Source organism: Sminthopsis crassicaudata, chromosome 6 (genome assembly GCF_048593235.1).
Source record: "Sminthopsis crassicaudata isolate SCR6 chromosome 6, ASM4859323v1, whole genome shotgun sequence".
NCBI lineage: Eukaryota > Metazoa > Chordata > Mammalia > Dasyuromorphia > Dasyuridae > Sminthopsis > Sminthopsis crassicaudata.
The window spans coordinates 239,326,288-239,398,376 of record NC_133622.1 but is presented as its reverse complement, the minus strand read 5'-3'; the positions used below and the strand labels follow the sequence as shown (position 1 = coordinate 239,398,376).

Here is a 72,089-nt window from a genome sequence, read left to right as displayed (position 1 = left end):
CTGCCCCGCAAGCAAAATATAAAGAATGAAAAAACTAGAATAGAATGTAAAACATAAAAATAACAAGATTTACAAAAGAAACCAAGAAGGCAAAATATAAGAATAATTAGGCCAGCTGAAAGCTGTGAAAAAAAAATTACTGATACAATAATGGAAGAAATAATCCCCAAGGAAACTGTCCAGGTGTTATAGAACATGAGGGGGAAATTAAAAAACAAAACAAAACAAAACAAAACAAAACAAAACAAAACAACAACAACCACAATGATAATCTCAAAGTCATCTTTTCAGGAAAATAAATGGGAAGATTATTGTCAAGATTTAAAATGCCCACATCAAGAGAAAGTTTTTTCAAAAAACAAACAAAAATTCAAATATGATGAAGACACAATTAGAATTGTACAGGATTTATCAGCAGCCACAAAAAGAAACTGCACCCCTGAAATAATATATACTGGCAATGAAAAAAACTAGGACTGTGTCCAAAAATGTCATATCAATGATTTAAAAAAGGACATTCAATAAAGTAGTAGACTTTCAGGATTTTGTTTCAATTAAAACTGAACTTAATAAAAAATTAACATAAGATCTAATATCAAAGATTAATTTCAAGGATCTCAACATAATCAAATCATTTTTGTGTCGTGTATGGAAATAGATACCATATTTTTAAGATTGACATGAGAAATTATGTTATACAAATGAAGTGCAGAGGAAGAACCAATACAGAGGTATTAGAGTCACGAGGCCTCATATTTCTTTTTTTTTTTTTTAATTTTTTATTATATATATATTTTTTATAATATTATCCCTTGTATTCATTTTTCCAAATTACCCCCCCCCTCTATTCCCTCCCCCCGATGACAGGCAATCCCATACATTTTACATGTGTTACAATATAGTCTAGGTACAATACATGTGTGTGAATATCATTTTCTTGTTGCACAATAAACATTAGATTCCGAAGATACATGCAACCTGGGCAGACAGATATCAGTGCTAACAATTTACATTCACCTCCCAGTGTTTCCTCTCTGGGCGCAGCTACCTCTGTCCATCATTGATCAACTGGAAGTGAGTTGGATCTTCTTTATGTTGAAGATTTCCACTTTCATCAGAATACATCCCCACACAGTATTGTTGTTGAAGTGTACAGTGATCCTCTGGTTCTGCTCATTTCACTCAACATCAGTTGATTTAAGTCTCTCCATGAGGCCTCATATTTCTGAAAACCTTAGATTGGGGAATTAGGTTAAATAGGGAACACCATATATATGTGTATACACATACTATATACCATGATGGGTACAGCACCCTTCAAAATCTGTAAAGCAATAAGGGGAAGAGGGAATACTATAAATGGACAAGGGATAAAGAGGGAGGAGAAGGGAGGAAAGAAGACAAGAAAGGGGACCATGGATGGGGGAAGGTTAAGGAGCAGAATTAAAGAAGAGTTAGCAGGGATAGGAAACACAAACACTATAACAAGGATCAGGAGTAGAATTTATTTAAAAGCTACATTATATGTCAGCCATACTGATATTATTTTATATGTATTTTTAATTATGAGTAAATATGTGTATGTATGTGTCTGAGTATATCTAAGTATGTATACATGCAGCTCTCTATGTGTGTATATATATATATATATATATATATATGCATAAGTGTGTGGATCTATTTGTGTGTTGAGCTATATAAATATATCAGTGCTTAACTGTAGACTGCTGGGGATAGGGTAGGGGATGAAAGGGGAAGAAAAAAAGTAAAAAAAAAAATGTACACAACAGAGGAAAAAATAAACCTTGTTTGCTGAAAGTCAAATTAATTGTAATTGGCCCCATTTTAAAGAGGAGCAAATTCTAGATCACTGATTTTAATTTGCTCTGTCACAGAGTAAATAAGAATAGAAAGAATTAGAACTGAGACTTTATGAACATAAGTCTGACATTGATTTCTTTTTCTTATTCTTTGAGACATAAAATTCAAGGACCATAACAAAAAGTACCTCACTATGTGATTTCACATGAAAAATCACAGTGGTTAATAGGCTAAAAGAGTCCATTAATATTGATATCATTTTTAATCTCCTCTCCCTCTCCCCAGTTTGGAACCTATCACTTTCCTGAGGGTATCTTTTACATCCTTGTTCCTCAAACTGTAGATGAGAGGGTTTAACATTGGTATCACCACAGTATAAAATACAGTAGCAACTTTGTCTGAATCTGAAATATTTCCAGTTCCTGGTCTGCAATAAATGAAAAGGATTGTGCCATGGAAAACCACAATGGCAGTGAGGTGGGAGGCACAGGTGGAGAAGGCTTTGCGCCGACCCTCAGAAGAGCGGATTCTCAGAATGGTGATGAGGATAAATATGTAAGATATAAGGATGATAATGATGGTGCTTATCTCATTGAAATTGGCCACTATGAAAAGCAGCAGTTCATTGATGGAGACATCAGAGTAAGACAGAGACAGAAGTGGAGGGAGATCACAGAAAAAGTGATTAATGATGTTGGATCTATAAGAAGATATCTTAAGGGCTAAACATATGTGAATCAGAGAGCTAACTGTACCACAGATATATGAGCCACACACCAACTGGATGGAAAGCTTCTGGGACATAGCAATCATGTACAACAGTGGATTACAAATGGCTACAAAGCGATCATAGGCCATCACTGCCAGCAATATGACTTCAGTGACCACACATGTGCAGAACAAATAGAACTGTACAATGCAACCTAGGAAAGAGATGACCTGATCTTCTGTTAATATATTCACCAACCTTTTGGGCACAATGACTATGGAATAGCAGAGGTCAATGAAGGACATGTGACTGAGGAAAAAGTACATAGGAGTATGAAGGCGGGGGCTGATCTTGATCAGGATAATCATTCCAAGATTCCCTAAAACGGTGATGAGAAAAATCACTAGAAATATCAGGAAGAGGAAAATATGGAGTTCTGGATGATCTGAAAATCCTATGAGCGTAAATTCAATAAATTCAGTGCAATTTTTCTCCTCTTCCATTATTTCATTCTGTTCAAGATTGAATAAAGATGAAAAAAGTCTTCTTTCACATGGTTCAAGCATAATTATTAACTGTATCCTAGAAAAACATTAGAACAAGGTTACAGGAGACATTATATGGCTATATATATATATATATATATATATATATATATGTATATATATATATATATATATATATATATACACACATATATATATACATATATACATATACACATATATATATACACATATATATATATTATCTTTTTGCCTATACATTAAATATAATCAAATTTATATACATTATGCAGAGATATTATTCAGATCAAACAGAACTCATGAAAATGGATATGTACAGTTCAATATATCATATAGATAAAGACATCAAGAAGAGAAGCAACATAGTGAACATGCATACTTCCTAAATTCATACACTTCAGTATACATTGGTCCAAGCTAGGATCATACATAAAACCTAGCTTATATAGTTTGTGACAACCATTCCCTCAAAACAAAGCAAGAAATGTCTCTGTCTCTGTCTGTGTGTCTGCCTTTGTCTTTCTCTTTTCATTCCTCTCTTCTCTTCCTGTCTCTCTTTCTCTACTTCTCTCTCTTTTTCTCTGTGTATATATGAATATATGTATGGATATACATATATTTGCATAGAAATCTCTCATAAGTAAATTAAATGGTATGTTTTTTTTTTTTCCCCTAGATAAGGCGAGTTGTGTTCAACACATCTTACCTTGTTAGAAAAAGCAAAAACAAAACAAAACAAACAAACAAAAACAAAAAAACAAACAAAAAACCACCTCATACCAATTAACTTACTCATGAGAGATTCCTCATAAATTCAATAAAGTTAAACATGAATGCTTCAATTTTTAAAGAAATTCCCATATCCTTGGAATAAATCTGAGATATAACAGATGGAAATTTGTTTAGTCTGGCATTTACAGTGAGTTCTTTTGTTCAGTAAAAATAATGATGGCAAGCTTCGATGTTGCTTCTCTCCTTCATTCTATATATAAATCCCAGGCTAATACATTTGCATATGTGGATATGTGCACATTTATATTTATGTATATGTCTATATTACTATATATATGCATATTATATATATATATATATAAATGAATAAAATCACTTTTTTTTTTAAACTTACATACACCAACTTGAGATGCTACAGAAAAGAACCCAAAATTGGGAATTGTAGGAGCATAGTTGTAAAAACTCCTTAGAATCCAACTAGTCTAATTCTTCAGGGAAGATATAGGTTCTAATCTTAGCTCCAGAATTTCTCATCAAATGGATGACATGCAAACCCTTTAAGAGATCAGAACCCTGGGTACAACTTGTACCAAAAAGGAGATATTAAAGCTTATCATATCTTATTTCATAGCTTTATTTTGATATTCTATGATAAGAAATAAGTTCTTTAATCTTTCAAGCTTTATAATTATGGGTGGTTATCATTTAGCTCCAATAGACATAAAGAATAATCAGCATGTGCTAGTGATACTTGAAAAGTGGAAAGAATCACTAATACTATAAAAATGAGTTTTCCCTATTCTGGTATATAAATACCATCTGAAAGCAAAACAAGAAAAAGAGGGAGAGATCAAACTATGTGTCCTTATTTCTCTGATTCAAAGAGTATCAGATTGCTATATTTAGAATCAAAAGTGAATTAAGAAGTTAATTTTCCAATTTCTTCATTTTGTACTTGAAGCAAATTTTTCAGTTCATACAAGTAGTCAGTAGCAATACTAGAAAAGTTACCTATTTATATTATCAAAAAAATTCATTTCAATGTGTTAAACTGTAGGCAAGAAAGTAATTTTTCTATTGATTTCTGAAGGACAATTCTTGAGATATTTTCAAAGCAAAAGCTAACAAAAAATGCCATTACTGAAAGGATGAGCAGAAGGAGAGAAAGAGTATGTCATTCTGTCCAAACAAAATTTGAACCTTGCTATACACACACACACAAAAAAAAACCTGATATGAATATTTGGACACACCATGCAGATTTGCACAGGAATGAACTTATTTAGAAAATTTTCAATTGTCAATGGGGCTTTTCTCTGTGAGTCTGTTAAGTTAGATTTCTTGAGTATTGCCCCTAATTATATCTTCTTCCCTTAAGACAGAGAAAAAGAGAGGTTATGAGATACTATGTATGAAGTAATTGGTAAAGTTTGAAGCATTATGTACATATGAATTCTTAATAGTATTTTATATTTTTATTAATAACATTATTACATAATATCTATTTCCCATCCATTATAGTATGAAATAAACTTTCACAGATACATTTTCTGCCAAAAGATGGGGGAGAAGGAAATCTCAACAAGCAAAACTCTAGAAAAAGAGCTTAGTTAAAACATTCTTCCTGCAATGAAATTTTAAGTTATATTCAATAAAAAAGTCACATGCACTCCATTTTTACCTATCAAAACATGCTGAAGCTGCACAAAGATTTTGAAAGGGAAAAAGAGATGGCTCATTCTCTCAATCAGAAAACCTGTCCATATGTTGAATGCAAAGGTTTTTATAATTCATTTTCCCCTTAGGAACTCAGTCCCCTAAGTATGTTCCTGAAATTATGGTTCTCTGTTTATCCATATTATTTTACTATGGGGAAAATGAGACAGAGAGAATTAATCAGTTTGTCAAAATCACTTTAGTATTATTATAAATACATCATAACTAAGGTACTAATTATAAAAGAATAATCATTTTTTGTAGTAGAAATTCTTTGGTTCCTAATAGCCATATGACAGACTGAATGCAGATTACAGGAATATTAACAATTCCTCTTTTCTGTAACTGAGATTTACTCCAATTTTTTTTTTAGGCCTCAATCATTTTCAATATATGGCATAGTGTGAAACCTGGGAGTTTTCTAACCACTAGAAAGTTATATTTTTTAAAAAATTATGTCATCACACTTTAAATTTTTATTGGATAATGTCTGATGGACTATCTGACTCATCCTCTCAGTGTATTCTTTTATACTTTATATTATTCCTTTCTCCTATTTGCCTCTCTGCCTTTCTGTCTCTGTTTTTCTTTGTCTCTTTTTCCTTCTCTCTCTATGTCTTTCTTTCCCTCCCTCTCTGTGTTTGTCTATCTCTCTATGCCCCTTCCCCCCTCTCTCTCTGTTGGTCTGTCTGACTCTTAATTTTGTTCTCTCCTCCAACTTCTAGACCTTAACTTTGAAATTTAATTTTCATATATTTTTATTACTTGCTTTCATTTTACCTTTTAGGTCAAATCAATTTTTAACTTTGACAATATTTTACACATATAAAACAATTAATATTCACCAATCTGATTCACCCACTGAGTGTTGCCTTCTATATGCTATTCATTCAACCTGTCAATATAAAACACAAACCAATTGCCTTTAAAAACAGAAAATAGATGTTCAGATGTATTCTGAACAGAGTAGAGTGTAAAGAATTAATCACACCATTATTCTTGGAAAATATATTTTCACCCTTGATATAGGTCAAATTCTCATTGCCTTTTTTTGTTTGTTCACACTTATTGAATTTTCAGTTTAATGATTTTTAAATCTTTTTCAAACATTTAGTTTTAATTTGATTTTGTCTTTTAAACAAGAAGTCAATGCTGCAATTTATAATTGGCTATATATTTATTATGCTTAAAGTGTTTTATCACAATGTCATAATTTCCTAGTCTATCTTATACTTTTTAGATTCTGACTGTTATGTGCTATGTCAATCACTCTTCCTTCTTTTGTATCATCTTAAAATTTGACATTTCACCTCTGACATTAAATCTTGTTGATAAAATGTGAATTTGCAATTGGTTAGAAAAACTCTCTCTCGGGCAGTCCAAAAGATATCTCCTGCTAAATTTATAATGCAGCAATTTGTAAGGGGCTGAAACTCTTCAGTCAATGAACCTAGGTGAGATAATCCAGAACTTGAGGCTAATTACTGATTGGACAATACTCTGTAAGAATATGCTTGGAAAATGGCCCTTCCCACTATCCTGTGCTGGCCCAATCATTTGGCGTATATAGAGAATTGTGGGAGGGACTAGGAGATTCAGGCAGACTAGCCAGGGTCACTTCTGTGAGAGAGAGGAGGCAGTGAGGTAACAGAGATCCTACACTAAAGACTTAGAATAAAGACTTTCCTTTATCCTGACTCTAGCTGATTCTAAGGTATCCAGGGTGCTAATTTGGTCAACACAGCAATTAGTAAATTAATTGTCATTTCTTAAGTGTTTACTGTATGTCAGGCATAATACTAGATATTCTACATATAAAGTGATTTTTAAATGGTTTCTGTCTGAGGAGTAGCGACAGATACATTATAGAAGTGGAATTAGCCCTGCCTTGGCTCTCCTTCTTTGATCAACAAAGAATCATTTCTAATTAATCAATCTTAATAAGGTTCAATGGCTGGACTGAAAAAAAAGCTCATTGTTAATTTCATAAAATACAGTTCTGACTTTGTTAGTTTCTTCCCCAGTAAACATAATCTCTTCCAATTACCTTTAGAATACAATATAAAGTTATTTCACATTTAAAGTCCTTCATTATTTAGCCTAGTCATTTTTTCCACACTAACTACATAATTTCATCCAAGCATAAAATGATCTTACTCCTTACTTTTGATTCATAAAATCTGTAGTTCTCTTTGAGATCCTTCCATCCACAGCAAACTCTCTTGATCCTAAATTTTTATATCATACCTGTACGGTAATTTGGCACTAACTGTATTATTTTGTAAGTCTATGTAAAATGTTAAATTCAAAAAATAATAATAAGTTCTGCCTTGTTTTCCCAAAGATCGTAAAGGTCTAGAATACTCTCATATATCTTTTCCTGGTTTAAATTATGTCATAAATAAATTCATTAAAGTACTGTAAATGAAATTGGTCTTTTGTTTTTGTTTTTTGTTTGTTTGTTTTTTGCTGAGGCAATTGGAGTTAAGTGACTTGCCCAGGATCACACAGCTAGGAAATATTAAGTGTCTGAGACCAAATTTGAACTGGGGTCCTCCTGACTTTAGGGCTGGTGCTCTATCCACTGTGCAACCTAGCTGGCCCAGGAATTGGAATTGGTTGTTTTACAGATATAACTTTAGATTCAATGTTAAGACTTTTTATATCAACAAATATTTCCCTCAAATTCTGGATGAGTTTAATATAATCCATTGTTTTAGGTTAAAATAAATCCTTGAAATCCCTCTAAGAGGAGTAATATGGTCAGTTATTAAAAATTGATAACATTTCAGTGTTGGAATGTATTAGTATAACCTAAAAAAATAAACATGAAAAGAATGTATATTTCAATCTCTAACAACAGTGTATTTGAAAAAGAAAATGTGTTTGAGTAAATGGCCCAGCAAATTTTAGATAAACTCAAAATTCTTCCCATGGAACCATTTTTAATAAAGATTTATTTTCTACTTCTTCAAAGTAAAAATGATTAAAATAATGTTTGTTTAATATGTTACATAAAATATTTGAAAAAGTAGCATTGCAATTAAAGTGAAATTTAATCCCAGAATACTTTCACATGTTTACCATGATATTAAATAATTTGAAAAAAACCTTACATATGTCAGAGTGTACCCCTCTTTGCTATGTAAAAATATGATCTTTTGGGAGTCAGAAGATGTCTGCCATTGTTCTGAATATCCCCATGATTTTACTGAATCTTAATTACAAAATATTACAACTCTAATGTTAAAAAGCTATACATACCAACTAAAATTAATTATTAGGATGATAACATATTCAATATATACCTGGCTAAGATGGCATAAAATTGCATTCATTCACTTGAATTTTCAAATATAAATGATGAAATTAAAACACTTTTATACTATTAGCTGATTATATATATGCATATTTGCATTTAAGGTATGCAAAAAAAAAAACAAAAAAAAAAAAACAACCCTTCCTTTTCTCCCTTCCTCTCCTCTACCCTTCCTTTCCCCCGCCTCTTTATCATCATTTGAGCAATATATTACATTGATGGAGAGAGTGTGTGACTACAGTAACTTAGGATAACTTAGGTTTAAATCTTGCTTCTGACACATATTAACATTATAACTTTCAAACATCATTAAGCCTTTCATCATAACTGAGGAATTTTTTAAAAATATGAAGTGCTTCATTATATTTGTTCCTAGTGAGGAATTATCTACTCCCATGGAATTTCTGGTTTACTAAAAAAATAATCTATGTATGAATGTCTGTTAGTGAGGAATGAAATATTATATATATATATATATATATATATATATATATATATATATATATATATATATTTATGTATAGAGAAAGATTTACAACCATATCTGGTCTAAAGGAGATTATAAAAAGATAGACATAGAGTGTTACCACTATAAAACATAAAGGATTTAAAACAAATTAAATTATTGAAGTTGCAATGAAAATATAAAGTAACTAACCTATAGTTAATTGGTGGAACTTGAAAGTTAACAAAACAAACAAACAAACAAACAAAAAAAAAAACTTTAAATATATTTTCTTATTTGATTCTTCCAACAACCTTTGATACCTGATTTCCTCAATTTTATAAATGGGGAAACTAAGAATAAATGGGTTAATTACTTTTTCAGAGTCATACAACTAATAGAAGTCTGAAACAGATTTTTTTTTTCCTGATTAAAAGGCAGAGGAAAAAAGCCACCACTGAATTCACTGTGCTACACAGCTATCTTTATTTTAATATACAAAGTATTAGAGGTAATTTATACATATATATAGAAGAAATACCTTTTTTTTTCAAAAGACAAAAAACATGAAGAGTAAAAAAATAGCAAATCTATAGCACAAGAAACAAATAATAACCATTTGAAAGTTGTTTATAATATTATAATTTTTAATCTTAAAATTAAAATAACTGCTGCAATTGACTAGGCTTACAAAGATTCTAAAAGATAAGAGAGTGAATTGCTAAAAAATCTGAGAGCAAATGAAAAGCTGTTGGTTGATCTATGTCTTGAAATAGGTATTCTGTAAAATAATTTGAAATTATTCTAGAAAAAGAACTGACATTCATATTTTTAATAAGAAGATATTTTAAAGACATGATTGGTAACAAAAAAAGATCTACAAGAATAACAATATTCATGACAGTCACTTGTGAAAATGAAAAAAAAGACATCTAGGAATTAGAAGAATCCATTGATTTTTTTAATGATGGAAAAATATGTTTATAGGAAAATGATCGCATATTACTCTGCCTGAAGACATGACAGATTTGAAAATTTCATAGAAACCAATGGGGAAATGTTTGAACTGACAACAAATAAATAACATAGAGGCAAAATAATGCATTACAAGGTCAGAAATATAAAGAAATTTAAAGTAGAGAGGCAATTAAATTCTTACTAAAGTGAGTGGAAATTCGCCAAAGTTAAATAATAAACCTTTCTTTCTGTAAATAATAAATGATATGACTCTGTAGAAAATATTTCACCAAAATTATTTTTCTTTGTTTTTAGCTGATTTTTAGGGTATAATAATTTGGATACAAATTAAATGCCTATAATTTTTATAAAATGGAGTCAATTCCTCAGTATCAACAAGCAAAATAACTTAATATGGGATAATATTGTACATAAACACACACATACACACACGTGTGTATGTTTTAGAAATATCTCATGAATTGGCTTAGTAATGAGCAAATTGATTATGTATATCTATTGGGGAATTTAATGTCAGTTTTGTATATATTATGAGCTTATATAACAATATTTGAAATAAATATTTCAGTTTATTATTTTATATTGAGTGAAGAAATTTAACTTTAAAGGGCTAAATGCAAACAACATTTGCCATTAATAATTTATAAATATAGTTTGGAGATTTTGGCTGATGATGTATAGCAGATTTCTAAAAAGGAAAAGTTCCCAAGATAAAAATCCATGGTTGTTTGGAGAGCTAGATCACTCTTCATAATTGCAATGATGAGGACATTCCCAATCAGAAAATTTATGTAAGTAAATAAATTGCAAACAGAAATCCTTGGAATTGAGAAGTTGGGATCTGAGGTTGGGAAGACAGAAATCTGGCTGATTGGTTTTGCAGTCCAAGTCAGAGGGGAAAGTTGAAGTGAAGCTAGAGGCACTGTCCCCCACTTTACGATTAAAGGTGTTTACCCTAATACTTCTTATTAAAAATAAATAAATAAAATAACAGGAAAGAAGAAAGAATCCAGCCATAAAATTTTATCATAGGGAATAAGGAAGACAAGAATTTATCTTTAGAGAACAGTGAAGTAAAAATAAATAAATAAATATATAGATAGATAGATAAATAAATAAATAAGGAATGAATGAATGGATGAATAAATAAATAAATGATAAATTAATGAATGAATAAACAAATAAACAAATAAATAGGAAAGCCTCTTCTACTCCAAAGAGTAATGTTAAATAGCTGCCTCCACATAAAGAATTTATAGAACTCAAAGACTTTTAAAAAATCAAGTGAAAAAAACTAAAGAAAAATTAAAACTAAAATAAAATTAAAAACATCCAAGAAAAATTAGATTATGGGGGAAAATTAACCAATAGAAAAAGACTCTCAAAGAAGAGGGGAGAATTCTGGGAAGATGGCAAAGTAGGTTGGTAAATTTCAAGCTCACCTGAGTTTCCCAACATGTAGGACAAAGTTGTACCTCAGAGTGATCATCTTGAAAAATCAAGGCTACTTGGGGCAGAATTGGGTCCTTCCAGATACCAGAATATCTTAAGAAAAACCCTGGGATGGGGATTAACCTGTCTGAAGTACAAACACATCCATATAGCTCTATAGAAACACCAATTGGGGACTCCTTGGCTGAGCTGGGTGTGGCTAGAACTTTAGCAGAAAGCATTTCACCTCCCTAAATGTGGAGTTTGGATTTAACTACTGGAAGAGAAAGTGAACCTCACTTGATTGTGAACACGTGGCTCAGCTGTGCTGCTTAGATGCAGTCCTAGGTGAGAAAGAAGCAGCACCTGGGGAGTGAAGAGGTAGGAGTACAGGTATGCTGCTGGCTGTGGGTATTTGGAGAGGGGAGTGCTATTTGTGTGGGTTTTCTGGTCAGAGTGGAGAACTGAAGGAGAGCTTGAGGCAGCATTCCCCACCCCCCCCACAAAAAAAAGGTATTTATAGTAATATCACTTATTTAAAAATAATGAAAGAAGAAAGAATCGCACCATTGAAACATATTTTGGGAACAGGGAAAACTAGCGTTCATCTTCAGAGGAGGAAACTTTAGTAAAAAATAAAAAGCTTCTACCCCAAAGATTAATGTTTAAGAAGAAATGTGATTCTTTTTTTGGAAATTAGGGGATAAGGGGAAGCCATGAAGCTATAAGAAATCAAGATAGAATAAAACAAGATATAAAGAATTTCTAAAAAAAATAAATTAGAACAGAATGTGAAACATAAGGAAAAAATAATAAACAAATGGCACATTTGGGGAACAAAGTAAGGAGAGAAATCATTAGAATAATGGAGCTACCTGAAAGTTGTGACAAAAAAAAAATCTTGACACAATAATGCAAGCAATAATCCAAGAAAATTAACCTGGAGTGATAGAACACTGGAGGAAGATAGAAAAATAGAGATAGAATTAAAAAGAAAATGTCCACTGATCACCATCTCAAAGAGATCCTTTGTGGAAAAAATATAGGAAAATTATTGTCAAAATTTGAAATCCCCAGATTAAAAAGAAAATTTTGCAAGAAACAAACAAATGACAATTCATATGTGCTGGAGCTACACTTAGAAATGGACAGGATTTATCAGCCGGCACAATAAAAGAACACAGGTCCTGGAATCATATATTGGCAATTAAAAGATCAAGGTAGGTGGCTGGAAATATCATATCCAGGAAAATTAATCATAATATTGAAAAAAAAATGAACATTCGATGAATTTGCAGATTTTCAGTGTTTTTGACCAAACCTGAACTCAATAGAAAATTTAATATATAAGAGCCAAGAGAAGATTACTTTGAAGGAAACTATACACACACACACACACACACACACACACACACACACACATGCAGTTCTATGTATGTGTATACATAGATATATGTATATAAGTGTTGGTCTGTGGGTGATTGTTAATGTAGATGCATGTATATGAATGTGTGTGTGGTGGGGGAGTGGATGTATAAATATATATAGTGCTCAGCTGTAGCCCACTTGGGAGAAAGGGGATAAAGGGGAAAAAAGAAAAAAAAATTTAAAATGTTCAGCAGAGAATATTTATTGGCTGGAAGACAAACTAATCAATTAGCCCCAAAGATGAGGAATATTAGATCAGAGATGTTAAGTAACTTGCTCAAATACAGAGTAAATAAAAATTCAAAGAAGAATTAGAAATGAGATTTTATGAACATGAGTCTGAACTTTTATCAAACATTCCGCTTTGATTCCTTTTTCTTATTCTTTGAAACAAATATAATCCAAGGACTATACCAAAAAGTACCTCACTATGAGACTTCACATGGAAAAAGTTCAGTAGCTAATAGACTAAAAGAGCTCATCGATATTGATATAATTTCTCAATCCCTCTCCCTCTCCCCAATTTGGAACAGTGAAACACCATTTCAGAACCTATCACTTTCCTGAGGGCATCTTTTACATCTTTGTTTCTCAAACTGTAGATGAGAGGGTTTAACATTGGTATCACCACAGTATAAAATACAGTAGCAACTTTGTCTGAATCTGAAATATTTCCAGTTCCTGGTCTGCAATAAATGAAAAGGATTGTGCCATGGAAAACCACAATGGCAGTGAGGTGGGAGGCACAGGTGGAGAAGGCTTTGCGCCGACCCTCAGAAGAGCGGATTCTCAGAATGGTGATGAGGATAAATATGTAAGATATAAGAATGATAATGATGGTGCTGATCTCATTGAAACTGGCCACAATGAAAAGTAGCAGTTCATTGATGGAGACATCAGAGCAAGACAGAGACAGAAGTGGGGGGAGATCACAGAAAAAGTGATTAATGATGTTGGATCTATAAGAAGATATCTTAAGGACTAAACATGTGTGAATCAGAGAGCTAACTGTACCACAGATATATGAGCCACACACCAACTGGATGCAAAGCTTCTGGGACATAACAATCTTGTACAATAGTGGGTTACAAATGGCTACAAAGCGATCATAGGCCATCACTGCCAGCAATATGACTTCAGTGACCACACATGTGCAGAACAAATAGAACTGTACAATGCAACCTAGAAAAGAGATGATCTGATCTTCCATTAATATAATGACCAGCATTTTGGGTACAATGATGGTGGAATAGCAGAGATCAACAAAGGACATATGGCTGAGAAAAAAATACATAGGGGTATGAAGGCAGGGGCTGATCATTCCAAAATTCCCTGAAACAGTGGAAGAGGAAATCCTAAAAGCATAAATTCAGTAAATGTAGTACAATTTTTCTTCTCTCCCATTATTTCATTCTGTTCAAGGACGAATAAAGCACAAATGAAAAATCCTTCCTTCTTATGGTGTAAAATAAATTTTACCATATCCTAGAAAAACAATATTAGAATCAAAGTTAATACATATTTTATATATTACTATATACTATATATAGTATATATATATATGTATATATATATATACATATATATATATATACTATATATACATACTATACCTATACTGAGAGACATTATATGACTTCATGTATATTTATTATCTTGGTGTCAGTATTTTAAATATCGTAGGAATATCATCAAATTTATATATATATATATGTATATATATATACATAGATATATACATATATATGTATATATATCTATATATCTATGTATATATATATACATATACATATATATCTATGTATATATATACATATACATATATATATATATCTATGTATATATATACATATACATATATATGTGTGTATATATCTATGTATATATATATATATATATATATATATACATATATATATATATATATATATATATATATATATATATATATACATAGATATATATATATATATATATATATATATATATATATATATATATATAAATCAAGGAAACCCATCATTGCTAAATCCTATTAGTTTCTCTTGGGGGAGGGGGAAACTCAAAGTAATATTGCACACTGTGGAGAAATGTAATCAAAAAGTGTTTTTATTTCAAGGGGCTTGCATTCTAGTAGGGACTATGATATATCATAATGTTTCAGGCCCTTATCACCTTTTGCCTGATTTTATTAATAGGTTCCAGATTGGCTTCCCTGCTTGAAGTGTTTTCCATCCTTTATCTTGCTGCCATATTGAATTTTCTACAGTCTGGGTTTGATCATGTGTTTCTTTTGCTTAATAAATCCTGGTGACTCTCTATAACCTCACGGAGCAAATGTAAATTCCTCTCTTGGACATTTAAAGTTCTTTACAATGTGGTGCTGTCCTGCTTTTTCAGCATCTTACACATTAATCCCCTGAAGTTCAGGCAAACTAGCTTTTTTGCTCTTTCTAATGTACTGTCTATCCCATGTGTAGAATGTATTCTTTTTAAGAGTTCTTTAAAACAACTAAAGCCTCCATCTTCCACATAAGGACATTTCTGAACCCACTCTTTCCTCCCCACCACACCAGGTATGGTCTTCACAAATTTACTTTATATCTATTTTGTATATTACTACACATGGATTTGATGTCTCCTTTGATAGAATGTAAACTTCTTGATAATGGAAACTGTTACAATTCTACTTTTATACCTAAACAAGTACTTGACACATATTAGACATATACTAAATAGTTGCTGAGGGCAGCTGGTTGGTACAATGAATTAAGTTCCCTGTGTGGAGTCAGGAAAACTTCAATTGAAAACTCAGGAAGAGTTCAAATCCAGCCTCGGATACTGAGACCTATAATCATTTTGGAATAATGTAATCAAATTCCCACAGGAATGAACAGGTTAACTGTTGTGCCACAGTTCCCTTTTATTGTCCTGACTCAGTTTCCCTAAATTGTTCTGCCTCAGTTCCTAATTGTTCTGTTCAATCCTGCAACACCACCCCTCCCTCCTAATCATGATGATCCAGATAAGGAGAAAGACCTTCTATTTTAGACATCCCCATTCTGTAATCCCAATTTATCCGATGTCCCCCATGCCTCCCCTCCTCCTGTCAGAACAGGATTTATAGTCCCTATTCCCACTCTCAGTGCTCTGACTCTACCCCTGCCTCAGTCTACCCTTTTATCTGAGCCATATGTGTGTGTGTGTGTGTGTGTGTATATATATATATATATATATGTATATATATATATATATATATATATATATATATATGTCATTGAGAACTCACATTGTTTGCTAGATTCTTGGAGATGATATTCTCATTCAGCCCTGGAACCAAACCACGGACCTATTTGGTCCCAGTAAATCTTTCCCTCTCAAATAAAATATTTAAAACTCTCTAATCTCTATTTTGCCTCAGTTTCTCCAGCGTTATCTAATTTTGAATGCTGTATATAATATTTCAATTCTTACATATAAATAACAAAACATCTATCATGTGGCTGCCTGGAAAGGCTTACATGAACTGAAGCTAAGGGAAGTGAGCAAAATCAAGAGAACATTGTACACAGTTAGAATAAGATTATATGATAATCAACTGTGATGAACTTGGCTCTTTTCAACAATGAGGAGATTCAAAGCAATTCCAATAGACTTGTGGTGGAAAGTACCATCCATATCCAGAGAGAGAAAAAACTATGAAGACCAAATCAAAGCATAGTATTTTCACCTTTTTTGTTTGTTTGTTTGTTTGCTTGCTGGATCTGATTTTTTATCCCCAGCATGACAAATATGGAAATATGTTTTGTTGTGTTGGGAAGAGGAAAGAGGAGAGGAGGAGAAAATTTGGAACACAAGATTTTGCAGAGGTGAATATTGAAAATTATTCTTGCATGTATTTGGACAAATAAGATAATATTAAAAGGGAAAAATTACCATGTGGCTGCAAATTTGCTGCCAATCTTAGACCATTCCTTATTGATGTTGGATTCATACTTCTATCAGACTACTCATACATGATGACTCACAAACTTTGGACTGAGGTCTCAGCTTTGGTTGAGAGCATGGAGTCTTAAAAAAACACCCTGGGATGGGATGAGCCAGCAAACAAAATATTTAATTTCAAATTGTATACAATGTTTGGAGTATATATCAAATGAGTTTCCTGTTAGTAAAACATGTTTATATTTCAGGACATTATCTACAAAGAGATATTAATTTATATTAGATAACAGACCCAAGTAAAACTGACTTTTCTTTTGAATAACATAAGGTAATCCATAAGTTACTCCTCTAAGAAAACTGATTGCCCTCAAATTATTTTCTTCACTAGCAAACTGGAAAAGTTTCTGTTTTCAACTTAAACTAAGTAATTGATTTATACTTTGGTCTGATAACTTGATATTTTTGGAAATTTCAAGGACCATATTTTATATAGGAATACATGACGATGAATGGGGAATTTACAAATCTCAGTGTGAAAATGATTATAATCTCAGATTGAAAAGCATAAAATCTTCACTTTATCTTAAAGCAGTGTAGAAGTGACAAAATATAGCATTGATAAGATACAATGTTTCATATCGTATCAATAAGTTGCAATATGTAATATCATATCAACTTTACCTAAGTAAAGATATTTGTATGAATATAAAGAGCAGACATGATTATAACAGCATCTGTATTAGTCCACTGGTCCTAAGTCCAAGGACCCAAAATGATTTAGCATAAGGATAATTAGATAGAGCACCTCAGCTCCAAATGATTTCAAATAGGGTTAGAAAAATCAGCCAAGTATATGACAGGATACGTCATCCAGACTCAAATATAACCAGGTGAAAAAAAATTCTTGAGGGGAAAACTAAGTCAGGAGATATTAATTTGGCCTTCTCCAGTTCTCCCTTCTAATCTTTTTGATGTGGACAGAGATCCACGTGCCTCATTCCCATTAAGCTGGATATTTTTCTTGAACTCATGAAACATTATTAGTTCAAGGACACACACACACACACACACACACACACACACACACAAATCTGAAAAGAAAACTCAGACAACTTGATTATATTCCCCTGAGTTTATTTTGTCACAGAGCAAGTCTTACTCTTCATGGGTAGACTTGGATATAGTTATTATCAATTCTCTAGTATCACTGCAACAAATTAGCTAGCAAGTAAAAGTCATCAGACCTTCAAAAATTGTACAAAAGTCTTAACATACTTTTCTTCCTATTTTGCCATTTACACATTTCTGAAATCTCTTTGATTGCAATTAAAAGCAACATTGACAAAATGTGTGTGAGGTTGGCTTTTATGCTTCTTACCACTTGAACAGTTGAATCTATGTACTTTTCTCTACTTATGTTATATTCTGGTCCTTTAGCTCACACTCCCAAGAAATCCAGAAGAACTATAGCCTAGGTTGTATTAAGTTTGGAGTAAGCTAATCTTTGATTATGAGAAAAGAATACAAGGAAATCAAAACAAAACAAAATACTTTGTCTTCTTTTATTTATTGTTAGCTGATAATACCGCTTTTCTGCAGAGATTTGCAATAGAACATTTTGTGGAGAAAGAGAAAAGCATGCTGAAAAGTGTAAAAATAGTTGAAGAAGGACAATTGCATCTTTGGACTTGTATATTATTACTCATTGAGGTAGAGCTTCATCTCACTTCCTGAAAGTAAAAAGGGAAGCACTGAGAGATCAAAATTCTCTTTTTTGCTAGGCCAAGTCTCCTTTGCTGCATTATAGGCTAGTGCAGTGTCTCCAGATTTAATCTTTTTGATTTGCTATCCTTATAACCTTTGTATGCATTTTTGTCAGACATCTTCCAAATCCCAATCACCATTTTCAAAACTTTTTGTTTCATAAATTCATAGACCACAGGGTCAGGAGGGAATCTTTCTTGTATTCCATTTGTAATTCTTGTTGATTGATAGATAAAAGAGTTATGAGTCACCTGAGAAGTCCTCTAATTGAATCCTCAGAAGGAGGAAAGAAAAACAATACAGGTGGCCTTCATCACTTCAGCTAAATGAAATGTAAAATCCTTTCTACTTTGCAGTTCTTGCGTAGATAGCATCTGCAACAAGTATAAAACTTTCTAAATGTTAAATTTTCCTTTTCTTTCTTTAAACAAAGATTATTGTATTTCCTAGAGGTATTATTTTGCTTGCTGAACACCAAATGGCTGGCTAAAACCTTTCCCCTGCTTTGGTTTTCTGTACTTTGAAAGATATTAGTACCGGAATAGAATCTTTATATAATACTTCTCCTTGGCTATGTATCCTTCTCTGAAAGGGCTGATTATTGGGGCCCAATTTCTACTTAAAGAAAGACATATTCTTGGATTGGAAAGTTGTTAAGAGGCAGGTCAATTCTCCAAGAACCTCCACAGCTGTAGATCATAGCATCTGAGGGAGTTGCAGGGCAGCCTTTGCTGACACAGGTGTGGTCTGGGAATGAGATAAATTAGAGGCAGAGGGAAGAGGAGAGAGGTCAGACAATGCAATGGCCTCTCACTCTCCTTGTATCATCCTCTCACAAGAGGTGATCCATTCTGGGTTGGAATATTCTGGGATCTATCATATGGCATCTGAATGTGGGTTAAAAATTACAAGAAGTGCCAGATCTGTTCATGAGAAGAATCCTTCCAGAATTAAGGAAGAAGAGTTCCGGTAAGATTCTTTTATTTGGGATAATTAAATGGGCCCAAAACATCAAAGGGCCCATCCAGGAGATTGATGAGACACTTAAATGCTTGTTCTGACCATAGTCCTCTTCTCCATTTGAAAGTTTGCCTCCATGACATTTCACAAGATCAACATCTGCTACAACCATCCAGAAGTAATAGTGCCGCTTGTGTTCCTTAGTGTGTGGACCATGCTGGGGTGGGGGGTGGGGGAGGTGAGACAATACAAGGGCCTCACAGTCAGAGATGTCAGAGAACAGCAACTGTCTCAGTTCCTTGTTTCATCCCTTCACAGGAGGAGATCCATTCTGCAGGTCTGGGTTGGATCTCCAGCAGCCACTGTCAAGTGGCCCTTATATTCTAACAGCAAGTCACTTCTTAATGAGGGACACCCTAAGTAGTTTCAAATAAACATGTGGTTTTCTTTTCAGTTAATCTCTGAAACTATTCACTTCCAGTTAGGAGATTGAATTAATGGCTGAGATTCTAACTTGTTTCTCCTGGAACCATAATTAAAATTTCTCCAAAAATTTAGAAATAAGATGACTACAACTTTCCTGAGGTCACAGAGTGATGGAAAGGAAACCAGCACATTGGAATGGAATCACAAAGGTAAGGCTTTTATTACTATCAGACTTCCCTGCTTTCATTTGTGTGGAACAGAGACAAAAGGTGTGTGTTTAAGATTTGAGATGGAAATTGTTAAATTGTGCAATTATTGTTGTTATGGATGTATGGGAACTTTCTATGTGGGATGATTATTTGATGCTTTAGCTTTGAAATCCCTTATTCTGTTGGAATTGCTCTGGCAGATGGTTCTCTGCCTGTTTTTAGGAAATCTCCAAGATAAAGACACCTGCCTTTGGACTGGCAGTCTCCAGCCCTGTAAATCCAGTTTCTTAACTGGCATCTCAGCATTTTCAGAAGACACTGCCGTTTTGAGATCAAGCCTCTAAAGTTTGGGGTTTGCTTACCTCCATGGTCTAATTGCATATTCTGCTCAGGAATCCTTTCTGGATGCTGGAAGCAGTTCCTGCTCTATCAGAAGGGACAGCTGGAGCTATTCCAGGCCCTGTTCTTTCCCTCCTTTGGGATCCCTGACAGACTTGGGACGCCCCTCCTAGCACTGAGCTGTCTTGAGCACTACTACTCCCTATATAAGCAGAAACTCGGTTAAGTGCACAAATGACTGCAGAGCACTTAAGACTATGAACCATGCATCTCAAACTGGATTCTCAGGCCTTTGTACTGCTGATAACTCTGGGGTTATCGGGAAGAGATTTGCTCTTGCCTTTTCTAGTTGTATTTTTTATTTATTTGCTTCACATTGGGTTGGTCAAAATTATAGTGCTGAGACTTTCCAGGGGGTCGTAATTCAATAGTTCAAATAGTCAGAACGTTTTCTGTAAGAGCTCTAATTGTCCATCTTTCCCTGCAAAGAACATTTGGAATGCAGCATATAATTTTGAAGAATATATTAGTTAGTATATGAAGGCAGGCTTTGAAGTCTTTTTCATGTCTCAAATTCTTTAATGTTATATTTGTCTCAAATTTTGTATTTCAGTGTCCTTGGATATAACTGTATTTGTTTATCTTTAATATTTGTAGAATAAAATTAGCATTTCTAGAGCAAAGTATAATAAAGAAATGATTATCACACCAAAGAAAAAGAGAGAGAGAGAGAGAGAGAGAGAGAGAGGGGAATCCAGCCGCTGCCTCAGCAGCAGCCTCTGGGGCAAAGCTGGCGGCTTGTTCTGCTGCTGATCTTACTGGGAAAGGTTCCAGTTTATCCACTTTACATATGATGCTTACTGATGGTTTTAAATATATGATCCTGACTATTTTAAGGAAGTGTTTTTAGTAGGAATGGATGTTATATTTTATCAAATGCTCTTTCTACATCTATTGAGACAAAAATATAGTTCTTGTTAACTTGATTATTAATTATACTAATAGTTTTAGTAATATTAAACCAGCTCTGCATTCCTAGTATAAATCCTACTTGATCACAATGTATTATTCTGGGGATGATTTTCTGTAGTCTTTTTGCTAATATCTTGTTTAAGCTTTTAGCATCAATATTTATTAAGGAGATTGGTCTAAAGTTTTCTTTCTCAGTTTTCAACTACCTGGTTTAGGTATCAGTACCATTTCCGTGTCATAAAAAGACTTTGGTAGGGCTCCTTCATTTCCTATTTTTTCAAATAGTTTATATAACACTGGGGCTAGTTGTTCTTTAAATGTTTGGTAGAATTCACATGTAAATCCATCTTGTCCTGGGGATATTTTCTTAGGGAGTTGACTAGTAGCTTGTTCTATTTCTTTTTCTTAAATGGGACTATTTAAGCAATTTACTTCCTCCTCTGTTAATCTTGGGAATCCTATATTTTTGGAGGTAGGTTATCAAATTTATTGGCATAAAGTTGGGCAAATTAACACCTTATAATTGCTCTAATTTCCTCTTCATTTGGTGGAAAGTTCCCCCTTTTCATTTTTAAGACTAACAATTGAAGATGGCGGAGAAGAAACACACAACTCTGTGAACGTCCTTACTCCCTCACAACCAATTAGATAAATCAGGCTCAGAAATAGCGCTGGACTAATAGATACCACAAGGACTGGAAGCACGACTTACCAGCTGAAGAGAATCTGGAGTTTCAACAGAAAAGGTCAGTTCCCAGGGGAGGAAGAAGAGAGGCCAGCACAGATGGCTGGGTGCTAGCATACTGCACCGATTGCGCTGGGAAGGGCTCTGGGATCAGAGAAGCCACTGAGATAAAGGAATCTGGCACAGGCTGTTAGCTCTTCTCTGCTTATAATATAGCAGTTCAGAAGAGAAATCTAAACTACTTTTAAAAATTCAGATAGATTAGATTTTCCCAGATCCGGGGGGTGACTCAGCAGATCTAGGCACCAGGGGGTGTGGCCTCGGCTCTCACCTGAGACGACTTAAAGAGATTGACAAGTGGGCAGATACGGCCCAAGGCAACACACACTGCCTAGCTTAGCAGGAGGGTGTAGAACTCAGCTCCAGAAGTCCCAGAGAAGCTGAACCTTTGAACTAGGGACCACGGTTTCTGGCAGACACTTCCAGTTTGAGCACAGGGGCTTTTCACATCACCTGCTGCAGACATCCACGCCCTACTGGGAAGCATAGGCTGGGCTCTGTGCCTTCTTTACTGTTCAATCTCAAACCTCAGGGAAGCAGCTAGAACAGAACGCCCTCAAGGCACAGCAGTGCTAGTCACCTCTGAGGCACTTCCAGGGAGGGGGTGGGGTACGCTCTCCCAGAGCTCTATCTTAGCTCAGGCCCAAGAGCCGCTGCATCCATCCGGTCTGGGAGGAAGCTGGTAAAGAAGTAAATAAATATTTTCCTACCCCAGGGACAAACCCCAAAAGATTTTTTAAGTATGAACAAAAAAGCCAGAAAACCCATAGATTCGTTCTACACAGAGCGGGTATCCAACCCCGAGAAAGTTAACAGCAAAGAATCAGCAGATAACAACCTAAAGGGGAACGATTCCTGCCCCCCCATCACATAACTCTCTCCTAGAAGAGACTATTAAAAAGTTAAGAGACTTTGAAGAAAAATGGGGAAAGGAAAGGGAAGCTATGATAGAGAATAACAATGTCCTGAAATTGGAGTTGGAAAAAATAAAGAATTCACAGGAGATGCAGGGAAACAAAATTTGTGACTTAGAAAAGGTTAAAAAATCACAGGAAAGTAGGATTTCTAAATTGGAAAAGATAAAAAAGTCTCAAGAAAATAGTATTTCTGAATTGGAAAAAGAAAATAATTCTCAAAAAAAAATAGGGAAATGGAAAAAAATTCAATAGAGAAAAATAATTCATTTAAAAACGAAATTGGGCATTTACAAAAAGAACTAAAAACTGTGAAAGAAGAAAATAACTCCTTAAAAGTCAGGATGGAACAAATAGAAATGAATGATTCACAGAGAACTCAAGAATCAGTCAAAAAAAACAAAAAAAAAAAATGAGAAGCTGGAGAACAACGTCAAATACTGGGAAAATCTATAGACCTGGAAAATAGATCTAGGAGAGATAATCTGCGGATCATTGGGCTCCCAGAAAACTATGACCAAAAAAAGAGCCTAGATTCTATTTTACAGGAAATTATTAAAGAGAACTGTCCAGAGATAATAGAAACAGAAGGGAGAGTAGATGTGGAAAGAATTCATCGAACTCCTTCTGAAATGGACCCTAAAAAAAGAACACCACGGAATATTGTGGCTAAGCTGCAGAATTAACACACAAAGGAGAAAATCCTGCAAGCAGCTAGAAAAAAAAACAATTTAAATACCAAGTGCCACAATAAGGGTCACTCAAGATCTGGCTGCCTCCACATTAAAAGATAGAAGGGCCTGGAACCTGATATTCCGTAAGGCAAAAGATCAAGGACTGCAACCAAGAATGAACTACCCAGCTAAGTTTAGCATTTTTTTCCATGGAAGAAGATAGTCATTCAATGAAATAGAGGAATTCTATATGTTTCTAAGAAAAAAAAAAAAGACTTAAACAAAAAATTTGATCTACATCCACAAGACTGAAGAGAAACAGAAAAAGGTACACAGAACCCCTGAGAACTGTAACTCTGTTGTGGGTATATAAAAAGTACTCAAGGATAATTTGATTTTACTGATATAAAAGAAAAAAAGGGGGGTGTAGTAAAGGGAAGGAGGACGTTTCAGAAAAAGGGTAAGGAATGATAAAAAGAAGGGAAACTACATCCCAGGAAGAGGCATAGAAAATACACCATATCTGAGGGAATTTCGTGAGGGGGAGAATCATTGTGTGAATCTTACTCTCATCAGGAGAGGTTTAAAGAGTAAATAATTAACATATTTGTTTTCCAGAGAATTTTCTCTCGCGTCATTAAAAGGGGGGAGAGGAAAAGGGAAAAGGAAAAGGAGAATAAGGGAAGGGATGTGGAGTGAGGGGGGAGGGATACTAAAAAAAAAAAAAAAAAAGGGAGGGTTGTGCGTCACAAGGGGGGTCTGTAAATTAAATATCGGGGAGGGGAATCGGGGATCAAGGGAAAAAGCATAATCTGGGGATAATATGATGGCAGGAAAAACAGAATTAGTAATTTTAACTGTAAATGTGAATGGGATGAACGCTCCCGTCAAACGGAGACAGATAGCAGATTGAATCAAAAATCAGAACCCTACAATATGTTGTCTGCAGGAAACACACTTAAAGCAGGGAGATACATATAGAGTAAAGGTAAAAGGTTGGAGCAGAATCTATTATGCTTCATATAAAGCCAAAAAAGCAGGGGTAGCTATCCTTATCTCAGATCAAGCAAAAGCAGAAGTAGATCTAGTTAAAAAAGATAAGGAAGGAAATTATATCCTGCTGAAAGGTAGCATAAATAATGAAGCCATATCAATACTAAACATATATGCAACAAGTGGTATAGCATCTAACTTTCTAAAGGAAAAGTTAAGAGAATTGCAAGAAGAAATAGACAGTCAAACTATAATAGTGGGAGATCTCAACCTTGCACTCTCAGATTTAGACAAATCAAACCACAAAACAAATAAGAAAGAAATTAAAACAGTAAATAGAACATTAGAAAAACTAGGTATGATAGACCTTTGGAGAAAACTGAATGGCAATAGAAAGGAATATACTTTCTTCTCAGCAGTTCATGGATCCTATACAAAAATAGACCATATATTAGGACATAAAGATCTCAAAATTAAATGTAGGAAGGCAGAAATAATAAATGCCTTCTTCTCAGATCACAATGCAATAAAAGCTACATTAAGTAAAAAGTGAGGGGTAATTAGACCAAAAAGTAATTGGAAAATGAACAATCTCATCTTAAAGAATGACTGGGTGAAAGAGCAAATTATAGAAACAATTAATAATTTCACCCAAGATAATGACAATGATGAGACATCATACCAAAATCTGTGGGATGCAGCTAAAGCAGTAATAAGGGGAAATTTTATATCTTTAGAGGCTTATTTGAAGAAAATAGAGAAAGAGAACATTAACGAATTGGGCTTACAAATTACAAGGCTAGAAAAAGACCAAATTATAAAGCCCCAACCAAAAATTAAACTTGAAATACAAAAATTAAAAGGAGAAATCAATAATATTGAAAGTAAAAAAAACTATTGAATTAATAAATAAAACCAAGAGTTGGTTTTATGAAAAAGCCAATAAAATAGATAAACCTTTGGTAAATCTGATCAGAAAAAAGAAAGAGGAAAATCAAATTGTTAGTCTTACAAATGAAAAGGGGGATCTTTCCACCAATGAAGAGGAAATTAGAGAAATAATAAGGAGTTACTTTGCCCAACTTTATGCCAATAAATTTGATAACTTAAGTGAAATGGATGACTTCCTCCAAAAATATAGGCTCCCTAGATTAACAGAGGAGGAGATAAATTGCTTAAATAGTCCCATTTCAGAAAAAGAAATAGAACAAGCTATTAATCAACTCCCCAGGAAAAAATCCCCAGGGACAGATGGATTTACATGTGAATTCTACCAAACATTTAAAGAACAATTAGCCCCAATGTTATATAAATTATTTGAAAAAATAGGGGATGAAGGAGTCCTACCACACTCCTTTTATGACACAGACATGGTACTGATACCTAAACCAGGTAGATCGAAAACTGAGAAAGAAAATTATAGACCAATCTCCTTAATGAATATTGATGCTAAAATCTTAAATAAGATATTAGCAAAAAGACTCAGAAAATCATCTCCAAGATAATACACTATGATCAAGTAGGATTTATTCCAGGAATGCAGGGCTGGTTTAATATTAGGAAAACTATTAATATAATTGACCATATTAATAATCAAATTAATAAAAACCATATGATCATCTCAATAGATGCAGAAAAAGCATTTGACAAAATCCAACATCCATTCCTACTAAAAACGCTTGAGAGTATAGGAATAAATGGACTATTCCTTAAAATAAGGAGCATATATTTAAAACAGTCAGTAAACATCATATGTAATGGTGATAAACTAGAACCTTTCACTGTAAGATCAGGAGTGAAACAAGGTTGCCCACTATCACCATTACTATTCAATATAGTACTAGAAACGCTAGCCTTGGCAATAAGAGCCGAGAAAGAGATTCAAGGAATTAGAGTAGGAAATGAGGAAATCAAACTATCACTTTTTACAGATTACATGATGGTATACTTAGAGAACCCCAAAGACTCTGCTAAAAAGCTACTAGAAATAATTCAAAATTTCAGCAAAGTGGCAGGATACAAAATTAATCCACATAAATCCTCAGCATTTTTATATATCACTAACAAAATGCAACAGCAAGAGATACAAAGAGAAATTCCATTCCAAACAAATGTTGAGAGTATAAAGTATTTGGGAATCCATCTACCAAAGAAAGGTCAGGAATTATATGAAAAAAATTACAAAACACTTGCCACAAAAATAAAGTCAGATTTAAATAATTGGAAAGACATTCAGTGCTCTTGGATAGGCCGAGCGAATATAATAAAGATGACAATACTCCCCAAACTAATCTATTTATTTAGTGCTATACCAATCAGACTCCCAAGAAACTATTTCAATGACCTAGAAAAAATAACAAAATTTATATGGAAGAATATAAGGTCGAGAATTGCAAGGGAACTAATGAAAAAAAAAGTCAGAGGAAGGTGGTCTAAGTGTACCTGATCTAAAGCTATATTATATAGCAGCAGTCACCAAAACCATTTGGTACTGGCTAAGAAATAGAATGGTAGATCAGTGGAACAGATTAGATACAAAGGACAAAAAAGGGTACATCTATAGCAATCTAATCTTTGACAAACCCAAAGATATCAACATTAGGGATAAAACTTCTTTATTTGGAAAAAAACTGTTGGGAAACCTGGAAATTAATATGGCAGAAATTAGATATGGATCCACACTTAACACCATATACCAAGATAAGATCAAAATGGGTCCATGATTTAGGCATAAAGAATGAAATCATAAACAGATTAGAGGAACGGAGGATAGTCTACCTCTCAGAGCTGTGGAGGAGGAAGGAATTTATGACCAGAGGAGAACTAGAGATCATTATTGATCACAAAATAGAAGATTTTGATTACATCAAACTAAAAAGTTTCTGTACAAATAATACTAATGCAAACAAGATTAGAAGGAAAGTAACAAATTGGGAAAATATTTTTAAAGGCAAAGGTTCTGACAAAGGTCTCATTTCCCAAACATATAGAGAACTGACCCTAATTTATAAGAAACCGAACCATTCTCCAATTGATAAATGGTCAAAGGATATGAACAGACAATTCTCAGATGAAGAAATTGAAACTGTATCCACTCACATGAAAGAGTGTTCCAAATCACTACTGATCAGAGAAATGCAAATTAAGACCACTCTGAGATACCACTACACACCTGTCATTGGCTAAGATGACAGGAACAAATAATGATGAATGTTGGAGGGGATGTGGGAAAACTGGGACACTAATACATTGCTGTTGGAGTTGTGAAAGAATCCAGCCATTCTGGAGAGCAATCTGGAATTATGCCCAAAAAGTTATCAAACTGTGCATACCCTTTGACCCAGCAGCGCTACTACTGGGATTATATCCCAAAGAAATACTAAAGAGCAGAAAGAGACATACATGTGCCAAAATGTTTGTGGCAGCTCTTTTTGTTGTAGCTAGAAACTGCAAGATGAATGGATGTCCATCAGTTGGAGAATGGTTGGGTAAATTATGGTATATGAAGGTTATGGAATATTATTGCTCTGTAAGAAATGTCCAGCAGGAGGAATACAGAGAGGCTTGGAGAGACTTAAATCAACTGATGCTGAGTGAAATGAGCAGAACCAGAAGATCACTGTACACTTCAACAACAATACTGTTTGAGGATGTATTCTGATGGTAGTGGAAATGTTCAGCATAAAGAAGAGCCAACTCACTTCCAGATGATCCATGATGGACAGAGGTAGCTACACCCAGAGAAGAAACACTGGGAAGTGAATGTAAATTGTTAGCACTAATATCTGTCTGCCCAGGTTATATGTACCTTCGGAATCTAATGCTTATTGTGCAACAAGAAAATGGTACTTACACACATGTATTGTATCTAGGTTATATTGTAACACATGTAAAATGTATGGGATTGCCTATCATTGGGGGGGGAGTCGAGGGGGGGGATAATTTGGAAAAATGAATACAAGTGATATTATAAAAAATATATAATAAAAATTATTAAAAAAAAAAAGACTAACAATTTGATTTTCCTCTTCCCTTTTTCTGATCACATTTACCAAAACTTTATCTATTTTATTGTTTTTTTTTTTTTTCATAAAACCAACTCTTAGTTTTATTTATTAATTCAATAGTTTTTTTTTTTTTTTTTTTTTTTACTTTCAATATCATTAATTTCTCCTTTTAATTGTAGAATTTCAAGTTTAGTATTTGATTCAATTTTGGTTTTCAATTTAGTCTTTTTCTAGCTTTTTAAATTGTAAGCCCAATTCATATATCTTCTCTTTCTCTATTTCATTCAAGTAAACCTCTAAAGACATAAAATTACCCTTATTAACACTTTAGTTGCATCCCACAAATTTTGGTATAATGTTTTATCATTGTCATTATCTTGAGTGAAATTATTAATTGTATCTATAATTTTCTGTTTCACCCAATCATTCTTTAAGATGAGATTATTTAGTTTCCAATTATTTTTTTGGTCTATTTACCCCTAACTTTTTCTTGAATATAGTTTTTTGTTAGGATTACTAGGTGAGAACTCATGTTGTCTGGATAGTGACAAGGTGAGAATTCAGGTTGGACAATTACAAGGTGAGAACTCAGGTTGACTTGATAGAAGGAGCAAGCTCATTAGCTGAAGTGGTTCTTCCCAGAAGCCCTTGCATTATCCCACGCCCATTCTCTGGGAGGATAAAAGAGACAGCATTGGGCCCAGAGAGCAGATCGGCCTGGAGAAGGATAAGAGCTGGAGGAGATTCAGAGCCAGGATTCAAGAAGACGACTCTGCATTGCATCAGGCTTGATGGGGCTCTCTGCAGGAAGGGAAGTCACTTCTATGGACAAGAGTTAACAGCAACTGCCTGGAGACAACGGTTCGTTACAGGAAGAAGAATCTGTCGGAGAGATTTGAGTAGAAGACACAGCAGATCTCTTCCCAGAGAGTGATCCGGCAGCTTCTAGAGACGACAGCTCGCTACGGTTTTTTATTGCATCGTGATCTGAAAAGAAAACATTTATTATTTCTGCCTTCTTGCATTTAGTTTTGAGATCTGTATGTCTTCATATATGGTCAGTTTTTGTATAAGTTCCATGAACTGCTGAGAAGAAAGTATATTCCTTTTTATCACCATTCAGTTTTCTCCAAAGATCTATCATACCTTGTTTTTGTTTTTGTTTTTGTTTTTGAGGCTCAGGCTAAGTGACTTGCCCAGGGTCACACTAGGAAATGTTAAGTGTCTGAGGCCAGATTTGAATTCAGGTCCTCCTGAATTCAAGGCTGGTGCTCTATTCATTGCGTCACCTAGCTGCCCTCATACCTAATTTTTCTAATGTCCAATTTATCTCTTTAATTTCTTTCTTATTTTTTTTTTTTTTTTTTTTTTTTTTGTGGTTTGATTTATCTAATTCTGAGAGTGCAAGGTTGAGATCTCCTACTCTTATAGTTTTGCTGTCTATTTCTTCTTGCAACTCTCTTAACTTCTCCTTTAGGAAGTTAGATGTTATAACACTTGGTGCATATATGTTTAGTATTGATATTGCTTCATTGTCTATGCTACCCTTTAGAAGGATATAGTTTCCTTCCTTATCTCTTTTAATTAGATCCATTTTTGCTTTTGCTTGATCTGAGATAAGGATGGCTAACCCTGCTTTTTTGACTTCACCTGAAGCATAATAGATTCTGCTCCAGCCTTTTACCTTTCCTTTGTATGAATCACTCTGCTTTAATTGTGTTTCCTGTAAACAACATATTATAGGATTCTGATTTTTGATCCAGTCTGCTGTCCACCTCTGCTTAATGGGAGAGTTCATCCCATTCACATTTACAGTTGAAATGACTAATTCTGTATTTCCTGTCATCATATTATCCCCAGATTAGGTTTGTTTTTTTTTCCTTGCCCCCCCCCCAAACTTCTTCCCCAGTATTAGACTTATGGGCCCCACTTGCATCACTCAGCCCTCCCTGTTTAGTATCCCTCACACCTCCCTTTAAATCTCTTCCCCTTTCTTATACCCTTCCTTTCTTTACTCTTTTCCTTTTTCCTTTTCCTCTCCCGCTTTTTAATGAGATGAGAGAGAATTTTCTATAAAACAAATGTCAATTATTTTCTCTTTGAGCCAATTCTGATGAGAGTATGATTCACACAATGTTCCTCCCCCTCTCTAAATTCCCTCAGATATGATAAGTTTTCTTTGTCTCTTCCTGGGATGTAGTTTCCCTCTTTTTATCTCCCCTTTTCCCGTTTTCTGACATGATCTCCTTTCCATTTCCATTTCCCTTTTTTATGTTATATCGTAAAATCAAATTATAGATGTGTACTTTATGTACATCTACAACAGAAATACAGGTCCTTTTACCTTTTTCTGCTTCTCTTGAATCCTGTGATTGGAGATCAAATTTATTGTTTAGATTTTTTTTTTTTGTTTTTTTTTTTTTTCTTTTTCTTTTTTTTTTTTTCCTTAAAAAGAAATGGAATTCATCTGTTTCATTAAATGTCCATCTTCTTCCTTGGAAGAAAATGCTCATCGTAGCTGGATAGTTTATTCTTGGCTGCATTCCAAGTTCTTTTGCCTTTTGGAATATCAGAGTCCAGGCCCTTTGATCTTTTAATATGGAGGCAGCCAGAGTGACTTTTGTTGTGGTACCTCGTTATTTAATTTTTTTTCCCCTGGCTGCTTGTAATATTTTTTTTCCTTAGTCTGATAGTTCTGAAGTCTAGCCACAATATTCCATGGAGTTTTTTTTTTTTTTTTTTTTTTTTTTTTTTTTGTGGGGGGATCTTTTTCAGAAGGTGTTTGATGAATTCTTTCAATGCTTATTTTACCTTATTTTACCTTCTCGTTTTATTACCTCTGGGCAGTTCTCTTTGATGATTTCCTGTAAAATAGAATCTAGGCTCTTTTTTTCCATCATAATTTTCAAGAAGTCCAATAATCCTCAGATTATATCTCCTAGATCTTTTTTCCAAGTTTGTTGATTTTTCCAAGTAGATATTTGACATTTTTCTCTAGTTTTTCATTTTGGTTTTGCTTGACTGCTTTTTGATGTCTCAAATAAATCATTCATTTATATTTGTTCAGTTCTGATTTTTAATTAGCTATTTTCTTCATTTGCTTTTTTTTTTTTTTTTTTTTTTTTTTACTTCTTTTTGTATATGTCCAATTGAGTTTTTAAATGAGTTGTTTTGCTGCTCTTTGGAATTTTTTTTCCATTTCACTATTTTTTTTTTTCTTAGTGAGTTATTTTCTTTTACCAACTCACAAATCCTACTTTCTTGGGAATTCTTTATCTTTTCCAATTTAAAAATCCTACTTTCCAGAGATTTTTTTAACGTTTCCCAATTCACAAATTCTGTTTCCCTGCACTTCCTGGAAATTTTTTATCTTTTCCAATTCACCTTTCAGGATGTTGTGACTCTCTCGCATAGCTTCTCTTTCCTTTCCCCATTTTTCTTCTAACTCTCTTCTGGGGTTTTTAATAGTCTCTTTTAGGAGAGTGATGCGGGCCAGGTAACATTCCCCTTCAGGGTATTATCTGGAGACTGTTTACTATTAGTCTTCTCAGAGTTGCAAATCTGCTCTCTTTCTGTATAGAAGCTATTGATTGTTATTTTAATTTTTTTACTTTTTTTTTTTAATTTTTTTTTACTCATTTTAAAAAACCTATAGGGTCTGCCTTCAAGGCAAAGAGGTTACTAGCTTCCTCTGTAGAACAAGGAGGTATATGGACTGCATCTGTCTTGTGAATGGGCTGCAAAGGCAAGAGAGAGAGTTCCTCCCTCCCCCCACTGGAAGTGAGTCAGAGCTGTTTAGCATGGGTTGGGCTGCAGAAGTGCCCAGTGAAGAGCCCACGACATGTGGCCTAGCAACAGCCCTGAGGCTAGAGGCTGAACAGTGAAAGTTTCACAACCTCAGGCTAAAGCCCCCTTGGAGCTGTGGATATTAGAAGCTGACCAGCAAATAGCCCTGGTGCACAGACCAGGAAGCACAGTTGCTGCTGCAGAAGTTTTGCTGCTGTGGAAGTTCCACTGCCACAGGACAAGTCACCCAATGTGCAGATTAGAGGCTGCCCTGGGCTGTGTCCCCCTGCCTTGCAGGTTCTTAACTGTCCCAAGGGAAAGTCTCATACAGCAGAATGGAGCTGCACAGCTGTGCTGTAATCTGTGCTGAGTCACTTCTGGTTTTGGGTAACTATAGGCAGACTATACGTTCTGGTGTTTTTTAAAGTGGCTTTGATTTCTCTGCTCATCTGTTGTTTTGCAAGCAGAGTAGAGCAATCACCCTATGTCAGAGTCATCTGTCTCTGTAGCTTTTCTAACCCTAGAGGCCTCCCCAGCCTGATCTGCACAATATGCTAGCCTAGTTCTATAGCTGTCTGTGCTGGTCTTTTCCCACCCCTCAGGACAGACCTTTTCAGATAAATTCCAGATTATCTTCAGCTGTGAAGTTGTTGTACTTCTAATCTTCATGGGTTTTACCAGTCAAGCACTATTTTTGAGGCTGAATTAAATAATTGGTAATGAGGGTAAGAGAGAGCTTAGAATGTTGTGTGTGGCTTCTCCGCCATATTGGCTCCGCCCTCCTCCTAAATTTTCATTATTGATGTTTTCTAATTTTGAGAAATAGGATTTTGAATAAAAGACCATTTTTTAAGAAATTGGTTAACCTAGATTTCACTAACTCTGGAAAATCTCCAATTCTGTGACTATTTCTTTGTGAGGAGGAGAAAAGTGATGGTGGGGTGATATAGAACTGCAGTTTTATAAAACTTCTACTATATAAACTCCTTCCACTGAAACAAACAGGCAACAACTCATCTATTTGTACTTTATAGTCTTGGAAAATTATGTGGAAAGTTGTCATTTTTTCCCCTCATAGCTGACTTTTTTTTTTTTTTTTTTTTTTTTTTTTTTTTTTTTTGCTGAGGCATTGGGGGCTCTGGGGTGCCAGAGTCACACAATAAGGAAGTGTTAAGTGTCTGAGGCCAGATTTGAACTCAGGTCCTCTTGACTTCAGGGCTGGTGTTCTATCCACTGTACTACCTAACTACCCCATAGCTGACTCTTTACGACCCTATTTGGGATTTTCTTGGCAAAAATATTGGAAATATAGCAGGTTTGCTATTTCCTTCTCCAGCTCATTTTACAGATGAGGAAATGGAGGCAAGCAGGGTTAACTGACTTACCTAGAGTCACATATAGCTACTAAATGTCTGGGGCCAGATTTAAATCCAGGAATATGAATTTTCCTGACTGTAGGCCTAGCAGGCTGTCCACTATGAGGTCACCTAGCTGCTCCCATTATAGGAGATGTTAAATGATGTCTGCAGGTAAATAGTCAATATATGTCAGAGGCAAGATTTGATCTCCGATATGCCTGAATTCAAAGGCATCTCTTCATTCATTATGCCAGGTTACTTTTTGGGATTTAAACCATGCTGACCAATGACCAAGACCTTGCTTATCTATTATCCTCACAATGTCATTGGTTCTCGAAAAAAAAGTCAGAGGAAGGTGGCCTAGGTGTACCTGATCTAAAGCTATATTATATAGCAGCAGTCACCAAAACCATTTGGTACTGGCTAAGAAATAGAACGGTAGATCGGTGGAACAGATTAGATACAAAGGACAAAAAAAGGGTACATCTATAGCAATCTAATCTTTGACAAACCCAAAGATACCAACATTAGGGACAAAAATTCATTATTTGGAAAAAACTGTTGGGAAAACTGGAAATTAGTATGGCAGAAATTAGATATGGATCCACACTTAACACCATATACCAAGATAAGATCAAAATGGGTCCAAGATTTAGGCATAAAGAATGAGATGATAAATAGATTAGAGGAACAGAGAATAGACTACCTTTCAGACCTGTGGAGGAAGAAGGAATTTATGACCAGAGGAGAACTAGAGATCATTATTGATCACAAAATAGAAGATTTTGATTACATCAAACTAAAAAGTTTCTGTACAAACAATACTAATGCAAACAAGATTAGAAGGGAAGTAACAAATTGGGAAAATATTTTTAAAAGTAAAGGTTCTGGCTGCCTCCACATTAAAAGATAGAAGGGCCTGGAACCTGATATTCCGTAAGGCAAAAGATCAAGGACTGCAACCAAGAATGAACTACCCAGCTAAGTTTAGCATCTTTTTCCATGGAAGAAGATGGTCATTCAATGAAACAGAGGAATTCTATATGTTTCTAAGAAAAAAACCAGACTTAAACAAAAAATTTGATCTACATCCACAAGACTGAAGAGAAACAGAAAAAGGTACACAGAACCCTTGAGAACTGTAACTCTGTTGTGGGTATATAAAAAATACTCAAGGATAATTTGATTTTACTGATATAAAAGAAAAAAAGGGGGGTGTAGTAAAGGGAAGGAGTGATAAAAAGAGGGAAACTACATCCCAGGAAGAGACATAGAAAATACACCATATCTGAGGGAACTTAGTGAGGGGGAGAATCATTGTGTGAATCTTACTCTCATCAGAAGAGGCTCAAAGAGTAAATAATTAACATATTTGTTTTTCAGAGAATTTTCTCTCGCCTCATTAAAAGGGGGGAGAGGAAAAGGGAAAAGGAAAAGGAGAATAAGTGAAGGGACTTGGAGGGAGGGGGGAGGGATCCTAAAAAAAAAAAAAAAAAAAGAGGGAGGGTTGCGCGTCACAAGGGGGGTCGGTAAATTAAATATCGGGGAGGGGGATCAGGGGGGTCAAGGGAAAAAAGCATAATCTGGGGATAATATGATGGCAGGAAATACAGAATTAGTAATTTTAACTGTAAATGTAAATGGGATGAACGATCCCATCAAACGGAGACGGATAGTAGATTGGATCAAAAAGCAGAACCCTACAATATGTTGCCTACAGGAAACACACTTAAAGCAGGGAGACACATACAGAGTAAAGGTAAAAGGTTGGAACAGAGCCTATTATGCTTCAAGTAAAGCCAAAAAAGCAGGGGTAGCTATCCTTATCTCAGATCAAGCAAAAGCAGGAGTAGATCTCGTTAAAAAAGATAAGGAAGGAAACTATATCCTGCTGAAAGGTAGCATAAATAATGAAGCCATATCAATACTAAACATATATGCACCAAGTGGTATAGCATCTAACTTTCTAAAGGAAAAGTTAAGAGAACTGCAAGAAGAAATAGACAGTAAAACTATAATAGTGGGAGATCTCAACCTTGCACTCTCAGATTTAGACAAATCAAACCACAAAACAAACAAGAAAGAAATTAAAAAAGTAAATAGAACATTAGAAAAACTAGGTATGATAGACTTTTGGAGAAAACTGAATGGCAATAGGAAGGAATATACTTTCTTCTCAGCAGTTCATGGATCCTATACAAAAATTGACCATATACTAGGACATAAAGATCTCAAAATTAAATGTAGGAAGGCAGAAATAATAAATGCCTTCTTCTCAGATCACAATGCAATAAAAGCTACATTCAGTAAAAAGTTAGGGGTAAATAGACCAAAAAGTAATTGGAAACTGAATACTCTCATCTTAAAGAATGACTGGGTGAAAGAGCAAATTATAGAAACAATTAACAATTTCACCCAAGATAATGATAATGATGAGACATCATATCAAAATCTTTGGGATGCAGCTAAAGCGGTAATAAGGGGAAATTTTATATCTTTAGAGGCTTATTTGAAGAAAATTGAGAAAGAGAAGATTAACGAATTGGGCTTACAACTTAAAAGGCTAGAAAAAGACCAAATTATAAACCCCCAACCAAAAATTAAACTCGAAATACAAAAATTAAAAGGAGAAATCAATAAAATTGAAAGTAAAAAAACTATTGAATTAATAAATAAAACCAAGAGTTGGTTTTATGAAAAAGCCAATAAAATAGATAAACCTTTGGTAAATTTGATCAAAAAAAAGAAAGAGGAAAATCAAATTGATAGTCTTACAAATGAAAAGGGGGATCTTTCCACCAATGAAGAGGAAATTAGAGAAATAAAAAGGAGTTACTTTGCCCAACTTTATGCCAATAAATTTGATAACTTAAGTGAAATGGATGACTTCCTCCAAAAATATAGGCTCCCTAGATTAACAGAGGAGGAGATAAATTGCTTAAATAGTCCCATTTCAGAAAAAGAAATAGAACAAGCTATTAATCAACTCCCCAGGAAAAAATCCCCAGGGCCAGATGGATTCACATGTGAATTCTACCAAACATTTAAAGAACAATTAGCCCCAATGTTATATAAATTATTTGAAAAAATAGGGGATGAAGGAGTCCTACCAAATTCCTTTTATGACACAGACATGGTACTGATACCTAAACCTGGTAGATCGAAAACTGAGAAAGAAAATTATAGACCAATCTCCTGAATGAATATTGATGCTAAAATCTTAAATAAGATATTAGCAAAAAGACTTCAGAAAATCATCTCCAAGATAATACACTATGATCAAGTAGGATTTATTCCAGGAATGCAAGGCTGGTTTAATATTAGGAAAACTATTAATATAATTGACCATATTAATAATCAAATTAATAAGAACCATATGATCATCTCAATAGATGCAGAAAAAGCATTTGACAAAATCCAACATCCATTCCTACTAAAAACTCTTGAGAGTATAGGAATAAATGGATTATTCCTTAGAATAATCAGGAGTATATATTTAAGACCGTCAGTAAGCATAATATGCAATAGAAATAAACTGCAACCTTTCCCAGTAAGATCAGGAGTGAAACAAGGTTGCCCACTATCACCATTACTATTCAATATAGTACTAGAAACGCTAGCCTCGGCAATAAGAGCCGAGAAAGAGATTCAAGGAATTAGAGTAGGAAATGAGGAAATTAAACTATCACTTTTTGCAGATGACATGATGGTATACTTAGAGAACCCCAAAGACTCTGCTAAAAAGCTACTAGAAATAATTCAAAATTTCAGCAAAGTGGCAGGATACAAAATAAATCCACATAAATCCTCGGCATTTTTATATATCACTAACAAAATGCAACAGCAAGAGATACAAAGAGAAATTCCATTCCAAACAAATGTTGAGAGTATAAAATATTTGGGAATCCATCTACCAAAGAAAAGTCAGGAATTATATGAAAAAAATTACAAAACACTTGCCCCAAAAATAAAATCAGATTTAAATAATTGGAAAGACATTCAGTGCTCTTGGATAGGCCGAGCGAATATAATAAAGATGACAATACTCCCCAAACTAATCTATTTATTTAGTGCTATACCAATCAGACTCCCAAGAAACTATTTTAATGACCTAGAAAAAATAACAACAAAATTCATATGGAAGAATAAAAGGTCAAGAATTGCAAGGGAACTAATGAAAAAAAACTCAGAGGAAGGTGGTCTAAGTGTACCTGATCTAAAGCTATATTATATAGCAGCAGTCACCAAAACCATTTGGTATTGGCTAAGAAATAGACCGGTAGATCAGTGGAACAGATTAGATACAAAGGACAAAAAAGGGTACATCTATAGCAATCTAATCTTTGACAAACCCAAAGATTCCAACATTAGGGATAAAAATGCATTATTCGGAAAAAAACTGTTGGGAAAACTGGAAATTAGTATGGCAGAAATTAGATATGGATCCACACTTAACACCATATACCAAGATAAGATCAAAATGGGTCCATGATTTAGGCATAAAGAGGGAGATAATAAATAGATTAGAGGAACAGAGGATAATCTACCTCTCAGACTTGTGGAGGAGGAAGGAATTTATGACCAGAGGAGAACTAGAGATCATTATTGATCACAAAATAGAAGATTTTGATTACATCAAACTAAAAAGTTTCTGTACAAATAATACTAATGCAAACAAGATTAGAAGGGAAGTAACAAATTGGGAAAATATTTTTAAAAACAAAGGTTCTGACAAAGGTCTCATTTCCAAAATATATAGAGAACTGACCATAATTTATAAGAAACCGAACCATTCTCCAATTGATAAATGGTCAAAGGATATGAACAGACAATTCTCAGAGGAAGAAATTGAAACTATATCCACTCACATGAAAGAGTGTTCCAAATCACTACTGATCAGAGAAATGCAAATTAAGACCACTCTGAGATACCACTACACACCTGTCAGATTGGCTAAGATGACAGGAACAAATAATGACAAATGTTGGAGGGGATGTGGGGAAATTGGGACACTAATACATTGCTGGTGGAGTTGTGAAAGAATCCAGCCATTCTGGAGAGCAATCTGGAATTATGCCCAAAAAGTTATCAAACTGTGCATACCCTTTGACCCAGCAGCGCTACTACTGGGATTATATCCCAAAGAAATACTAAAGAGCGGAAAGAGACATATATGTGCCAAAATGTTTGTGGCAGCTCTTTTTGTTGTAGCTAGAAACTGGAAGATGAATGGATGTCCATCAGTTGGAGAATGGTTGGGTAAATTGTGGTATATGAAAGTTATGGAATATTATTGCTCGGTAAGAAATGACCAGTAGGAGGAATACAGAGAGGATTGGAGAGACTTAAATCAACTGATGCTGAGTGAAATGAGCAGAACCAGAAGATCACTGTATACTTCAACAACAATACTGTATGAGGATGTATTCTGATGGAAGTGGAAATCTTCAACATAAAGAAGATCCAACTCACTTCCAGTTGATCAATGATGGACAGAGGTAGATACACCCAGAGAAGAAACACTGGGAGGGGAATGTAAATTGTTAGCACTACAATCTGTCTGCCCAGGTTGCATGTACCTTCGGATTCTAATGTTTATTGTGCAACAAGAAAATGATATTCACACACATGTATTGTACTTAGACTATATTGTAACACATGTAAAATGTATGGTATTGCCTGTCGTCGGGGGGAGGGAATAGAGGGAGGGGGGGTAATTTGGAAAAATGAATACAAGGGATAATATTATAAAATATATATATATATATATAATAAAAAAAAAAAAAAGTAAAGGTTCTGACAAAGGTCTCATTTCCAAAATATATAGAGAACTGACCCTGATTTATAGGAAACCAAACCATTCTCCAATTGATAAATGGTCAAGGGATATGAACAGACAATTCTCAGATGATGAAATTGAAACTATTTCCACTCATATGAAAGAGTGTTCCACATCATTACTGATCAGAGAAATGCAAATTAAGACAACTCTGAGATACCACTACACACCTGTCAGATTGGCTAAGATGACGGGAACAAATAATGATGAATGTTGGAGGGGATGTGGGAAAACTGGGACACTAATACATTGTTGGTGGAGTTGTGAAAGAATCCAGCCATTCTGGAGAGCAATTGCTATGCTCAAAAAGTTGTCAAACTGTGCATACCCTTTGACCCAGCATTGCTGTTATTGGGATTATATTCCAAAGAAATACTAAAGAGTGGAAAGGGACATACATGTGCCAAAATGTTTGTGGCAGCTCTTTTTGTTGTAGCTAGAAACTGGAAGTTGAATGGATGTCTATCAATTGGAGAATGGTTGGGTAAATTGTGGTATATGAAGGTTATGGAATATTATTGCTCTGTAAGAAATGACCAGCAGGAGGAATACAGAGAGGCTTGGAGAGACTTAAATCAACTGATGCTGAGTGAAATGAGCAGAACCAGAAGATCACTGTACACTTCAACAACCATAATGTATGAAGATGTATTCTGATGGAAGTGGAAATCTTCAACATAAAGAAGATCCAACTCACTTCCAGTTGATCAATGATGGACAGAAATAACTATGCCCAGAGAAGGAACAATGGGAAGTGAATGTAAATTGTTAGCACTACTGTCTATCTACCGAGGTTACTTATACCTTCGGAATCTAATACTTAATGTGCAACAAGAAAATGGTATTTACACACATATATTGTATCTAGGTTATATTGTAACACATGTAAAATGTATGGGATTACCTGTCATTGGGGGGAGGGAGTGGAGGGAGGGAGGGAGGGGATAATTTGGAAAAATGAATAAAAAAAAATTAAAAAAAAAAACAATGTCATTGGTTCTCTTAGAATGAACAACAACAGTAACAAAAAAACAACCAAAGAATTTTAGATAAGGCCAGTCAGATGCAAATCCCTTTAAGATAATGTGTGTGTGTGTGTGTGTGTGTGTGTGTGTGTGTGTGTGTGTGTGTGTTGTGTTTGGTGCCCATCAAAAAAATTAATTCAAAAGGAATTTTTTTTCTTTCTTCAGTGACAGATGCTAAAATAAGTTTTAAAGGCTAGAAAAGCTGATTCGCAGAGCATGCATTGTGATTTCCAGTAGCACTGCTCATCAGTGCATGCAGAAAGGAAAAAAAAAATCCCCAACAATGATGCTTTTGGTATGTTATAGGTGCTGATATTTTCAGACCACACCTTTTTTTACTTTTGCAATCATGTTGATGGAGGAGCAACACCAAACTGTGCTGGTTTATTATAGTTAATGGATTGTTCATCCTCTTTGTCTTTTGGATAATCCTGAGTATGTGCATAAAACTGAGATCATGCCATCCATAAAAAACAATTAGCCCCTTGCTCTTTCTCAAGGTGTTGAGCATTCACCAGAGCAGATAATAAAGATAATGTTTAATAAAGAGTTAGAGGATTAGTTGGAATAATAATTTGAAAAAAGACCAACAACAAGCTATGATGAAGGTATAACTGTGACCCTTTGTGACATTTCATGTACCTAAATACTGATTAAAAGTATCACTTCCCCATTACTTGCCCCGGCTTTGTCCCAAAATTGACCTCCACATTAGGGTATTGGTATGGGGATTTGTGAATATTCCAAAAGATAATTTCTCAGGTTTAAACAGCTGAATGACATAACTAATGCACAAATGAATAGGCAGACCAGGAAATGGCATGATTCTGCTAAAAATGTTTATATTTGGACAACTGATATGTTCTTCTGTGATTTAAGAGGATTATTTGTCTTTCTTGATGTCATCGCCATATAAATGAATCTAAAAAGGTAACTGTCAGTCTGTTTACTGGTAAGGCTTATATATTTCTCATATTCAGAAGTTAAATAACAATGGATGTTTACATGGTAACCCTAAGGATGAAAAGTGCTTTTAAGTCTATAATGTCTTTGGAGCCTCCTAACTGCATTTTGAGATGGGGACTGTAGGTATTATTAACCCCATTTTTGTACCTGAGAAAACTGAGGATCAGAATGATGAGTAACAGAACCATAGTCAAGTGTCAAGTTTAAGAGGTTCCATTTGAAAGTGAGGGTAATGGGGTTAAAGCTCTAACAGTTCTTATAGTTCTCATTTTATCAAAATGGAAACCAATACAATGAGAACTGAAATAACTTCTTCACAGTAATAGAGAAAAGGTATTGAAGCCAGAAATCCACAAAGGACAAGTGACTAAGAAAGAAATACATGGGGGTGTGGAGTTTGGGGTTGATCTTGATGACTACAATCATGCCCAGATTTCCCATAACAGTTACCCCCATAAATGGTCAAAAACAGAAGAAAGAGAGGGACTTGAAGATCTGGGTAATCAGAAAATCCTATGAGTATGAATGTAGCTTCAACAGTCTCATTTTTGCCAGCATTCACATGGTCCCTGGTAGAAAGAAGTAGAAAATATATTTTAAAAAACAAAACATTAATAACAGTGAAAGAAATCCTTTAGGGGTGGGTAGTTTGGCATTGTTAAATCTAACTTCTATTATAGGCTTGAGAGAGCCAGTTGATAAATTTTCATGTGAGCATCACAAAGAACATTCAGAAAACTGGGATACATTCATAAAAAGATGACTGAATTTGGGGCTATATAGGGTTGAGAAGGAAAAATTAAGAAAAGTATTGTATATTCTCAATGGGGTAGCTAGATGGTGCAGTATTAAGAAGATGGGCTTGGAGTCAGGGAAACTTGAGTTGTCCTTTGTTGATAATTAACAATTTATCCTGTATTTAATTTGTTTATACATATTTCTTAAATTCTTTCTCCTACATTAGACAGTGAGCTCTTTGAGAGCAGGGACTATCTTTCTTATATCTCCAACCCTCAGCACAATAACTGGCTCATAGTCATTTTTTTAATAAATGTTTTTTGTCTGAATGAATGACATAAGTTTCAATCCTAGATAATATATTTCTTAACTCTCTAACTCAGATTTTCTCTACTCTCTCATTGTCCTCCAAATGTGAAAATTGAATATAAGGGTACTTATTCATAAGGTTGCTATGAAAATCATTTCAAGCCTCATGTGTGACATGCATTGAAAACTGTAAAATATCTCATCATTCTTATTTTTGTTATTATTAAACCTGAACATTGGTCAATATTTAAAGTTGAAAAAAAAGGGGGGGGGATGATAGGCTATGGAACTAGTTAGGTTCAGAGAAGAAAATCAACCTAAAAAATAACATATGCACAAATAGATCTGAGAAGCTAAGAAGAGCTTTCCAAATATGTAAAATCCAAATTAGAATAAGTCTAATATAAAAAAACAAATCTGAAATTCTTTTAACACAAGCATAAACCAGATCTTCCTGCTCTGCTCTGAATATTGTCACACTGATAATCAAACTTACTGAGCATTTAGACACTATATTTTTAATGTCTTCTATAATTTTTTTTATATTTTCATTTCTCCCTCTCACTTCTCTCCTTAATCTTTTAAATACCCATTAATTCCTCTCATGATTTTCTTTCTCATTTTTTATGTTAAAACTTATCATAACAGAAGGTTTTATCAACTCTCTTTACAAATAAGCAAACTAAGGCTGAAAGAAGTTAAACGATTTAACAAGTGTCATCTAATAAACATCTGTGATAAAATTACTATTAAGTTCTTTTCTTTAAAATATTTCATTTTTAATTTACAGAATAAAACAAGCATTTCTATAACATAGCATAACAAAACAAAACAAAAATTGGGGAGCCAGATAGTTTAATGAATAGAATACTAGCCCTGAAATGAGGAGGACCTGATTTCAAATGCAACCTCAGACCCTTAACTCTTATTAGCTGTATGATCCTAGACAAATCACTTAACTCAATTGTCTTGCCAAAAAAATGATTGCTGATTTCTCTGTCTGCTATTTTTTTATGCAAAGTGGATAGAAAGATATAAAGAAGATTTTACAAAGAAACAGGGAAAATAGAAATCTGTCTTTGGGATAAAGACAACCTGGACTGAAATCTTTATTCTGATACATACAATATCATCATGGACAAATTGCTCAATCTTTGAGGATTCTTAGTGACTCTAAGGCTAAAAGTAGTAGAAAAGTATTGGTAGAGCAAAGTGTAATTATTAAATGTTCTATATAATATCAAAATTATAAGTCCAATTATTCTTATTCATAAAATAATTCAAACATTGCCATGTACAACATGTATGAATACAGGCGGATTGTTGAGGTTTTTGGAGCATATTTCCTTGGGGTGATAAGAAGTGGGGGTATGATACAACTTCCCCAAAATACTTATCAGTCTGTGACTTTAATGATTGAAGAGATAATTGAAGAAATGTAAGACTTGAATAAGAAGAATAAAAATTCTCTTATCATTTCCTCTCTAAGTCAGGAATTATGCTTGATACCTTGTTTATCAGGGCTTAGTCAAACAATACGCATGGAGAGTACACACACATACACATGCACACACACACAGATATACTTCAAAAGCTAAGAGAATATGAAAATTTAACTTGAAGAACTGATATCAATTTAAGCTTAAGAATTGCTTCTTTTGCCTGGAAGCACCCTTCTCATGCATAAACCATAGGGATACCAATAAAACATCTCTGTTTTCTAGGAACTGGCATTGTGAAGGGAGATATCAAAAATGTCTGAATCCATTGACTTACCTAAAGGTGGGACTATCTTGGTCAACTTAATTCTTATTTCCCCTGATTCTGGGAGTAATTAGGCTATTGGGCAAAGCTTTTCATGACCACAAAAAACTCCCATCGAAAATCTCATTCTCAGCATCATGCATTAGTAAGTTTATGGATTGTAAATATTAGAATTGGGGAAAAAAAGTTGAATTAGTAGTCATTGGCCATGTCATGGTCAGCAACTTTTCTGAAGTTGTTTTCTAAATTTGAAGAAGGGACAGAAACTTATTATAATATGTATTATTATCATAAAATATAATGTAAGGTGATCAATACTTTTCTTGTATCTAGAAATTGAGTTTTGTAACAATGCTTGGAAGCTTTTATCTGTCCTCAACACTTTAGGGAGTCAGACTGCTAAGAATCTGTATGGTATTGTCTACTTTCTCTATTTCCCTCATCATGGCCCACAAAAGAGATAATTAAAGATAATCTTCTATCTCCTGTGTCATTGTTACTGAATGAGATTTTCTTAAAATCATATCTGAGCTAATAATTATATTATTCAAATTTTATAAATCTAGAATCTATTAAAAGGAGAGAAATTGAATTTTATATTTAACTCTACTTTTAGACTTTTGTACATCACAATGTTTGTGTTTGTTCTTTATTTTTGTAATTTTTTAAAAAAGGAAAAGTTAAAAAATTGACATTCACATTTTTTCTTCAACATATGAAACTATTTCAAGTCTGTTCTTTTCTTAAAAAAAATGATACCAATCCATTTATTTTATATGGGATTGTATAGAAGGAATTAGGCCCTTGTATACATTATTTCTATCTTTAGCAAGGCCTACCTGGGCTGAGCTAGAAGTAGGAATTTTTTTTTTTTTTTTTTTTTTTTGGAGGGGGGAATTGCTATTCCTAAAACTTTTGAATTCATAGTCCTAAGCTCTCTATATCAGAATCTGGATGGTGATGATAGTTTCATTCTTTGGCAAATAAATGTATAATTGATACATCATGATGAAAGAATATTGTCCCTGAATTCAGAGACACTACCATTCAATAGTTCTTGCCTTTGGTCTCATTATTTCAATATTTTGGATCATAGACTCTCTCCTCTCTCTCTAGACACAAAATGAAGGAGTAATCTGGGCAATGGCCAGTAGCTTTTTCTTTTTCTCTTTTTTTTTTTTTTTTTTTTTTTTTTTTTTTTTTTTTTGTTCCTGAGGCTGGGGTTAAGTGACTTGCCCAGGGTCATACAGCTAGGAGGTGTTAAGCTTCTGAGACTAAATTTGAACTCGGGTTCTCCTAGCTGCCCCTCCAGTAGCTTTTTCTTATTAACTTTTTTGTCATTTCTAAATTATTTCTTCTTATAGATTAATTTCTCCTTCCCATCCATTAGCTTTGGTCACAAAATCTTTCTCCATTTACTCAGTGACCTTGAGATAAAATGAGACTTCTAAAAGGAACTGCCTTGTTTCTTAAAAAAAAATCCATATAAAAATGCCAAAATCAACCCACAGTGTAAAGAAGTCAGATATACCAAAGTCAGTGATTCCATTCTCATTCTGTCATGTTTTAACCTCTAAATTTGTCATCTACTAGTGTTCTGTTAAGAGTTTTATTAATTTTATTGATACATCTCTATTTGGATTAACTCCAAAGTTTATGTCCACAAATTTTAAAGTACAATAATGGGAATGATGAGTTCCAGTTTTTATATCAAGGATTCCCACAACACTGTTTTTATACTCTTTCTAACTCCATGGGCTAGAATGTTTAGGGGAACAGAATCATCCCGTATCAACATGAAAATACTAGGGATACTCATCCTTTATAGCATTGGCTAAATTAATATTATCTACCCACAGAATTTACTCATCAATAAGTATTTATTAACTCCTACTACATAAAAAAGATTATATTAGGCAATGGGAATATGAAAACAAACATTAAATAGTCTGTGGTCACAAAATTTATATTTTATTAGAAGAAAAACATATACACAATAAGCATATATGTATGTATATATACATATGTGTATTTCTGTGTACGCATATGCATGTGTGTATATGTAAGTATGTAAATATAGATAGATATCAAACACATATATCAACTAGAAAATATGTGTTGCCTACTAATTTCCTGAGAGTTTCCTTCATCTCTTTGTTCCTCAAACTGTATATTATGGGATTCAGCATGGGGATCACTACTGCATAAAAAACAGAACCCACTTTGACTATGAGCCATGAGCTTTTTTGAAGTGGGTACACAGTAGAGAAAGAGAAGTGTCCCATGAAAGATGGTGATCGCTGTTAGATGGGAGGCACAAGTGGAGAATGTTTTACGCCTCCCACTGGCAGAACGCATTTTCATGACAGTGACAAAAATTAAAAAATAAGACATGATAATGATTATAAGGGTGCTTAATTCATTGAAATTGGCAAAGATAGCAAGTATAATTTCACTAAAATGCCTATCTGAGCAGGAAGCAGTGAGGATGACATAGTACTCACAAAGGAAGTTATTGATCATATTAGTCCCACAAAAAGACAATACCAGGAGAGAATATGTGAATATCAGGGAAGATATTATTCCCCATGAATATACCCCAGTGACCAGCAAAGTACAAAGCTTTTGAGACATGGCAACTGTGTAGAGAAGAGGATTACAAATGGCCGCAAAGCGGTCATAGGCCATCACTGCCAACATGAATGTTTCTGTTATCACGGCTGTTACAGCAAAAAAGAACTGTGTGATGCAAGCTGAGATAGAGATCGTTCTATCTTCCACAAGTAAATTCTCTAATAGTTTGGGGGTAACTATTGTAGAAAAACAGAGATCCACAAAGGACAAGTGACTAAGGAAGAAGTACATGGGAGTGTGCAATTTGGGGTTGATCTTGATGACTACAATCATGCCCAGATTTCCCATAACAGTTATCACATAAATGGTCAAAAACAGAAGGAAGAGAGGGACTTGAAGATCTGGGTAATCAGAAAATCCTATGAGTATGAATGTAGCTTCAACAGTCTGATTTTTGTCCGCATTCAACATGGCGCCTGCTGGAAAGAAGTAGAAAGTGTATTTTTAAAAACAAAGCATTAAAAATAGTGGAAGCAATGTTTGAAGGGTGAGTAGTTTGACATTGTTAAATTCTAGCTTCTATTATAGGCTTAAGACAGCCAGTTGATAAATTTTCATGTGAGCAATAACGACTTGGAAATTAGCAAAAGTCACAAGTCAGAACTTATTGCATAGTAGACTGTCTGAATCTAAGAAAGGGATGTATACAATGTTAATAATGCAGCTTAAACTTAAAAGTTTGTCCTTTTTTAGATTTTAACATTTTTATGCAGTATAATGGAATTTGTAAGTATATTATATGTATATATAGATGATAAAGATGACAATTCTTAAGATTCTGAATACCAAACTTTTCATGAAAATTAAGAAATCTATTAGATTTCTTCCCATTGCTCCCCTTTCCATGACCTCTTATAGCTCCCAGTGACTATGCCCCTCTTTCAATACATGGAGTACTTATTACCTTCAATATTCACTTTCAATTCTGTATATTTTGGTTTATATTATTAATAGGAATAGGAGCTAGATATATGACTTCTTTGGTATGTGAAGCACTCACATAAAGACAATCTCTGTGCTTATGTACACTATTTTCTTTTTTATCCCTTTAAAGTCTTAAATACTTGCTCAGAGTAGCTCTAGGATGTTCAGTGATTTGCCAGCACTCATAAATTTAGTATATAGCAAAGGAAGAACTTAGAACTTGGTCTTCCTAATACTGAAGCTAACTTTCTATATGGTATACCAAGTTGTCTTTCATATTATTAAGGATGACATATACAATATATACATACACATATATAAGCATATAAAAACATAGATATATAGATATAACAATATATATTAAACACTTTTTCAACAAATTATATTTAGCATAATATTCTTAATGTGTAAAATAACATATCTATAACAAAATATTGGTATATATGTGTATATATATAAAGATAGATTAGAACAATGATTGATAGATAGAAGATAGACAGATAGATAAAGCAGCCTTATTTCTATCCATCTACCAACTCCTTATCTGAGTTTCAGAAAATTAGGCCAACAGAGGTCAAAATCTGGCAAAGCCTTTTAAGTTGGGAGGGATCAAAGTACAAAAAAAGGAAGACAAGAAATTTGTTTTCTCAGAACCAAATATTCTGTAAATAAGCTTATTGTTTAATGGTTATGACATGGTATAATTTTTGGTCATAATTAAGTCTTTGAGAGAAATCTTCTTTTAAAGATTTGTGATCCATATTGCAGTACAATTTGAGATTGGTCAAGCACAAAAACAGTATGTCTTTTACCTCCAAAAAAGCTTTGAATCCCTTGAACACAGGAATTATATTTAATGATTCACAGCTTTATAGTATGTTATTCTTAAAAAGTATTAAATAAATGCATGTTGATGACACTTAATATTTTAATTCAACAACTACAATTTTCCCCTGAAGTTTCTCATTTTTAGATGTCATGAGGAAATTAAAATTATGCTTTATCATTTAAACTCATTTATGCTATTCCCCATTTTGTCAAACCCAATTTCTCTGTTAAGTTCAAAGCCATGGTCTCTCCAAATCTGAATTAAATGTGAGTGAATGATGTGATCACTCCAAATGCCTTTATGCCATCCCCTCCTATTCTGACTACATTTACTTTCCAACTATTTTAATCTGAGACCTTTATTTTGTTTCCAGTAAACAAAACCAATTTAGACTCAGATCTTCTATAAGGGACTTTTCTTCTGACATTGTTTCTCCTTGCAAAACCAGGACAAGGGGAAGTTTTGATTGGGGTGACTCTGGGTTTCTAGCCAAGATTATTGGAAGCAGTTGAGATGCATAAAGCAATTAACATTCCTTAATATCAGAGAGGAGCATAACCAGCCATAACTGATTGTCTACTTAGTTTTTCAGCTGCTTCAAATTATAAGACTTTCCAACTTTTCTAATTCTCTCCCAATTGCGTCACTACTTAACTGAAGGGACCAGTTTAACCTATACACATCATTGTAAATAAATTGTTACCTTGCTTAGAGGAAATGTGCCTTAGGTTCCCAGTTTTTTGACATTTTATGTGCCACAGTTATGAAAGAAAGGCATCCCGGACTAAGGAAGAAGAAGAAAAGCCCAAGTATGCTGAATGCCCAGTCTGTGTGCTCCCATAGAGTATATAATCCCTACCTCCCTAGTTCTCTCACAAATGAGACTGCTCTTAAAACACTTCCATGATGAATAAGCATCCAGAGAGACTGTGCTCAGCCTGAGATCAGTAGTGAACATGTAAGGTATTCCCACAGAAAAGCGTAACTATCTTCATTGAGTGCACAAAACAAAATCCACACTATTTCATACCTAAGTTTAAGACCTAAGGACAAAGATGAGCCACCTTACTGAAATGGAGGCAAAAATGGAGGCAATGCTATGCATCTTAAATCTATTTCTAAGACTTTGGAGACCCAGCCCCAAGGGAATCTATTATTAAAGTTTGATGTTACTGTGTTTTTCTGCCCTTCCCATGGGCCTAAAAACAAATGATTAGATATACTGCCATATCTCATGTGTTGTCTTTATAAAATGAGATGCCCTTGAAAACACAAAGGATATGTCCCTCTAGAGAACTGTTTCTCAATTTTCTTATTTCTCACTGATTCTAATATCCTTCCTAAACTTTATTGAAATATGCATTTGGATGATAAAATAGTAAACCACTGTACAGAAAAACAAAACTGTTCAATTCCATTATTTCCCCTGGTAATTCTGTCAGTTGGTTTCCAAATATCCTTAATGGTAGAGAAAGCATACAGAAAAAAATGTGTATGGGTAACATTAGAAATTCCTTAATTATTTGGTTTCTTATCTGTAGCATTCAACAAAAATCAGCCCAGTAATATTCAGTTCAATTCAATACAAATAAAATAAATTCAAGTTCAGAGAGTCAGGTCAGTGCCTGGATTTTAAAAGAACCATAACAAAAAAATTACTATGCACAGAGTTTAGGTGTAGTAGACAAGGGATTAAAATCATTTAGATACTTCAATTTAACAAATGCTTATTAAGCCACTATAACATGGCCTGGGTTCTTTCTTTGGCTTTTCTTGGATTGTACCAGGAGGATCCCTTTTCTGCCCTAACTCTTCTTGATTCTTCCCCAGTCCCAGTTCACTCTGAAGTTCAGATTTCTTCTGTTTATGAGGGAAATCCGGAGAGCTTGAAAATTCCTGATGGTTAATTCCATCTTTCTAGAATTGTCCTTCAAAAAGAATAGTTTTATTGCTTTTCCCCTGAGGCAATTGGGGTTAAGTGACTTGCCCAGGGTCACACAGCTAAGGAAGTGTTAATTGTCCAGTCCTCCTGACTTCTGGGTTCTCTCCACTATACCAACTAGCTGCCCAGGAATAGTTTTATAATACTGAGTATATCAAATTGGCAAGTGAGGAATCCTGAGACCAAATTTTATAGCCCCATTATTTAAATATAAATGCTCTGTTATGTAATGATTCCAGTGCTTGCCTTAACATCATGGAGACAGCTTCAAATAACCAACTCCAATATTTGTAGTCTGTAAAAAAAAAAAAAAAATGTATTTTTCTTAATGTCTAAGATCCATAGTTTCTTAATCTGTAAAAATAGTCATCACAAGACTCTTAAAACTCACCTTACAGGATTGTTGAAAAATTAAATTGTGGTTATAAACATAGGATAGATGAATGGTAGCTATGTATATTGTTTTCCTTGTTTAAAAGGAAAAAAAAAAAACAATGATTTATTTGCCATTTGTATATAAATCAAGAAGTATTTTTTTCAAAAGAGTTACTATATGTAAAGTATTTTACCAGATATAATGAAAAGAATATAATGAGTCATTAAACTTGAATGATTGTTGCTAATTAAGTAGAAAATATTCCAAAGGAAGGTCTAGAGATAGGCTTTTTAAAGAAATTTTAAAGAATCATAGACTTTATATCTTCATCTTTAGCAATGAAAAGATTGGTCTTGTCATTTCTTTAGATTTAGAATAAAATAGAACATATGGATATTCCTATCACTTTAACTTTACAATAATTGTAGCATCATGCAAAGATAGTTAATATGTCTAAATAGAGTTGGTAAAAATAAAGTAGATTGTTACAATACTGGAGTCTTTTTTAATTATAAATTTATCCCCCAAATCATCTGCAAGGTAAATTGGGATGCAATGTCAGGGATCTTCCCAGGAAATTATGCTGGGAAAATCAATATGAAAAAGGAGTGTCCCCAAACTGTACCAAGATCATTTGGGACTTCTCCCTGGCTGTGTCTACCAATAGATATTTCAGCAACTTTATAAGAAACAAACCCAGTGTCAAAAGAAATATAATTTTGAGGTGTCAAAAGGATAATTTAATTGCATTGAATTTGATATGATTAGGAAAGCATTTATTAATAATTGAATACTCAACATATAGACAAATGAGAAAAATATTCATCTATTCTAGTTAAAATTACCTCATAAAGTATCTTGATCTCTGTTCTGTTCTGGTCTACTCTATTGTACCACTGAATGTATATATAATTTTATCACATGTTCTGCAAGATATAAGAATGAACAATACATAATATTTGTCCTTAATGATCTTCAGAGAGATGAATATTTCAAAAATTCTCTTCCTAACAACTCTAAAATACCATGTCTAGTAACATGCTAGGATTGTAGAATTGATAAAAGTTCAGTTGAAATGACTTCTAATCCAAGACAATTAGGAGGTCTGCAAAATAGGTCTGTCTCGGGTTCAGGGTGTTCACCCTGCAGCCCAGTTAAGACTGGCAAGTCCCATCTCAGCACTAGTGGTGGCCCATGGAAGTAGTCACATGGGCAGCAATAAGTTCTCCATCCAAGAACAGTGGTGGCGTCAAAGAACTGGGAAGAAAGAGATTGCAAAGAACTTTTTTTTCTGGCACTGGATTCAGGACTCTGTTACATTGCCCATACAAAATTTCATGTCACATTTCCCAAAATAAAAGGAACAACAGCAATAGTAGCTTCAGTTACACTATGAAAGAACATTACTTGCAGGAATCCATTGAGAAAGAGGCAACTTGGTGTCAGTTGCATGACAGACAATTCCACCAGCAATTGTGACCAATAACTTGTCCAGATTAAGAGAAATAGAATACTTCTTGCCCAATGGGATAAATGAACCAATCATAAATAAGCTCCATAAGAAAGAAAAAAATTATCGGTCTATAAAGATTCATAAGAGACTCCTTCCTACCACTTAAAGAACAATTAATTTTGTATAATATGAATTATTGGGGAAAATTGCAAGAGTCCTCCAAAGCAAGAAAATATTTTCATAGGTTCTATATACAGAATAAATAATAAATAAATAACAAAAGGAAAGCAGTAGAATTCAGAAAAATTTGTAATGACTTCTTTGGACAAAATACAATTTTAGTTGGGATATAAAAAGGCCGTAAAAAGGAAAATAAATTATAAAAAAAAGGGGGGGGGATCATTCCAAGGAAGGGGAAAAAAAAAAAAACAGATAAGCCAGTAAACAGAGTCTTCTTTGAGGACTGGCAAGAACATCAATTACTATATCAGAGTATGTGGTGGCAAGTAAGATTTAAAAGTCTGGAAAGGTTGAAACAGTGGCAATATTTTTTTCAATTATGAATTGTAATACCATATGAAGTCACATAACTGAATTGGGTTTTGCTAGAGCATGATTTTTTATCTGTAAATGTTTGATTTGTATGCAAATTTTATATACTTATATACCCAGGGTTTCATAAAAATTTGTTAGACATAAAAGAAAATACAAAAAAAAAGTTTAAGAAGTTCTGGCATATGGTATGAAGGGCTTTGGATGCTAGAGAAATGATTTTGAACTTGATCTTAAAAATGAAAAGGGGTCACTGGAATTTGCTGGAGGAGGGTGGTCAATGTGGTCAGATCTAACTTAGAAAGATTATTTTCATGGCTGAATGAAGTATAGATTGAAGTGGGGAAAAATTTAAGTCAGACAGATCCATCAGAAGGCATTTAGTAGAACTTCTTTAGTGGGGTACAAAACATGAGTAAGAATTTCCCAGCTGGAGAAGGTGGGACAATTGGAGGGAGTGCTCATTTCATCAATATTATTCATTCACTTAAGTGGCAATGAAATTACTTGAATAACACCAGAAAGTATGAAGAAGAGATAGAAGCAGTATATTTATGGAAAAGCAGCAGGGAAATTTTGGCTCAACTCTGACCTAAGAAGTAGTACAGTAATTTGAAGGATTCATTAAATAAATAAGAACTTACTAAATGCCTGCTAAATACCTACTATCGTCCTAGGATCTTGGATTACAACTACAAAGAATAAAATAATCTTTATGGGAAGCTTGGTTTCACAGTGTAGCAGAAAGGCCTGAATTCAAATTTAACTTCATATGTCATTAACTCTGTGATTTTGAGCACACAATCCTGCTTGCCTCAGTTCCTCATCTGTAAAATAAATTGTGGAAGGAATGGAAAATTTCTCCAGAATCTTTTCCAAGAATAACCCAAATAGTGTTATGAAGAGTCAAGCATGATTAGGATGTCTAAACAACAGCAAAAAAAAAAAAATTAGAGCAGAAGCAACAAATTTCCTTAGAAAAAAAGAGTATTGGAACATAACTAGGAAAAGAGGGATGAAAGAAGTAACAGTTGGGGGCTAGGCGAAGCAATCAGGAGAATCATTGTGTAAAAGGTGGTGTTTTAACTGTGTCCATAAATAAGAGCAAAATTACAGGAGATAAGGAGGAAATTCATTTTTATTTTCCAAGGGACAGGACAAGAACAAAACACTAAGAGGGAAAATGTACTGTATGTAATGAACAGAACAAAGGTTAATATTGTTGAATCACGGAGGGGGTTCAATGTACAATTAGGCTATGAGGACAAAGAATTAATGACAATGAATTAATTGAGGTAAGATTTTGACAATCTTTAAATTGCTAACAGTTTCCTTCATATCTTTGTTTCTCAGACTATAGATCAGGGGATTCAGCATAGGGTTTATCACAGTATAAAAGACAGAAGCTACTTTCATCTCCTCCTTTAAGTTTTGACTCCTAGGCCCACAATAAAGGAAAAGAATTGTCTCATGATAAATAGTGATGGCCACTTTTCCTGTATCAAGAAACTGAGTTTTATAACAATGCTTGGAAGCTTTTATCTGTCCTCATCACCTTAGCCAGTCAGGCTACTAAGAATCTCTATGGCATTTTCTACTTTCTCTATTTCCTTCATTATGGCCCACAAAAGAGATAATTAAAGATAATCTTCTATCTCCTGTGTCATTGTTACTGAATGAGATTTTCTTGAAATTATATCTGAGCAAATAATTATTCAAATTTTATGAATCTAGAATCTATTGGGGGGCGGAGCCAAGATGGCAGAGAAGAAACACACAACTCTGTGAACGTCCTTACTCCCTCACAACCAATTAGATAAAACAGCCTCAGAAATAGCCCTGGACTGATAGATACCACAAGGACTGGAAGCACGACTAAAGGAAAGGAGAGAAATTCAGTTTTATATTTAACTCTATTTTTAATCATTTTTTGTATATCACAATGTTTGTGTTTGTTGTTTATTTTTGTAATTTTTTTTAAAAGGAAAAGTTTAAAAGTTGACATTCACATTTTTTATTCAACATACAAAGCTATTTCATGTCTGTTTTTTTTTTTTTTTGTTTTGTTTTGTTTAACATTAATACCAAACTAGTAATTTTGTATAGAATTGTATAGAAGGGGCAAGGCCTACCTGGGCTGGGCTGGGCTAGAAGTAGGTCTTGTGATGGGGGGGGGGTAGGAGGCGATGAGGGGCACTGCTATTTTTAAAACTTTTCAATTCAGAATCCTAAGCTGTCTGTATTAGAATCTGGGTGGAGATAGCAATAAAAGTTGAAGCAGAGTTTCACTTTGACTGACCAGTACTGTGTCTTTTCTCTCTATATTACAATGTCTTCCTACATTAAATAGGTCAGCCTTCCTTCCCTATGAATGGCAGTTTATGGGAAAGGTTGGCTTCTTAAAAACAAGAATGGTGATTTTGAGTTGTGGATGTCAGGTTGGTATTGTCTGCAGATTGATGTGAGTGGTATTGCAAATGCTAAAGTTCTTGTGCCATTCTTTGGCATATAAATGTATAATTGAGAAAACATGATGAAAGGATATTGTACCTGAATTCAGAGAAACTGCCATTCAATAGCTCTTGCTTTTAGTCACATTATTTCATTATTTTGGACCATAGACTCTCTCCTCTCTCTCCAGCCACAAAATAAAGGAGTGGATTAGGCAATGGACAAAGTCTCTTCCATTTCCAATAGCCTTTACTTATTAACTTTTTTATCCTTTCTCAATTATTTCTTCTTATAGATTAATTTCTTCTTCTCCTCCATTGGCTTTGTTCACAAAATCTTTATCCATTTATTCAGTGACCTTGAGATAAAATGAAACTTCTAAAAGGAACTGCCTTGTTTCTTAAAAACTCCATGCAAAAATGATGAAATCAACCCACAGTGTATAGAATTAGTCAGACATACCAAAGTCAGTGATTCAGTCTTCATTCTGACAAGTTTTAACATCTAAACTTGTCATTCACTTGTGTTGAGTTTGTTAATTTTACTGATACATCTTTATTGGCAATGTTTCAGGTCTTCTTTTGGATTAACTCCAAAGTTCATCTCCACAAATTTTAAAGTGCAGTAATGGGAGTGAAGAGTTCTAGTTTCTATATCAAGGATTCTAACAACACCGTTTTTGTACTCTTTCTAACTCCATGGGTTAAAATGTTTAGGGGAAGAGAATCATCCTTCATCAACATGAAAATATTATGGATACTCATCCTTTATAGAATTAGTTAAATTAACAGTATCTATCCATAGAGTCAATTCATCAATAAGTATGTATTAACTCCTACTATATACAAAAGAGTATACTAGGCAAGGGGAATATGAAGACAAACATTATATAGTCTGTGGTCACAAAATTTATATTTTATTAGAAGAAAAACATATACACAATATGCATATAATATACATATGTTTACATACATATGTATTTTTCTGTGTACTAATGTATATAAAGATTCATATGTGTAGATGTACATATATATATATACATACATATATATATATGCATACATATATATCACACATATCAACTAGAAAATACATTGTTGCCTACTAATTTCCTGAGTGTTTCCTTCACATCTTTGTTCCTCAAACTGTATATTATGGGATTCAGCATGGGGATCACTACTGCATAAAAAACAGAACCCACTTTGACTATGAGCCATGAGCTTTTTGAAATGGGTACACAGTAGAGAAAGAGAATGGTCCCATGAAAGATGGTGATCGCTGTTAGATGGGAGGCACAAGTGGAGAATGCTTTACGCCTCCCACTGGTGGAACTCATTTTCATGACAGTGACAAAAATAAAAAGATAGGACATGATAATGATTATAAGGGTGCTAAATTCATTGAAATTGGCAAAGATAACAAGTATCATTTCACTAAAATGTCTATCTGAGCAGGAAGCAGAGAGGATGACAGAGTACTCACAAAGGAAGTTATTGATCATATTAGTCCCACAAAAAGACAATACCAGGAGAGAGTATGTGAATATCAGGGAACATATTATTCCCCATGAATATGCTCCAGTCACCAGGAAGGCACAAAGCTTCTGAGACATGGCAAGTGTGTAGAGAAGAGGATTACAAATGGCCACAAAGCGGTCATAGGCCATCACTGCTAACATGAACATTTCTGTTATCACTGTTGTTGCAATAAAAAAGAATTGTGTGATGCAAGCTGAAATCGAGATTGTTCTATCTTCCACAAATAAATTCTCTAATAGTTTGGGGGTAACGACAGTAGAATAACAGAGATCCACAAAGGACAAGTGACTAAGAAAGAAATACATGGGGGTGTGCAATTTGGGGTTGATCTTGATGACTATAATCATGCCCAGATTTCCCATAACAGTTACCACATAAATGGTCAAAAATACAAGGAAGAGAGGGACTTGAAGATCTGGGTAATCAGAAAATCCTATGAGTATGAATGTAGCTTCAACAGTCTCATTTTTGTCAGCATTCAACATCGTCCCTAATGGAAAGAAGTAGAAAGTGTATTTTTAAAATCAAAACATTAAGAATAGTGAAAGAAAGGCTTTAGGGGTAGGTAGTTTGACATTGTTAAATCTAGCTTCTATTATAGGCTTGAGAGAGCCTGTTGATAAATTTTCATGTGAGCATTAACAATTTGGAAATTAGCAAAAGTCACAAGTCAGAACTTGAATCATTGCATAGTAGATTGTCTGAATCTAAGAAAGGGATGTATAAAATGTTGATAATACAGATTAAACTTAAAAAAATTGTCTTTTTTGAAACTTTTAACATTTGTATTCCATATAATGGAATTTGTAAGTATATTACATATATATATATATATATATATATATATATATATATATATATATGCATATATATATATATATATATATATATATATATATATATATATATGTATGTATATATGACACAGCTAACAACTCTTTAAAATTCTGAATAGCAAACTTTTCATGAAAGTTAAGATATCTAAAATCTAAAATCTAAAATCTAAAAAATTAGTTTTCTTAGCATTGCTCCCCTTTCCATGAGCTCTTATAGCTCCCAGTAACTACACCCCTCTTTCAATATATAGAGTATTTGCTACCTTCAATATCCACTTTAAATTATGTATATTTTGGTTTATATTATTAATAGGAATGGGAACTAGATATATGACTTCTTTCATATGTGAAGCTCTCACATAAAGACAATCTCTGTGCTTATGTAGACTGTTGTCTTTTTTATCCCTTAAAGTCTTAAATACTTGCTCAGAGCACTGGAATCTCCAATGATTAGCCAATGGTCATAAATTTAGTATATAGCAAAGGAAGAACTGAGAATTAGATCTTCCTGGTACTGAAGCTGATTTTCTATATGGTATACCAAGTTGTCTTTCATATTATGAAAGATGATATATATATATATATATATATATATATATATATATAAATATATATATATATATGCACATATATATGTATATATATATACACACATATATCTATGTACATATATATACACACATATATATATCTCTTATGTATGATATATTCACGCACATATATAAGCATATACAGAGATATATAGATAGATATAATATATATTAAACACTTTTTCAACAAATTATATTTAACACACTTATATTTAACACAATGGTGTTATTATATAAAATAACATATCTATTATAAAATATTGGAATACATGTATATATATAGAAAGATAGATTAGATTAATGACTGATAGAAAGATAGATAGAGATAAAGCAGGCTTGTTTCTATCCATCTACTAACTCTATATCTGAGTTTCAAAAAATTAGGCCAACAGAAGTCAAAATCTCGCAAAGCCTTTTAAGTTGGAAGGGATCAAAGTACAAGAAAATGGGAAACAAGAGAATTGTTTTCTTAGAACCAAATATGCTGTATTTAAATAAGCTTATTTTTTAGTGTTATGAAATGATATAATTTTTGGTTATAATAAGTCTTTGAGAGAAATCTGCTTCTAAAGATTTGTGATATATATTGCAATACAATTTCAGATTGGGCAAACACAAAAACAGTATCTCTTTGACATCCAAAAAAGCCTTGAATCCCTTGAACACAGGAACTATATTTAATGATTCACTGCTTTACGGGATGTTATTCTTAAGAAATATTCAATAAATCCATGTTGATGACATTTAATATTTTAATTCAATACCTACAACTTTGCTCTGCAGTTTCTCAATTTTAGATGTTATGAGGAAATTAAAATTATGCTTTATCACTTAATAACTCATTTATGCTATTCCCCATTTTGTCAAACCCAATTTCTCTGTTAAGTTCAAAGCCATGGTCTCTCCAAATCTGAATTAAATGTGAGTGAATGATGTGATCTCTCCAAATGCCTTTATGCCACCCCCTCCCACTCTGACCACATTTACTTTCCAACCAGTTTAATCTGAGACCTCTCTTTTGTTTCCAGTAAACAAAACTAATTTAGACTAAGATCTTCTATAACGGATTTTACTTCTGTCAGTGTTTCTCCTTGCAAAATGAGGACAGTTTGATATCCCTCAAAGGGAGGTTTTGATTGGGGTGGCTCTGGGTTTCTAGCCAATATTACTAGAAACAATTGAGATGCATAAAGCAATTAACATTCCTTAATATCAGAGAGGAGCATAACCAGCCATAACTGATTGTCTATTTAGTTTTCCAGCTGCAGCACATTGTAAGATTCCCCAACTTTTCTGACTTTCTCACAATTACATCACTACTTAACTGAAAGGTCCAGTCTGATCTATAGACATCATTGTTAATAATTTGTTACCTTGCTTAGAGAAAATGTGCCTCAGGTTCCCAGCTTTTTGACATTTTATGTGCCACAGTCATGAAAGAAAAGCATCCCGGACTAAAGAAGAAGAAAAGCCCAAATATGCTGAATCCCCAGTCTGTGTGCTCCCATGGAGTATATAATTCCTACCTCCCTAGTTCTCTCACAAATGAGACTGCTCTTAAAACACTTCTATGATGAATAAACATTCAGAGAGACTTCGCTCAGCCTGAGACCAGTAGTAAACATGTGATGTGTTCCCACAGAAAACTGTAGCAGTCTTTATTGAGTATATAAAACAAAATCCACACTATTTCATACCTAAATTTAAGACCTAAGGACAAAGATGAGCCACCTTACTGAATTGGAGGCAAAAATGGAGAATATGCTATGCATTTTAAATCTATTTCTAAGACTTTGGAGACCCAGCCCCAAGGGAATCCATTACTAAGGTTTGATGTTATTGTGTTTTTCCACCCTTCCCATGGGCCTAAAAACAAATGATTAGATATACTGCCATATCTCATGTGTTGTCTTTACAAAATGAGATGCCCTTGAAAACACAAAGGATTGTCCAACTGGAGAATTGTTTCTCATTTTTCTTATTTCTCACTGATTCTAATATCCTTCCTAAACATTATTGAAGTATGCATAGCATAATAAAATAGTAAATCACTATACAGAAAAATAAAACTATTCAGTTCTATTATTTTCCTCTGGGAATTCTGTAAGTTGGTTTGCAAATAGCCTTAAGCATGGAGAAAAAATGTGTATGGGTAATGTTAGGAATTGCTTACTTATTTGGTTGCTTATCAGCAGCATTCAACAAAAATCAGCCTAGTAATATTCAGTTCAATACAAATAAAGTTAATTTGAGTTCAGAGAGTAATGTCAGTGCCTGGATTTTAAAAGAACCATAAAAAAATTAGTATACCCAGAATTTAGATGTAGTAGACAAGGGATTAAAATAATTTAGATACTTCAATTTAACAAGTGCTTATTATTATTATTATTATTATGCTTCAGGGTCCCTTAATAGCTATTCCATATATAGAATTGCAAGGGTCTGTCAACTGATAGGCAATGATGGATATAAAGAAGGAAGAATGGAGTACCTCTTAATCTTAGATCAGGGTAACTAGACTGATTTTGGTGCTTTCACTAATTTAGCAAGTGAAGCAGATGATGGAAAAAAAAAGTAAATGTTTTATTTTCAAATGAAAAGATCTCTCATTCCTATACTTGGGTGATATATAAAAGTCAGTTAACGATGCAAGACTGGAGTTCATAGGCACAAAATACTATAAAACTGTGCCTATCCTTTAATCCAGTGATACTACTAGTATCACTACTGGTATCCCAAAGAGAATACAAAAAAGGGAAAAGGACCCACATGTACAAAATTATTTAAAACAGAACTTTTTTGTGGTGGCAAATAATTGAAAATGAATGTCCCTCAATTAGGGAATGGCTTGACAAATGGTGATATGTGACTCTAATGGAATAGTGTTGTTCTATAAGAAATGTGCAGGCAGATTTTGATAATCACTGAAAGACTGATATGAACTGATGCTGCGTGCAGTGAGCAGAACCAGAAGAACATTATATATAGTAACAGCAACATTGTGCAATCAATTATGATATATTAAGATTTTCTCAGCAATACAATGATCCAAGAAAATTGCAACAGATTTGAGATTAAAACTGCCATCCACATCCAGAGAAAGAACCATGAAGTCTGAATGCAGATCAAAGTGTGACATTTTCCCTTTTTGTTTGCTTTTGTTTTGATTTATTTTTTTCTTCAGGAACTCTATGAAGAAGCTATTATATTTTACAAAGGCCACCAGAAGGTAGAGACATATCAGGCTATGGGAAATTTTCTGGATGCCATTGTAGCAAAGGAAGCTTCCTACCAGACAATCACACTGGCACTTTTACTCCCACAGTTCCATGAATCATATAAGTCCTCCTGTAGTCCTGAAGAACAGATCCTTGTTAAAATTAAGGGGATACACTTTCTCCCCTATGGATACTTTCAGACCAATTTATTATCCAAGAGGGAAGTCAGTGGAAGCTTATTTTTGGCCTATATCAAGTTATACTCTTGGGAAAGAATGCCATCTAATCTCTAGTAAAACACATCTTCATTGGTTACAAGCTAGGAAAAAAACAAACAAACAAACAAAAAAAAAAAAACAAAAACAAAAACAAAAACAAAAACTACCTGCCCAACTTGGGCCCAAGGGAATCCTGAAGGAGTCACATCTCCCCTCTTTTAAAACTTGTCCAAAGAGGCATCCTTACCTGAGAGAAAATTGACAAATTTTACACCCATTCTCCCATGCAGGGGCTTCAAATTATTACAAGTTTTTGTGGACATTGTCATCAACTGGTAGAGGCCTTTGCTTGCTACACTGAAAAAGCTAAGGAGTTATATTGAAAGAAATCATACTTTGGTTTGGCTTATCTAGAACTTTACAGAGTGACAATAATCCAGACTTTTCTTCACAAATAAGCAGTAGCAGAGTCATGTAAACATAGCTATCATTTTCACTCTGATTGACATTGTCAGAATTCTGGGAAGGCAGAAAATAAAGAAAAACATCCTCAAGTCCTTATTAAGCTTTGCCTAGAAACTCTTGAGGACTGAGTGAAAAATCTCCTGATCGGACTACTTAGAACATACATCACACCCAGGGACAGAATTAAACTTACTCAATTTGAGTACTGCATGAGAGACTCTTTCTAATATCTCATATTATTGTTGTAGACCCAGAACATCATCTAGTCAACCAATTTGTAGCCCAGTTAGGAATAGTCAGGGATTTCTAATAGAATATGCCAGTAGGCACTTCTCAAAATCTTTGGACAGGACAAAGGAAAACATTAGTCCTGTACAATCAAGACATTGGGTATATTTAAAATCATGGAAAATTCAGAAAGGGGAACACCTGGCTGTCACCTGGAAGAATCATACTTAGTACTCCAACAGCAGCAAAACTTGAATGCCTCCCCACTTAGATCCATAACTTTAGGATTAAACTTTTGTCACCTCCTGCTACTCCCCTGGAAACTCCAGAATACTCTTATGAACCTGTAAAGGATCTCAAACTACAGTTGAGAAATATCCTGGCTTTTTCAGGTAGACAGGTGGATGAATAGAGGTGAAATTATATTGGCCCTCTTCCTCTCATGTCTTAGCCTTGCTATAGTCATCATCTTTCAACTTTCAAGAAATTGCTTTGGAATCACTCCCTCTGTGCCAAGAATGACAATACTTTTGTCACTCCCTCTGTGCCAAGAATGACATCCTTTTTTTCCCCCAATTTTTCAAGCTCGTTTGGCTTCCACAAATAGGAGAATAATTTTTTAGGCAAATTGGGAAATTCATTAGGCCAAGGAAGAGCCCAGGATTATTGGTTATGAAATCCCCACCCTTATGGTAATTATTATCTCTAACGAGATGCATTTTTTGCAAAAAGGTCCTCTCCTTAATGTGATCAACTTGAAGCTCTCCCTTACCTTATTTGTACTGGCCATTCCCTTCTGGGCAAATCTTTCTCTTTAAATACACACAAACACACACACACACACACACACACACATATATATGTGATTTTATATATGTTATTATATATATATATGTGTGTGTGATTTTATGAGTTCATAAAATAAAAAGAAAAGGAAAAAACCGTCAGAGAGGAAAAAAAAAAACAGGAAAAAAGGAAGTGAATATGCTATGTATTGATTTACATTCAATCTCTATAGTTCTTTTTCTGAATGGACAAATCTTTCTAATTCAGTATATACCCTATTTCTCAACAGAAGATCACTCCCCTGCCTGAGAAACAAGCTCTACAATTATTCAAAAGTTTAAGACCCCTGTTGAGGGGTTTTTTTGATCTGTACTGTTTGTGTGAACCTAATAATAAGTGTTCCTCTATCTTCACTTTGGTCAGTTTTATCAATTATGTTGATGTAACACTTTATAATTGTGACTATGACTCTGCTCTCTCTCCTACTATAAGCTTTACCTATGAAATAAATCATAATGTTCCAACCTCCTCTGATTATAATACTCTTATTGATCTTTCTTTATAAAGCATCAGTCTTGCCTGGGATTTCTTTCTAATCCCTGGAGGCCTTAAACTCAGATTTGGTAGCATCTATGTTCCTAAAAGTTATGTTTGGGGTGGACCAAGTAAGTAATAAAAATTCTGGGGAAGTGATGAAATAAATGCTACTTACTGGCAGGATTCTAGACCCATTGTTATAGCCACCAACTTTTTTTTTTTTTTTTTTTTAACAACTCACAAAGACTTTTGTATGTGTATTCTTGGATTTATTGCTCCCTCTTTTTCCATTTTTAATAACTAGAAATCTAGAATTTCAACCATGAAAGGGTAAAACATATTCTTGGAAAATATTCTCTTAAATTCCTTAAAAAAGGATCAGAGTATTTCATGGCTTGTTGTGGACTCTTAGAACATGAAATCATTCTCTCCAACTTAACATTGACCATTCACCAGTTAGCCAATGAAACAGTCCAATCTTCAAGAAATGCAGCATTCTTTGAATTTCCTAGCAAATGTGGCTCCAGTTAACAGAATAGCTCTGGCTTAACATATTGCCTCAAGCAGAAGCAGTTGTATACTGGCCAACATCTCCTGAGGCATACGCATTAATGAATCTCAGCAGTTAGAACTCCATCCCATTCTAGAAGAGGCTAATTGGCTACAAGCAATCCATGATAACCTCAGTTCTTTGAAATAATCTGCTTCATGGAAACCTTGGCTATGGTCTTTGTTAACTCCCCACACTCACTCACTTCTTATTGTTCTTCTAGTATTCCTTTTTGGTTCTTGTTGACTTAACCTCCTAAATGGATTTGTCTCTTCTAGGTTCCAAGCCATGTCACTTCAGATGTTTGCTCAGATTGCATAATAACTTCTGTACAAATCAAAGAAGTATCTCCCACTGGGTCTGGTGTCAACTAGTTTTTGAACACCCAGTAAGGATTCTACCTCTTGAAGGATATAATTCTATGGCCAAACCCCAGCTGGAAGCAATATCAAAAGATAAGATCCACAAAAGATTTTGGGTCTCATTTGTTTGAGGAGGTGAATAAACACCAGCAAAATATTATGTTCCTGGCTGTAACCCAGTATCTAAGGGGGGCCCAGTCAGGAATTCTAACTCCTATTTCCTTTTGATACAGAACAAATTGACCCTGTAGGATTTCTTGTTTTGACAAAATCATCTTTAATATAGACAGAATTACCTTTTTTTTTTTTTGATGCCCAGTTGCTTTTACTCATAATTTTCTCTCTTAGTCTCTCTTTTTACCCTGTCCCTATCACATGATCATCTCCCATGTTACCCTTTTATTCCTTATTATGATATCTTTATATTCTTTTCCTATACAATTATAGTTTTAGAATTACCTAATCATACACATCTCCAACCTACCCTTCCTTTAAAACTAACTCTGTAATGATAATTGTTCTAGGAATACTATCAATAATAATAATAATTAATAATTGTTAATGTTAATAACATTTTCATATATAATAAATAACCATTTTAACCTTAATTAGTGCATTATAATTCATCTTTAATGGTTTCTTTATATTTCTTTTGAATGTTTTAGATTTGATTTTCCATTAAATTCTGCTCCTTTTGTTGCAAATATCTGAAAGTCTTTTAGTATATCAAATGTCCATTTTTTTCCAATCCAGATTAGGCTCAACTTTGCTGAATAAAATGTTCTTGGAGAAACCCTGCTTCCTTTAAAATATAATGCTCTAAGATCTAAGGTTTATTAGCATAGAAGCTTCTTAGTCTACAGTTTGGGAAAAATAATTGTATTATAAGCCCTGGGTGCTTGGCTAGGATTCAAATTACTTGCTTTGTTCATATGAGTCTATCTAAGACTTTGATAGCACTTCTCACAAATATAACCTGATCTGTAAGATCCACAACTTTCTTTCTAACTTTCTTCTGTAAATCCATTGTTTTTCTTTGGAAGGTATACAAATAAGGAGTAGCACTGATATTTAAAAAAAAATAAGATGTTTCCCTTTATTGCTCAAGTAGTTCACTCACAAAGCCCCTCCCTCACATCAAAATTACCTTATATGTGGGAGCACTTTTTGTTCTTTATTAAAAAAAAAAAAGTTCTCATTCCATACAATAGCATTTGACAGAGAGTAGGCACTTAATACATTTTTTTTCATTCATTCAAGTGATTTTTTTTAACAGAGGCCAAATTGTTGAGATCTTAAGAAATAAAAGAGAATAAATCAGGAAGTTATAATGTATAATAAAATAAGTGCTTGAACATTGTTCAATTGGTAAATGGTCTAAGAATATGAATGGACAATTTACAGATGAAGAAATTAAAGCCATTTCTACTCATATGAAAAAATGCTCTAACTCACTATTGATTAAAGAAATTCAAATTAAAATAACTCTGAGGTACCACTACACAGTTCTCAGACTGGCTAAGATGACAGAAAAAGATAATAATAAATATTGAAGGGATTGTGGGAAAAGTGGAACACTAATATATTGTCAATGGAGTTGTGAACTGATCCAATCAATCTGGAGAGCAATTTGAAGCTCTGCCCAAAGGGCTAGCAAACTGCATTCTCTTTGATCCAGCAGTGTTTCTATTGAAGCTGTGTCCCAAAGAAATCATAAAAAAGGGAAAAGGACCCACATGTGGGTAGTAGTGACAAAGAACTAGAAATTAAGAGGATGTCCATCAGATGGGGAATGGCTGGATAATCTATGGTTTACTTGTATGTTTCAGAATATTATTATCCTATAAGAAACAATCAGCACGATGATTTCAGAGAGGCCTGGAGAAAGTCACATGAATTGATGTTAAGTGAAGTGAGTAAAACCAAGAGAATATAGATTCTGTACATAAAAATGACAAGATTATGTGATGATCAATTCTGATGGATGTGACTCTTTTCAATAATGAAGTGATTCAGGCTGAATCCAATAGACTTTTAATGCCAGAAAGAGGTCTATGAGGACTTAATGTGGATCATAACATAGTATTTTCACTGTTTTTGTTTTTGTTTACTTGCTTTTTTTCTCTCTCTCTCTTTTTTTTAATCTGTTTTTTCTTTTGCATCTTGATGAATGTGGAAATATGTATTGGGAAATAAAAAGTGTACTTAAGGATTTGAGTCCAAAACCTACTTCTTTTGTTACCTGAATTACCATGAGCAAGTTGTTTAACCTCTCTATTTTAACTGGAGAAAACATAATATGGCTATACACATCAATTACAGTATAATTTGATTAAGGAAATGGTTTATTTTTTATTCCCCTGTTAAGCATGTAATCAAAGGAAATCATTGCCAAAAAGAAAACTTTCATATATATATATATATATATATATATATATATATATATATATATATATATATATATATGAATATATACAAAAGTATATTACAGAATTGGAAACAAAATTGCATTACAAAGCCATCAATTGGGAAGTGAGTAAATAAATGTAATACACGAATATAATAGAATATTGCTGTATTGTACTAATGAAGATAAAAAATACAGGGAAGCTTTGAAAGACCCAAATGAATGGAAAGGGAAGTAAATAGAGCAAAAAACAAAAAAAACAAAAAAAAACCCCGACAAAAATAGTAATAATAATGTATATGGATAGAACAATTTTAATGGAAATAAAAACAACCAAAAAACAACTCCTTTGTAGAGGTGAAGATGAGAGAAATCTGTCAAAATTTACATAAAATGTCTGTTTGGAATTTATAACATTTGTCAAATGTCAATCTATTCAATAAGCAGGAAATTATTATTTAAGAATAAATCAATTGCCTGTTTAATTGATTTTGACCACAAATTCTATGACAAAAACTCAATCAAGAAACACATTATAATGACAAATAATTTTAGTGAGTAAAATTTTTGATATTTCTTATTTTGCTGAGAGTTTCTTTTATATCTTTGTTTCTCAGACTATAAATTAGTGGATTGAGCATAGGGATTACCACAGTATAAAAAACTGAAGTCACTCTAACTATGAGCCATGAGCTTTTGGAATTAGGAACACAGTAGAGGAAGAGGATGGTCCCATAAAAGATGGTAACAGCTGTGAGGTGGGAGGCACAGGTGGAGAAAGCTTTACGTCTCCCACTTGCTGAATGCATTCTCAGAATGGTGACAAAAATGCAACTATAAGAAGTGAGGATAATGATGAGAGTGCCAAATGCATTAAAGTTAGCAACAATAAAAAGTATTATTTCACTAAAATGTTTATCAGAGCAGGAGGCTGATAGGATGACAGAATACTCGCAGAGAAAATTATTAATAATTTTAGTCTCACAAAATGACAAGATAATGAGAGAGTAGGTAAATAGAAGAGAAGAACTTATGCCCCATGAATAAGCTGCAGCCACCAGAAGGGCAGAAAGTTTCTGTGACATGGAAACAGTGTAAAGCAGAGGCTTATAAATGGCCAGGAAACGGTCATAAGCCATCACTGCTAGTAGGCATGTCTCTGCCACCACAAAAGTAGCAGTTAAAAAGAATTGTGTGATGCAATTCTTGATGGAGATAGTTCTGTCTTCCACAACCAGGTTTTCTAAGAGTTTGGGTGTGACTCCAGTGGAGTAACAAAAATCCACAAAGGACAAGTGACTGAGAAAAAAGTACATGGGCGTATGGAGTTTGGGGTTAATCCTGATGATCACAATCATGCCCAAGTTTCCTACCACAGTGACCACATATATGGTCAAGAACAGCAGAAAGAGGGGGACTTGTAGATCAGGATAATCTGAGAATCCTAAAAGGATGAATATCACTGAAGTACTCTGATTCTTTTCAGTAGTTATCATGGCTCCTCTTCAAAAGAATTCAAAATAGATTCTGAGAAGGAAAAAAATGAAATAACATGAGTTACCTAGGCAATGCAGCAAATGAAATCCTGAATTGAGAATTGAGGAAATGTATTATTAACATTTTTTGGAAGCAACATGGATTAATTTTAAAATAAGTATTATTATAAATGATACTTTCATTTTGAGAAAAAAAATTAACATAATAGGAAAAAAATGAGAAAAGAGAAAGAAAGACAGAGAGAGAGAGAGAGAGAGAGAGAGAGAGAGAGAGAGAGAGAGAGAGAGAGATTCTAAATTCAGAGGAGGAAGGATTTTGAGAAGTTATCTAGCCAATCTCCATTAGGGAATAAGGATCCCCTTTCCATGACCATTGGCAGGTCATTGTCTAACCTTTGTTTAAGGCCTCAAAAAAAAAAGGAGTAATCATTATTTCCTCTTTTGTTTGTCAAGTTTTCATTATCAATCATGCAGTGTTACGAAATCATGGGTTATGAATCTAATGAGTACTAGCTTTACAAATGAATGAATAATAATTTACTTTCTCAGTGCTTCACACAACACTCTAAGGCCAAACTATAGCAGAGTTTGTTAGAAGGATCAAACTCCTCTACAGACATCTCTATATAAGATGAATTCAAAAATATGAACCAAAAAATACATTAGGAGAAAGTGTTTCTTCATGTACCCATAATTGTCTTTAGAGCTTCTGATCATTGGCCATATTATTTGTGCCAATAACAAAAAGAACTAGTTTTCTGCATATTATAACTCTTTAAATTCCTTAAGGAGTACCTCCAAAACCTCTATCTCTAAAGTGTCATTTTCTAAGGGGAGATAAGTTGAAAAAAATATTTGCTTTGCAATAGCTATTTGTTTATAGCTTTTGAAAGGGGACTGCAACAGAAGGAACCAAATGACAGATTTGAGTCTGGACACATTGGCAAGATTGTTCCATAGTTAGTCGGAAGCAGAGTCAGCACTCTGCTGCTCTCCATCCATCTACATGTTATGTTATTATCTTTTAATTCACCTACTCCCCCTACACACCTCTATATTTGGCAACAATAAGCAAACACTATCATTCCCAGAAAGTTCATATCAATCAATTGCTCTATAGATCTATTCTATGCCTTCCCACTTTGAAGTACTCCTACTTGCCCACCACATTTTGAAATGTTTATTATTATTAGAAAAATAACTTCAACAGCCTAAAGACCCCCAATTTTTTTTTTTGCTTTTAAAATTTATCCTCAGTGGATATTTATTTGAATTAGCATAGTGACACATGACAAAGAGAATACACATTAAAAAAATTTCATTCATGTTTATATCCTTAATATGATGAACAATAAAGGATAAATCCATGAGAAAAATACAAACAGCAAAATTGTAACAAGACAATGACTATCTTGATACCCTGTCCCAAATCCATGTAGTTTCTCCCTTCTTGATATTTTGTGCCATCTTTTCATAGTAATTTTTCTTAAGTTGACCAAGGTGTCTCCAATCTATTTAAAAATGATTTAGCAAGATAGTAGCATTAGTGAGTGGATACCTAAATATTATACCATTGATGCCTAGCAATACTGAAAATATTAGGAATAGAAGATTTAATGAAAGGAGTAGAACAGAATAGGGTCCGAAAAGAAAGAGAGATTGTAAACATTTCTAGGACTTCTGTTGTGTATACAAAATACAAAATTTGAAGTTAGAAAGTGCATGATTATTTCCCAAGTATTCATTTTACTACCTATGTGACCCATAGACTAGTCATTGAACTTTGTTTGCCATTATTTTCTTTATTTGAAAAACAAGTTAAATTAGAAAATACTTCAGTTCCCTTCCAGTTCTGTTATTTTATTGTCTGTGTTCTAAAAGTTCCCTTCTGGATGTATGTTACGCAATACTATTATTTCAACTCTTTAAAAATACTGAAAAAAACCACCAACAGAAACAGAAAAAAATCCCAGATCACACTATTTGAAATTGTTTCTTTATATCTACTAATAACAGTGGGAGGAAATAATCACAAAGGCATTAGAAAGAAACAAGAAAACAAAACAACAATTTCAATGAAGTTTTCCTTATGGGGTACTTGGATTCTGATCTGAGTATTTTTCCTTCCCTGTTAAAATCATATATGTTGAATCCTTTAAATCATACAAAAAGTAATAACCTTGTATCAAAGAGTGCATCCTTATTTTCTTAAAATAACTAAATGTTAAGAACATTTCTACATTACTCCCTTATTCTTACCATAATGCTAAGGCAATAAAAATACTTTTTAACTTGGATTTATTTACTTCTCAACTTTTCTATGTTTTCTTAAGCTTCCACCAGAATCTTTTCAGCAACCCACCTGATATTATATTCTTTTAAAATTCTTTTTTTTTTTAATTTGGAATTTTTTTCACAGTATATATGCATGAGTAATTTTTAAAAATAATATTATCCCTTGTATTCATTTTTCCAAATTATCCCCCCCTTCTCTCCATTCCCTCCCCCCGATGACAGGCAATCCCATACATTTTACATGTGTTACAGTAAAACCTAGATACAATATATGTGTGTAAATACCAATATTCTTTTAAAATTCTAAGGGATGTGATCACTTTATAATAGGTTAATTTGTGGATATAGAGACTTTCTCCATGATATTATTTGGAAGTATATAACATGGAGACTTAGAGAACTGCTTCAGTGTTCCTTCACTAATTGACTTTATCTAGGTTCCTCATTAAATGCTTCAGAGGTAGAATTTCAACCCAGATTCTAAATATGACTTTCTTCGCTATACCTAATCACTTATTTCTGTTTTCTTACAAATACACAGAACAGTAGACAGATAAAGAATT

At 33.8% G+C, this 72,089-nt stretch overlaps 5 protein-coding genes across 5 annotated transcripts; all 5 read right to left on the bottom strand.

The window, feature by feature from the left end:
* Positions 1-2,082: 2,082 nt before the first annotated feature.
* Positions 2,083-3,033, bottom strand: LOC141547433 (olfactory receptor 5L1-like). The gene has a single exon (XM_074275866.1). It carries the CDS (start codon positions 3,031-3,033, stop codon positions 2,083-2,085), a length of 951 nt encoding a protein of 316 aa, XP_074131967.1.
* A 10,551-nt stretch (positions 3,034-13,584) lies between these two features.
* Positions 13,585-46,594, bottom strand: LOC141547432 (olfactory receptor 5L2-like). The gene is made up of 4 exons (XM_074275864.1): positions 46,590-46,594; positions 42,479-42,597; positions 39,310-39,321; positions 13,585-14,438 (listed from the first exon to the last, which is right to left on the bottom strand). Exons 1-4 carry the CDS (start codon positions 46,592-46,594, stop codon positions 13,585-13,587), a joined length of 990 nt encoding a protein of 329 aa, XP_074131965.1.
* Positions 46,595-46,926: 332 nt separating this feature from the next.
* LOC141547431 (olfactory receptor 5D18-like) lies at positions 46,927-47,884 on the bottom strand. Its single transcript, XM_074275863.1, is given in 2 exon segments — positions 46,927-47,067; positions 47,069-47,884. Coding segments are annotated over 2 exon segments (957 nt in total).
* Positions 47,885-57,078: 9,194 nt separating this feature from the next.
* Positions 57,079-58,023, bottom strand: LOC141546355 (olfactory receptor 5D18-like). Its single transcript, XM_074274100.1, has one exon. It carries the CDS (start codon positions 58,021-58,023, stop codon positions 57,079-57,081), a length of 945 nt encoding a protein of 314 aa, XP_074130201.1.
* A 10,263-nt stretch (positions 58,024-68,286) lies between these two features.
* On the bottom strand, positions 68,287-69,231 carry LOC141546398 (olfactory receptor 5D13-like). The gene has a single exon (XM_074274182.1). The coding sequence runs from the start codon at positions 69,229-69,231 to the stop codon at positions 68,287-68,289; it is 945 nt and encodes a 314-aa protein (XP_074130283.1).
* Between the last annotated feature and the right edge of the window lie 2,858 nt (positions 69,232-72,089).

Excerpts from the sequence above, each read along its gene's own strand:
- LOC141547433 (XM_074275866.1), bottom strand. The coding sequence starts at position 3,033 with ATGGAAGAGGAGAAAAATTGCACTGAATTTATTGAATTTACGCTCATA.
- LOC141546355 (XM_074274100.1), bottom strand. The coding sequence starts at position 58,023 with ATGTTGAATGCTGACAAAAATGAGACTGTTGAAGCTACATTCATACTC.
- LOC141546398 (XM_074274182.1), bottom strand. The coding sequence starts at position 69,231 with ATGATAACTACTGAAAAGAATCAGAGTACTTCAGTGATATTCATCCTT.